Source organism: Camellia sinensis, chromosome 9, assembly GCF_055761805.1.
Source record: "Camellia sinensis isolate YWXY chromosome 9, ASM5576180v1, whole genome shotgun sequence".
Lineage (NCBI taxonomy): Eukaryota > Viridiplantae > Streptophyta > Magnoliopsida > Ericales > Theaceae > Camellia > Camellia sinensis.
Window position 1 is genome coordinate 46,573,031 of NC_138969.1, and position 72,089 is coordinate 46,645,119.

Below are 72,089 nucleotides of genomic sequence, written 5' to 3' on the forward strand. Positions count from 1 at the left end.
TTTCCTTCTACAACACTGAAGATGGACCAAAAATATGAACATTTACAGTATATGGCAGCCTCAAAATCAGTATACAAATATGCTAAAAATGGGATGCAAAACAAGGTCCAAAAGGTGCTATAACATGAAGTATATAAAATAATCACCAAACAGGAAAAAAGTGTGAATGAAACATGAAGTATAGGCCAAAACAAGGCCACTTTCAGTTCGGACCAAGGTCCAAAAACAGAAGCCAAGGGGGCTATCAACTTATGCAAAAATGGGGCCAAATAAGGGATTGAACTACAAGTGATACATGGAGACACCAAACAATGTTGAGCCCTTCTCCAATGTTGAAGAGGGGCTCAAAATAAGCCCTATATCAGTTTACAACATGCTCGAAAATGAATTGCTCATGGGTCAAAAATAGCATGCAAATCTATGACATACAAGATGGTCAATGAAGCAAGTGTATTATGGAGGGCTCAAACAGGGTTGAGCCCTTAATGAGAAGTGAATATGAGCTCAAAATATGGCCCTTTTCAGTTAGGGCCAGAGCTTGAAACAAAAAGCAAGAGGGGCTTAGAAATGGAACAAGATAAAGGGTCAAAAGGGTAAAAGTGTAACTTACCCTTGAAGATTCGAGATTTTGTTGCTTCTTGGGTTGATTTGCAGCTTCTTTAGCCTTCAAGAATCCTCCCTTGCTTCTGGAAATGAGATGGTGGTGGTAGAGCTTGGTGGTGTAGAAGGAATGAAGGTTAAGAAGTTAGGGTTTTTTGGAGAATTGAGAAGGATGACAATGGAGTTTAGGGTTTGTGCTTGGAGAGGAATTTTTCTAACCCTCAAGAAGAAGACCCTCAGCTGGCTATAAGGTCAAGAAAGGGGTGTAAAAGGGGGGTGAATTGGAGAGCATAACTCTCTCCCAAAATATCCCCCGGATACAGAAAATATCTGGGGAATATTGCCCCACAGCTGGAAAGGGTACAGTGAGAAGAACACGGCCGGCCTCTCACTTTGGCTGGAGGTGGCCGGCCGGCCACACCCCCTAGCCGGCCGGCTAGGGGTCAAAAGGGTCAACAAGCTTTTCTGGCCGGCCAGATATTGGGGAGGTAGCCCTATGTGTGTACAACACAACCATGTAATTGAAATTCCAAGAAAGTGGGCCCAAGGGGTTCAACAATGGCTCGGAAAGAGGGGGTCAAAAGGGTCAAGTTGACTTACTGGCCGGCCATGAACTTTTAGGGGCCTCTCAGGTGTGTACATCACAGATATGTGGTTCAAAGTTCAAGAAAAAAGGTCCAAGGGGTTCAACATTAGCCCGGAAGAAAGGGGTCAAAAGGGTCAGGTGACCTTAATGGCCGGCCACCAACTTTTAGTGGCCTCCCAGATGTGTAGATCACAGATATGTGGTTGAAAGTTGGCAACACTACCCCTAAGGTATTCAACATTAGCCCGGAAGTTGCAAAAACGGGCGCCTGGAGGCCCCGGAGGAGAGATAATTGGTTGCTGCAACAATTGCTGGCCTCCCACCCTTCAGTAACCTTCCTTGTGATAAAACAGAGGTACCTGCCAAAAATGAACGAAAACCGTTGCAAAACGAATGTTCCGGGGCCAAAACACGCAGTTCGGGGTCCCGAAAATGGGCTGTTAAGCGCCGAAAATGGTATTCGACCTCGAAGTGGGTTTCTCAGCCCCCAGTGTCCCTCAAAAGGGAGAAAATAAGATGTATGCCAAAAATCAGAGCAATAGGAGATGGTTAAGCGGTCCCGAACCGAGGCACACGGCCTGACGGCTCCGAAAACCAGGAACCGGACTCCGAAATGGGCAAAATGGCCTACGGCCACCAAATGTAGCCTACGGACATTGAGAAATGGTCTACGAGACCTCTCCCTCCCTTCAGGAAAAGAAACAGAGAAAATCGAGTCTGGTTCGCAAACCGAGACAAGGCACAGAAAAGGGTTCGGAAGTCCGGAGGTAGGGCTTACGGCCGCGACTCTGAAACTTCTGAACGAGCACATTATGCAACATCACCAAGCGCTCAATTGGTGACGTCTGAGTCTTAAGGTCGGTCAAAAATGGGGTGTCTACAGTTGCCCCTCTTTGACAGAACTCGGAAGTCACAAGTGACGGGAGTGAATGTCAAAGCCCCGAGACGACCTATTTTTGACAAGGCCGAAGACTCAGACAAACATACAAGATAGACAGAGATGTGCCCGCAGGCATGCCCGCAGGCAGGGGGCAAAATGCAAATGATATGCAAGAAGCCGAAGGTAACCCAATGATTATGCAAATGCAGCAAGCTGTAATGAAGCAAGTATTCGCAAATAGATGCAACAGTTTTAAGCAAGAATGCAAAGCAACAACTACATTTCATGCAGTTAAGAATGCGGAGGATTATTCAATCTCCGCCATGTCTCACACGGAGAAGATACGATACCTGCGCGATTCGTCTGGTCGCGCCAGCCTCAATTGAACCGTACATACAATATCGTGCCTGCAAAAGAGAGAAATTGCAACAAGTACAATATGCTAACAACAAATATTTAACGCGATTCCGAAAGTTTCGACACACGCGGCGTCGGTGAGTGTATGCATCGCAATGCAAGAGTGGAACATGCGCGACAATGCATGCTCAAACACAGAGGTATACAAATAACAAGAAATGTACATGACAATGTGAGTATGCCCATGAGAATGCAAGATATGTGCATGAAAGTACAAAACGAGTATGAATCAGGGTGTTCATTCGTCGTGAAACAACGAGTACGGAAACGCGTGTTTCGGCGAAGGTAACTCGATCACGGCCTCCGATTTGCTTCTTTGAAAGGTTACAACTCATTCAAAAAGGATACACTTTGATTTTGATGAATGATGATGAGACACATGTCAGAACTTGAAACCGAAGTCCCGACGGAGCAATTTTGCGACCGGAAGTGTACTTTTCTTGAACTTTTTCAGGTCCCGGGAACTCCGATCTTCCTCAAAATTTGCAGAGAGCTAGGTGAGCATGTGGGGAGCATGGCCGGCCACTTATCTTCCCAAGGGGGGGGTGTCCAACCGGTTTCCACAAAAGCTAATGGCTGGCCGGCCATTTCTGCAAAAAGCAGATGGCTGGCCAGCTAGAAATAGGGGCCGGCCGGCCATGCCCTTTTCCCGGGGGCATTTTGGTCTTTTTGCCTCCTTTTTGATGCTCTTTCAAACCAAGGCTTGAGGCCTATAAATGGCAGCCGAACCTCACTTCATTTCTTGCCTCTTTCAACACTTTTCTCTCCAGTTTTGAGTTTTACGCGCGTTTTCCAACGCCTCGCGCAAATTGTTTTCGTAATAACACTTAGTTTTAAACACTTTGGAGCGATTAAATTCCGGCTTCGGAGCTTCTCTTTGCATTTTCACCACTTGAGGTAAGTTCATCTTAATATTTAGAATATTTTCTCGGGAGTTGACTTTTGTTGACTTTTTTATTTCCCGAGAGTTGACTTTTGTTGACTTTTTCCAATTTTGCTCATTTTGCTCATTTTTGCTCCCCTTTTGCAGATTCCTGAAAATGGCGGGTACTTCTTCTCATGGTGGAGGTTTTTCAGGTGCCGGTGATGACTTCGATCCCATGACCTTACCCCCGAGGACTCGCCCTTTCATTCCCGGGAGGTACCGTCCGGCAGCGCACGTCCTCCCTCGTGCCGTTTTCCGTCATTTTACCAGTTTTGACGAGAGAGCACCCACGGATCTGCTTCTCAGAGAGCCGGAGCAGCATCTCTCTCACGAGGCCCGAGAGGTATTTACCTCATCTTCTGTATTTTACATTTCGCACCCTCGCCATGCTTAAACATTTAGCTTGTGACATAGTACTTTGCTTACGTCTTGAACATGTAGTTCCCACACTTGAATTTCTGAACACTCGGCTCATTGATTAATTGCGAACACACAGCCCACATTAGCACACATAGCTCAAACACTGATTTGTTGAACACATAGCCCGAATTCGAAAGTGAACACACAGCCCACACTTTAAATTTTCTGAACACGCAGCCCAGATAGATAGTGAACACGCAGCCCACAATAGTTGAAATTTGAACACGCAGCCTAAATTTTAAATTCTCTGAACACGCAGCCCAGGTAGATACTGAACACGCAGCCCACAATTATACTGAAAATTGAACACGCAGCCCAAAATTCAAATTCTCTGAACACGCAGCCCAGGTAGATAGTGAATACGCAGCCCACAATTATACTGAAAGTTGAACACGCAGCCCAAAATTCAAATTCTCTGAACACGCAGCCCAGATAGATAGTGAACACGCAGCCCACAATTAAACTGAAAGTTGAACACGCAGCCCAAAATTCAAATTCTCTGAACACGCAGCCCAGATAGATAGTGAACACGCAGCCCAAAATTCAAATTCTCTGAACACGCAGCCCAGATAGATAGTGAACACGCAGCCCACAATTAAACTGAAAGTTGAACACGCAGCCCAAAATTCAAATTTTCTGAACACGCAGCCCAGATAGATAGTGAACACGCAGCCCACAATTATACTGAAAGTTGAACACGCAGCCCAAAATTCAAATTTTCTGAACACGCAGCCCAGATAGATAGTGAACACGCAGCCCACAATTATACTGAAAGTTGAACACGCAGCCCAAAATTCAAATTTTCTGAACACGCAGCCCAGATAGATAGTGAACACGCAGCCCACAATTATACTGAAAGTTGAACACGCAGCCCAAAATTCAAATTCTCTGAACACGCAGCCCAGATAGATAGTGAACACGCAGCCCACAATTAAACTGAAAGTTGAACACGCAGCCCAAAATTCAAATTTTCTGAACACGCAGCCCAGATAGATAGTGAACACGCAGCCCACAATTATACTGAAAGTTGAACACGCAGCCCAAAATTCAAATTCTCTAAACACGCAGCCCAGATAGATAGTGAACACGCAGCCCACAATTATACTGAAAGTTGAACACGCAGCCCAAAATTCAAATTCTCTGAACACGCAGCCCAGATAGATAGTGAACACGCAGCCCACAATTAAACTGAAAGTTGAACACGCAGCCCAAAATTCAAATTCTCTGAACACGCAGCCCAGATAGATTTCGCATGTAGCTTATTTCACTTGATCGGCACACAGCCCATTTCATTTCATTGGCACACAGCCCATTCATTTCATTGGCACACAGCCCATTCATTTCATTGGCACATAGCCCATTCATTTCATTGGCACACAGCCCATTCATTTCATTGGCACACAGCCCATTCATTCCATTGGCACACAGCCCATTCATTTCATTGGCACACAGCCCATTCATTTCATTGGCACACAGCCCATTCATTTCATTGGCACACAGCCCATTCATTTCATTGGCACACAGCCCATTCATTCCATTGGCACACAGCCCATTCATTTCATTGGCACACAGCCCATTTCATCTCATTATTGACACATGTATTCATTCTGAATGCAGGGTGGTTCCCGCAGTGTGCGAGGGTATGGCTCCACCATGGCACGGGATTGGTATGCTGAGCTGCCGGAGGGCGTCCGGGATTTGATAGATGCGGCAGGGTTCGGGCCCTTTTGCGTCGGGTTGTCACGCTGTCCTGCCAGGAGGACATTGATGGCAGCTTTGGTAGAGAGATGGTGGGACACCACCAATTCCTTTCATTTCTCTACTACCGGGGACATGACCATGACCCCTTTTGACTTTGCTATATTGACCGGCCTTGATGTCGGAGGTTGGCCCATCCCCTATGATGAGGATATGGGCGAGTGGGAGGCTGCCTGGATGTATCTACTGGGGGCTCGCCCACCTGTTGACAGGGTCTCTGGGAGAGTCCGATATACTTGGTTCTCCTCCCATTTCCGGCGGGCTGAGATGGTGCCCGAGACTCCCGATGAGACGGAGCAGTACGCCCGTGGTTTCCTTATGTTCCTCTTCGGGACTACCCTGTTCGCCGACAGAGGGAACACCATTGGGCTATACCTGCTGAGCGCTCTAGTCGACCTATCACAGGTCCAGAGATATGATTGGGGTGGCGCTGGCCTGGCTACCCTTTATTTTTATATGAGCGCGACCTCCCGCGGGCGGGGCGACTTACTTGGAGGCTATTGGAGAGCCTGGGAGGTACTTTCTGTCCCCTTTGATTTACATTTCTGCTCTTCAATACTTGTACATTGCACACACAGCGCACTTTTACATTCTGCATTTTGCTCTCAGCATTTCGTACTTACATTCTGCACTGCTTTTATCAGCTATGGGCTTATGTATACTTCCCATCGTTAGCCCCAGAGCTGGAGGTGGTGGGGATTCCCGTGACCCCATATTCATTGATATTTGAGGGCCCGCACCGGGCGAGGCCTCGAGAGACCCTGGTTCGCCTGCGGCAGTACTTCGACACCGTGCGACATTCAGAGGTACTTCAGAACTTTCAGTTCTTTTCATTTTCATCTTTGACTTGCTCTGTACATTCTCGTTTTCTGATTGGTTTATACATTTATCATCCGCAGATTACTTGGCAGCCTTGGGCACCTCTGGGTGATGATCTCCTACTTCAGTATACCGGAGCGTCAGGCATCTCCCGGTATAGGGTCCTGCTCGAAGGGCCAGTTGGCAGAGTCTGGTTCCTGGGGGAGTATGTTCCCGCGGTACCTCCAGCTAGTATGCGGACTACCGACAGGCTCTCTTTCTCAGAGGTAGTCGGCGCCATGCTGGGCAGCGATGCTTTGCTATATGTTGCGGAGGGGGACTACGCCACCTATCGTCACATATATTTGATGCCTCCTTTGACAGAAGCTCGTATCCCGATGATGAGACCTGCCGGTATGTCATCCTCGGACCAGGCTCAGGCTCGAGCTACAGACATCCCTTCTTCTAGCAGGGCTGGCACATCTAGAGGTGGGAGTAGACCGTTTCCTCCGACTCCGTCGATTCATCCTCATCTCGGATGGCCAGATATGCCTACTGAGTTGATGGCGTGGCAGTATGGAACTAGCTCTCCGATTCCGATTCCACTAGAGCCTCCGATGCCCAGTGATCGATACGCCATTGATCCGGACTCACCGCCGGTATGCTCCACTTTTGTCATTCATCATTCAGATGTTTAGACACTCTTCTATTTACTGATGATTATGAGCTCATTTTTGCAGCCATCGCGAGGGTACATAGAGGAGGTGGTTGGGCTGGTGGCCACACTCGAGGGCATGGTCCTGCGCAGGGAGGCACAGTTGTCCGTCGCAGGCATTCAGGTACCCTTCAGTTTTCTGGTATTTAACATACTTCTGATGACATGCTGATTTCCACTGCATCGATTGACTATTTGTGTAGAGCACATCTGACACACACCCCACTTATACACTGTACTTACATGCACTCACTTCATGTAGCCTCTGCTTGTATCTGCATCTGATGTATATATTTGAACTGATGCATTTGAATTGAACTTTTTGTTTTCAGATGCCTTCATGGTCCTGCCAGCCGCAGACTAGGCCATCCGGGCCTCATTGGGGAGCTGGGCCATCTCGGCCTTCCAGAGGATCTGGGCCATCTAGGCCTTTCCGAGGAGCTCGAGGAGGGCCTGCCCGCAGACGCAGGGCTCATGTTGTGGAGGTGGAGTCTGATGAGGAGGAGGAGGAGGCTACCGACCGTCAGTTCGAGACATCTGTTGAGGAGGGAGGCTCCGGTTTTGGCTCGGGGAACAGAGGCGAGGCTGAGGAGGACCCTGAGGATGACGGCTCCGACTCAGATGATGGTGTGGAGGTCGTCCCGCAAAAGAGGACGAGGCGTGCTTCTTGTTCCCGCTCCCGAGGACTTTGATGTTGTTATTTCCTGCTTTATTTTTCTTTTTGCTAGTAGTTTGTAACACTTTGCACAATGTTAGGCAGTTTTATTTTTTGTAAAACTTGTACCTTTGTTTGTTGTAAAGCATGATGAAATGAAATAGCTTTTGAAAATATGTTTGTATTTTTAGCATCGTATCGCATCAATTTATTTTGCACAAAAATAAAATGGAATGGAAATGCGCATTGTGTAAGCACCAAGTCAGGTAGTGAACCGACGCTACAAACTAAACAACTCAACTTACTAAGATATAACAGGACCTTAGAAAGTTTACAACTCGATAAGCAAAATGCAACAACACCAATAAACCAGACTTAAACAAAGATTGCTTAAACAGAGCGCAATGACTCAAAAACAAGAAACACGTCCGCTCGACAAACAACTCGATAAGCAAAAACAACAACTCGAAAATCAAAACACCTTAACAAAAACAAAGTGTACTTTTGACGATCGGAACGCATCCGAAACGGAGGGAGATGAAGGCCTTTGAGTCTCCCGTTGCCCGGAAATGCTTGGAATTCTCCCTCGAAGGATAAAACAGGGTCAAGGAGATACACTGCAGCATTGCCAGCCATCCCTGGGAGCCGGCCGGCCATTTTTGGAAAAGAGAGATAGCTGGCCGGCCATTTCTGAAAAAGTAAATGGCTGGCCAGCCAGAAAAAGTGGCTGGCCGGCCATTCAGTCCTGCAGCCACCAGATTTTTGACACGTGTCCCCGTGAATAGTGTTTTTCCTTCTATAAAAGCCTCAACTTCGGGAACATTCATTTCAGCTTAGTTTTAGACAAAGATAGAGGCGTTTCTTGCAGAAAATGTCACATCTTGGATTTCTTCTTTAGATGGCTCGGAAAAGCTAAATTTCCGGGGTTTCGGCTTGAATGCACTATTCACGTTGAGCCGTACTCCGCTACAACTTCCTTTTCTCCGTGCCGCGGCAAGGTTCTTGAATCCAGTGACGCATGTTTTTAGCTTTGGCGGCCAAGAAATGTGTCCCACTTTCGAAGATTTTCAGGTTTTGATGGAGTCTGAGTGCTCTGAAGTGATCTTGCCCCAGCTCCGTTTTGGTCACGCCCAGGCCTTAGGGCGGATGTGTGGGCTCACAGCGCGCGACGCTCGATCTCTGATTTGCAGTGGGGAACTGGACATCCTCGGCTTGATCCACTGTTTTTCCGACACTGGTGACCGTAGCAACCATTATTGGCAGGGTTTCCGGCAACACGCCCTCTGCTTATGCCTGTTGTCTCACTTTCTGCTTTCCTCGGGCTCCGGCGGGGCTAGCATTCGCCTGATTGAAGTCGCTCAAGGTTTGAGAGAAGGAAAGAGCTGTATTGCTATGACCTTGGCCGAGACGTTGATGGGCTTAGATGCTTTCCATCGCCGGGAAACAACCAGATTTGCTGGGAGTCCACTACTGTTGCAGGTAATGTTTCCCACCCGACCTCACATATATATTTGCTCACATCACTCGGCCCTCAGGCTCGGTTTTTCTCACAAAACCCTTGTCTCACTTTTCTCTCATCGTACATCTCTCTATTCTTTAATCTCTTATTTTTTTCATCCCTCCCCTAGGTATGGTTAATGGATAAGTTGCAGGTTGTGGACTCTTGCCCGGCTTATTCAGCTCGAGGCTACTTCTTTCGGCAGAGCCTTGTCAATGCTCTTGACGAAAGGTGGTGGTTCGATTGGATGTGCAATTTGTCTGCAGACGGCATTGCTTGGCGTTGTCCTTGGCTCAACCTCCCGGCAATGAGCTATAGTATGTCTCGACAGATTGGGATCCAACTGATTGGTCTAACCCACTGCGTATTCTATTTTCCGTTCCGGTTCCTGCGTCAGTTTGGCCATGATCAGACCTGTCCACCAGAGGGGATTGAGTACCCAGCTGCTTTCCCGGTCCGGGGTGCACAGCTTGCCCGATATGCCACGGCATGGAGGACTAGAGAGCTTCTGGCCCCTGCTTCCACTTTCAGTTGCACCTTGTCCGATGAGTGCGTGGATTGGCTCAATGAGGAGGCACAGGTTGGGCCCAGCTTGGCATCAGATGCTCCGTCCAGCTCTGGGAGGGGACACAGAGATACTTGACTCAACTATGCCCCGAATTTATTGCTTATTTAGCATTTTCAAGTTTTCTTTATAAATGTACTAAAATAAGCAACCTCGATTGTAATGCAAGAGCAGGAGAACTCTATTTTGAAATCAATGAAATTGAAAGTTATGGTACTGAAAATTTTCCGCTTTTGGTCCAAAGATGGTCTAAGTCGTAAAAAGATTGATTTGAACAAAGTCAACTTTTATTAAAACTTTTCAAAACTATTTTCAATGTGGATCAGAATTGGACACGCCGAAAATCTGTCACTGAGATGCACAACCCCAGATCCCCGCAACTGGAAAGTTGCCCCTAGTCTGAAGAACAATGCGGCACTTCATAGCAACGGAAAGTTGCCCCTAGTCTGAGTAACTTTGCATCGTCGCGGCAACGGAAAGTTGCCCCTAGTCTGAACAGCACTGTACCGGAGATCACGATAAATGCTGATGGATAGAGATGACTGAGATGATCAAAATGGACAGAGTTGATCGGGGAAAAATTTATGGCTGAACTTCAAGATGAAGCTGCCTACGTATCCCAAGGATGGGAATCAAGCCTTACGTAGTTCGGGCTTGGGTTCACTCGAGTATTTTCACTCTCCTTTTGCGCTCTAACTTTTGCCAAGGCCGCCCTTTGCGGGTTTTCGACCTTGCGAGCTCAGTTTTTTATATTTTCTACTTTTTTTTGTGCTCTGAATTTTGCCTAGGTCGCCCTTTCGGGTTTTCGGCCTAGCGAGCCCCTCAAGGATAGTATTTCTTCAACTTGTCCATATTGATCGGTTGTGAGAACTCCAAGCCATCTAGATCCATCAGAACCACAGCTCCACCTGACCAGATAGCTTTGATGATGTAAGGACCAGTCCAATTAGGTTTGAACTTGCCCCTTGGGTCATGGATGGGAGCTCGGTTGTCTTTGAGCACCAAATCTCCTTCTTTCAGATTCCTAGACTTAACCTTCTTGTTGAAAGCCCGGGCAATTCTGCGTTGATAGCCTTGGATGTGGTACAGTGCTTTCAGTCTTCTTTCATCAAAGAGCATGAGTTCTTCGAATCTGCTTTGCTGCCAATCTGCCTCGGCTATTTGGCATTCAGCCAATACTCGTAACGACGGAACCTCAATCTCAATGGGTAGAACAGCCTCCATTCCATAGACTAATGAATATGGAGTTGCTCCAGTAGAAGTTCTGATTGAAGTCCTATAGCCCCACAGAGCAAACGGCAGCTTGTCTGACCAATCTCGATAGGTTTCCACCATCTTCTGCAGTATATGCTTGATATTCTTGTTGGCGGCCTCAACCGCTCCGTTAGTCTGTGGCCTGTATGTAGATGACTTATGAAAAGCCACATTGTATTTCTCCAACAAGTCTATCACTTCTTTCTTGAAGTGGGAACCATTATCTGAAATTATTTCGTTTGGCACCCCGTAGCGACAGATGATGTTGTTCCTGATGAACTTTGCGACATGCGACGCCTTCAACACTGCGTATGATTGGGCCTCGACCCACTTTGTAAAATAATCTATCGCTACTAGGATAAACTCATGCCCGTTTGACCCCTTCGGGGTAACAGCTCCGATCACATCAATTCCCCAGACTGAAAAAGGCCATGGCGAAGTCATGTTGTACAGCTTTGACGGCGGGATGTTCATGCGATTTGCATGGATTTGGCATTTGTGGCATCGCCGAACAAAACCAATGCAATCCTCCTCCATGGTTGACCAGTAGTAGCCCTGTCTGAGGATCTTTCTGGCCAGCATTACTCCATTCACGTGTGCACCGCACTCCCCCCCATGGATGGCTTCCATCAGGCGTTTTGACTCTTCAGCTTCTACACAGAGCTTATGCATTCCCAGATGACCCCTTTTGTACAAATTTCCCCCGCAGATAACGAATTGAGCAGCCATTCTTCTGACAGCCCTCTTATCCTTGGCATTTGCCCCTAGTGGATATGTCTCCTTTTCCAAGAAGTTCCAGATGTCGTAGTACCAGGGGTTGCCGTCTTGAACCTCATCTATGGCGGAAATCGACTCGTATGCTGGCGCAAACTTCTGATCAATAATGACTGGACGCATCCGGACTCCGGACGGGATGTCTATCATAGAAGATAGAGTTGCTAATGAATCTGCAAACCTGTTGTTCTCTCTTACGAGGTGGGTGAAATTTAGCTTCTCAAACCGAGGAATTAACAGATCCAAGGTTTGGTGGTAGGTTATCATCCTTTCCTCCTTGACCTTCCAATCTCCTTTTGCTTGAGACACAACAAGGTTTGAGTCCCCAATGACGTCCACTCGTCTTGCCCCTAGTTCCAGGGCTGCTTCCAGGCCAGCAATACATGCCTCATACTCTGCTTCATTGTTGGAAACTTTGAACCGGAGCTTGAATGCTAAAGGGATACGGGAATCATCAGGCGCTATCAGCAACACCCCTATCCCATACCCATACTGGTTTGACGCTCCGTCAAAGTACATTGTCCAAGTTTCATCTTCGACGTGCAGAATGGCTTCATCTGGGAATAGATACTCAAACGCTTCATCCCCCTCAACCGGGTGGTCGGCAAGGAACTCCGCTACCGCTCTGCCTTTTACTGACTTGCGCGTTACATACTTCAAATCAAATTCGGAGAGCAACAGCAGCCAGCGAGCCAGCCTACCCGTAAGTGCTGGTTTCTCGAAGAGATATTTGATGGGATCCAAACGCGAAACCAACATTACAGAGTGGGCTAACAGGTAGTGCCGCAGCTTCCTGGTTGCCCATACCAAGGCCAAACAAGCCTTCTCCAGCGGTGTATAGCGGGTCTCGTAATCTAGCATCTTTTTGCTCAGATAGTAGATGGCTCTTTCCACTTTGTCTTCCAACTCCTGCGCGAGCATGCAACCCATGGTAGTCTCAGTTACCGAAAGGTACAGTATCAACGGTCTCCCTGGTTCTGGCGGTGACAACACAGGTGGGTTCTGTAGATATTCTTTGATCTGCTCAAAAGCTGCTTGACATCGGCCATCCCATTGGAATTTCTTTCCTTTCTTTAGGAGACCAAAAAGTGGTTCACAAGTCAAGGTTAATTTAGAGATAAACCGTCTTATGAATTGCACTTTACCTAGAAAGCCTCGCACCTCCTTTTCAGTCCTTGGTGGTGGCATTTCTAAGATGGCCTTGATTTTGGAAGGGTCGACCTCGATGCCCCTTTGTGTGATCAGAAACCCTAACATCTTCCCTGCTGTAACACCAAACGTGCATTTCTGGGGATTCAGTCGCAGCCGAAACTCTTTGATCCTTTGAAAGAATTTTTGTAAGGCGGTGTAGTGGCCCTCTCTATCTTTGGACTTGACAATCATGTCGTCCACGTACACCTCGACCTCCTTATGGATCATATCATGTAATATTGTAGTTGCTGCCCGTTGATACGTAGCTCCAGCATTCTTCAACCCGAATGGCATCACTCTATAGCAATATGTCCCCCACGGGGTAGTGAACGCAGTCTTCTCCCGGTCTTCGGGTGCCATCACTATCTGATTATAGCCTGAGAAACCATCCATAAACGAAAGCAAGGCGTGTCCTGCCGTGAAATCCACCAATTCGTCGATGTGCGGCAAGGGGAAGTCGTCCTTCGGACTGGCCCTGTTCAAATCTCTGAAGTCTACACAGACCCGAATTCTGCCATCCTTCTTTGGCACCGGAACTATGTTGGCCAACCAAGTTGGATATTCAGATACTAGTAGGAACCCTGCGTCAATTTGTTTGGTGACCTCTTCCTTAATCTTGAGGGCCCAGTCTGGGTGAATCCTTCTGAGTTTCTGTTTGACAGGGCGGGCCTCTGGATCAAGAGGGATCCGGTGCTGTACAATCTCAGGATCGATCCCAGGCATGTCTTCATAGGACCACGCGAAAACATCTTTGAAATCTTTTAATAAAGCGACTAAGCGCTCGCGCTCCTCCGAAGACAACGTGGACCCGATCTGGACCAGCCGCGGGTCCTTCTCAGTACCAACATTCACAGTAGTGATTTCATCCATTAAAGGTTTAACAAATCTTTCCTGCTCTTGATTGATTAATCGTTGCAAAACTGGAGGAATTTCTTCCTCGCTGTTTTCATCAAAATTTTGAAAATCCTGATTTAAGCAATAAATCAAAGGCACAGAAAAATACTCGGAAACCACATCCACATCATTCTCATTAAATACTTCCAAGCCGTCAGATTCCTCTGTTACAACAGACTCAAAAGAAAATGAAAAAGACGACCTAGACAGGACTGTGGTATCCGGGTTATCACTCCCAGGAATACCGGACTCAGACTCAGTCGAGCTGGAATCTGATTCCGACGCAGAAGATTCGGTAGAATCAGATTCCGGCTCACTACCTGACCCGGTGCTGCTAGATAAAAAGCCTTCTTCATATTGCCAGATGAGAGAAGGTGCGATAGATGCATCCAAGATCGGCGCTGGAAAGCCCGCAGCTATTTCATCTCCAATCACAGAAACCGAAGAGTTATCCCCCAAGCACTCTTGGCCGATCGGAGGATCTGATAGTAGACTCGCCAGTGCTACCCCCATTTCCAGCTCTGTACTTTCAGGATCCACTGCTTCACATTGCTCAATCTCAGTTGGTGGGTCTGTCTGCGCTTCGGCAACGTCATCCCCAGATAATTGTATGTCGAAGAAGATTTCAAAACCAGGTACGCACTTCCCCTCCGCGTTTTGCCATGGCTCCGGGAAGCCGCAGAATGGAAAATCTTCCCCCTCCCGGACGAAACGTCCGTTTAGGGTACCCCAGATGGGCCTGCGTATTAAGTCAAATGGCTTCCCAGCCCTCTTTGCCTTGGCTCTTCCGGCCATTTCTTTCCCTTTCCTCAACCAGTCCTCTTTGGTGGGCAGATAACCCAGTCCAAAGGTGTGAGGGTTGTGTGGCACTTCGGCCAACACTGAGATGCCTTTCCGGCCACTTCTCCCTAATCCCATTCCAGGGGTATGTTTTAGCTTGTTCATGAGGTAGATAGATTGTGCACTGACATACATGCCCTCATTTGCAGCCATGACATTCTGCACCACTTGAGCCTCGGCCAAAGTGAACCCCGACAAAAATACATCCTCCGTGCCGTGCTCGATCTCTAAGACAGGTGTAGACACTTCCGGCGGCGGATGGATTGATGAATTCCCAAAAACGATCGCTACCCCTTTCCCGTGAGGGTATTTCAGCATTTGATGTAGGGTGGAAGAGACTGCTTTGACCTGGTGCAACCACGGTCGCCCCAATAGTAAGTTAAAGGTTGCGGGAACGTCCAGGATATGAAATTCGATGCTGTGTTGTCCTGGACCAACCTTAGTTTGAATTTTAACAGTCCCCATCACTTCTCTGCTGGTATTGTCATATGCCCTGATCACTTGGGTGGTTGGGATGAAGTCCGCGGGTTTTAACCCGATTGCATATGCCGTTCTGGTTGGGCAGACATTAATCGCAGACCCGGTATCAACAAGTACCACCGGTATCCACTTATCTCTACATTCCACAGAGATGTAGAGAGGCTTGTTATGATTTGTGCCTTCAGGTGGTAGCTCCTTGTCCGAAAAAGTTAATGCCGGGGAACCTCCTCCCGGAAAAACTAGCCCAACCAACTGTTCAGGCGTGGTGTCTATGGAAAGTTTCGACTTGTCCATGGCAGATAGGACAGCTTCTCTGTGCACTCGTGATGCCATTAGCAGTCCCCAGATGGAGATGTCTGCTTGTATTTTCTTTAACTGTTTCAGCACAGCTTCATCCTCAATCTGCTTCTCCTTCTGTCTCTCCGCTTCTCTGTCTTTCCCGGATGCTTCGGGTTGGTCTAGGTGTGGGGGCTTGAAGTACCGCCCACTTCTTGTCATGTGGTCCACTTCATCAAGATACCAAGTATCATCTGGCTGGCCATTTCCCCAGTCTTCATCGGTGTGGGCAAGACACAAATCGTCATCTTCCCACCACATTCCGCTGGCAGCCAACAGACATCTGTCCGGCTCCAGTCTACTCGCACTCTCAGTGCTCTCTGTCCAAATGCTCGCAGCATTGTCTGTCTTTGTGCACACAGCACTTTCGGTCCCCTCAGGGCCCTTCGCCTTTCTGGCTCTCTCAGCTTCCTCAAACTTTCCTTGTTCCAACTGCGTCAGTACAGTTGTTTGTTCAACAGTTCCCACATCCGTAATGCCCATGTCCTGAGCGGAATTCTTAGCACCGGCGCTCTCCGGCGATACAACTTGATTTTCGGCCGTTCCGGCCACAACTGATGTTTCTGCCCCTGCCGGGCTCTGTTCTGATTGGGCTTCCCGCACTGCATCCGGTTGATCTTCGAGCCATCCCGTGGCCTCCTCTGATCCCTCATAATCATTCCAGTTGATGGATGCATCTTCCAGCTCCTGATCATCGAGAAATTGCAAGTTAGCAAAGTCCTCCTCTACGGTTGTCGGCTCACCTGCCCATAGCCCAGATCCATCCCCTCGGATCATGCATAGTTCTCCTGTCTCGGGAAATTCTACACTTAGCCCATTTCGGCTCGTTGATAGGATGTACCTGCTCGGATCATAAGCTCCCTCAGCAAAATTCTGCCCAGTCCCAGATTCAACAGATTCATTCTCCCCCAAAATCTGCCCTGCCTTGTCTTCGACGGTCACCACCATCGGTTCCGGTTGGGTTTTGGAGATGTCCACCATGCACAAAAGGTCAGTGCAATCGGGGAGGAGCACCTCCGGCTTGGGTAGGTGGGTGGGCGTAATATAGATGCTAGGATCGTAAGACACGACCCCAGTCTGGATGAAGTTAATTATGTTAGGAGGGGGAGGTTGGTTATGTGGTGGGAGAGGGTTGGTTGTGACATTAGGTTTATCAGGAGGCGCGATCACCTGTTTGTCAATAAGATCTTGGACCTCATGACGTAATCTGTAACAACGGTCGGTATCATGACCGTGTTGTTGGTGGTATGCGCAGTACTTTGACGGGTCATAAGAGGGGGGGAGTGGATTTGGTAATGGCTTTGGTTCCAGGGGTTTCAAATGATTTTTCCTGATCAATATTCCCAGAACCTTGGACAGGGGCATGTATAGTTGGGTGAAGGTTCTTTGGCCCCGAGGTTGGAATTGGTTGTTTTGTGAGTTGCTTCCGGACGCGCCGGAGAATGGTGTGGCAGTCATGGGCCTTGGAGGGGGAGGGGGAGTGGTAGTGACCATGCCAACTTCCGAGGCTCTTGTATTAGCAGCGCCGCTCGGGCCTGCATTGTTGTTACGGTTAAAGGTCCTCCTCGGTTGTTCTCTGTCCTGGTCAAACAGGCCTTGCCTCATAGCATCTTCTATTTGCACCCCCATATCATGTAAATCTGCGAAAGTAGGGAAGGGGACCACAATCATTCTTTGCATTAACTTGGGGTGGAGATTGCGCACAATCATCCGGATTTGATCTCTGTCAGTGGGCCTTAAAGTCATCGTCGACGCCTTTGCCCTCCATCGGATCACAAAGTCCGAGAAAGATTCCTTAGGCTCTTGCCTTGTTGTTTCAAGATCACGGGTTGTGATCTCGATCTGAGTGTTATACGAATATTGTGTGACAAAGGCCTCAGCCATCTCGTCCCAATTCTTCTTCACCTCATCCGATAATCTTGCGTACCAATGGGAGGCCACACCCGACAGGGTTCGGCCGAATAGTGAGAGCTTCTGTTGTCGTGTTAGGCCCATTGGCCGCAAGACATCCGCAAACAATCGGATATGGACCATGGGGTCACCAGTCCCGTCAAAACGGTCTATTTGTGGCATTTTGAATCTATCGGGGAGTGTCACGGCCTCCTCGGTATATCCATCTCCGATATCCGGCATAGCCTTGGCCCCTTGGGATTTCTTGAAGAGCTTCTCCAGTTTGCTCAATTTTAGAGCTGTTTGATCAACCTCAATCTCGGATGGAGAGTCCGGGTGATTGGGTGTATGGACTTTGGACAGTTGTGGTGGAATCGGGGGCGGAGCTGGCCCCGTTGGAAGACTTGTGTCCTCTTGCAGATTTTGGATAGTCGGTACAGTATTCTGGGTGTTTGGAGGAACGTCCTGAATAGCAGGAGCCTTCTCAGGTAATGGGGCTCCGGCCGGGGGAGGAATTGGGTGTGAAGCAGATGCCGTACTCTGTTGTTGCAGTCGGGTGATAAGCTCAGCTTGTTGGGTCATAATCTCGGCTTGTTGCTTAGCAAGCTCATCCCGGCGGACAGCATCTTGCTGCATGGCCCGCATAGTTTCCTGCATTTGGCGCATCATTTCCTCAACTCCTGTCGGTGTTGTCATACTACTTCGATTTGTCTGAACTACTGGCAGATTTGTCTCAATGGGGATCTCAGTCCAACTGTCCACTGGTGGGGGATACCACTGTTCGGGTGCTCTCAATTCAGATGTACTGCGCTTCCTTTGCTTCCTTCTTGTAACAGGGGGTAGAGAATGGAACACTGGCTGTCCGTCGATTAGATCCTCAGATCGATGGAGTCGACGACCTCGTGTCCAAGGTGCTTGGGGAATGCCTGTTGGGTTGGAAGCAATCGTGCTAAAATTGACCTAGCAAAAGATAAATAAAGCGAAAAGGAAATAAATAAACAGATAAACGGACAGCATAACAGCTTAAAATAAAATGCAAGACACACAGTCGGGCACAGTCAAAAAGCTGAATAACATGCTGTCCTCAAACACTGGTTATTATCCCTGTATCACTGTCCCCTAACACAGAATCTGATATCCACAGATAACTAATCCTCAAATACTGGCTGATGCCCGCAGGCCTAATACCGTCAACATTGAACTGATGCCCGCAGGCTTGATACTCAAACTTGTATACTGATACACGCCCGCAGGCCTGATGCTGGCAACTCTGAATTGATGCCCGCAGGCTTGATACTCAAACTTGTATACTGATCTGATGCCCGCAGGCCTGATACTGTCAATACTGAACTGATGCCCGCAGGCTTGATACTCAAACTCATATGCTGATACATGCATTCCTGTAGAGACGCACTCTAAAGCACATAACAGATAAGTGAGAGCCAAAAACACCCCTATGTTGGGGTAGGGTTTCCCTGTCCTATTTTGTCAGGAGCTAGGGTTTCACTATGCACACAGCGGTTTCAAACAACCTATAAACGGGTAAGCAACCTGTCCTAATTTAGAATGGTCACTATGGATCCGAATATGCACTAGGTCGAATGGTCAAAAAGGGTGCCCCGGTAAAATCGGGGTTTGTGTTCCCATACTGGCAGAGCCCACAACCGGTCAGCCTTATGGTCATGCCTTGACAAGACAAGCCTCCGGCAAACCATTCAGGAATAGCAGATGGCAAACACGGTGTCCTAGGCGCACCAATGCAAATGCAATGCAAAGAAACACACAAGTGTAGTCAAAAATAGATATCATGAGTTCGAGTCAAGTTCTCTAAATCCCCAGCAGAGTCGCCAGAAACTGTAACAAGCCCGCGGGGGACCTCGCTACAGCTCGGACTCGACTTTCGCAGTCATGGTTCTAAATCTGAACCAAAGAGTCCAAATCCGGCAAATCGTTTTAAGAAAACAGATTTTTGAAAGAAGTGCCAAACATGGACTGCTTTGCCAGATACAGAGTCGCCACCTAAATATTTTATTTTGGGAAATTTAGGAAACCCTGACTCGGTGCCAAAAGGCCACGTGTCCGTCATCACCAAAGTTGCCTCGGCTCGGGAACTTGGGTACGATTGGGGAAGGTCACTTCGTGAGCACCCCCGCTCGTCCGGTCATAGACCGGCCTCTACTAACCATGATATCAATTTTTGAAAACATTGTATGTTCTTATTCCGGTTATTAGCCTAGGTTACTATGTGATGCTCGCAGCATATAAATATAGACTGGGTCGTTCGAATTGGAACAAAACATTTCATGCTTGTTTATTTGAAAATGGTTTGATGGTGCTACCCGTAGGTAGGCTAAGACACGGATTTGCCACCCTCAGGTGGGCTTTTGGAAAAGATGGTTTTGCCACTATCTAGTGGGCTTAAAACAAACATTTGATGAATTGTCCCAATTCAAGTAACCCAACCTTCACCCACAGGCATTCAGGCAGTTATATCATATAAGCACATAGCCTCATGGTAAGCATGCTATCATGGCATTCACTCACATGCATGCAAGGATGCTAAAGCATAAAACTCACCGAGTACTCCAAGCCAAAATAGAAACTATATTAGAAATCATGCATGATCCTAAGTGTACAAAAATGCCTAATGCAACACATGCAAAATGCAACTATAGCAGGCTCGGTTATTCTAAGATGGCATATGGAATGCTATAACTACCATGTATTCAATTTGGAATTGAAAGTACAATGCAGTTAGTATGATGCGCCGAGCCCGATGCATGCAATACAGATGAATGATGCAAACATGCTGTCATACTGTATGCTAATTTAAATATGCCCTAATCTAACCATCATAAGCGGATAAATAAAAGGGAGAAAGACGTGGGGTTGGAAGACATACATCACACTCACGCACACTTATTACAGTTGTGGCCCTCGCGCAGAGGGTCCGAATAAATAATACAGTCCAAATATTACAGTCCCGAATAAAAGAATATTACAGATTTCTAATTAATTAATGAATTGATTAAGAAAGCAAATAAAACTGGCGTGCAAGCCAGGGACTGTCTTGCTTCTGATGGATGATGCATGTCCGGATCGTCTTGCGCGGAAATCCACCGGAATGCCCCAATTAGCCTCTGTTTAGCAGTTATCCTCGAAATACGTGCCGAATCCTGAAAAATTGCTGATTCCTGATTTTGCTGCAACAGAGAGCAGGAAAGGGGCACAGCAATGTATTTGCACAGATATATGCATGTCTCGATCCTCGTGCCACCAATCACGCATACTGAGGCATGATGGCCGAAGAGTCGAAATGCACTGCTCAATATAGGATGAATGCACATGAAACTACAGCTAAAACCTAACTCCATCATGGATAATCCGGAGTGTCGGTGACTGGGGAATTGAGACACATTCCGTCACTCGGAGTACGAAATGTACCTCGTTTCCCGTGCCCGGGTTAACTCCTATTCCGGACATGATGCAATATGCATGATATGCATGAAATGCAACTAATATACAATCCTAACATACATAATGCTATGGAATGATAGGCCTCGAAATACGTGCACTCGGGTACGTAAACCGAGAAAATGACGGAATGCAATGAAAATGAGATGCCTCGAAGTACGTGCACACGGGCACGCAAACCGAGGCGATGACAGATACAATGAAAATGACATGCCTCGAAGTACGTGCACACGGGCACGCAAACCGAGGCAATGACAGATACAATGAAAATGAGATGCCTCGAAGTACGTGCACACGGGCACGCAAACCGAGGCGATGACAGATACAATGAAAATGACATGCCTCGAAGTACGTGCACACGGGCACGCAAACCGAGGCGATGACAGAATGACATGGAAATGACAAATGGGCTTATACCAACATGAGTGAGCCTCAGCCACACTCACATCGGATGCCGTCGGATAAAAAATAGAGTGCCTCGAAATGCGTGCACACGGGCACGCAAACCGAGGCGATGCTAAAATGACATGGAAATGACAAATGGGATTATACCAACATGAGTGAGCCTCAGCCACACTCACATCGGATGCCGTCGGATAAAAAATGGAGTGCCTCGAAATGCGTGCACATGGGCACGCAAACCGAGGCGATGCTAAAATGACATGGAAATGACAAATGGGCTTATACCAACATGAGTGAGCCTCAGCCACACTCACATCGGATGCCGTCGGATAAAAAATGGAGTGCCTCGAAATGCGTGCACACGGGCACGCAAACCGAGGTGATGATGGAATGCGATGAAACATGGCAGAAATGATATGCAAGCATGCTAATGGAAATTCAGCAACAAAATATGGGGAAAACAGTCCCGAAATGAAGCGAAATGATATGAAATGCAAGGAAATGTCCCGAAATGCAACATTAGGCACCCGAAATGGCCTATAGCCATGCTAAATATGCACAACATGGACATGCAATGCAAACACAGAAGCTAGACAGCCCCAAGATAAGCACTTTTCCAGTTATAAACATAGCCAAACAGCAAATATAGGTATGGCAAAAATAGCATACAAGAATAGGGGCCAAGATAGGGGTAATGAAGCAAGTGGTATAAGCTAAACCCAAACTGAAAATTTTCCTTCTACAACACTGAATATGGACCAAAAATATGAACATTTACAGTATATGGCAGCCTCAAAATCAGTATACAAATATGCTAAAAATGGGATGCAAAACAAGGCCCAAAAGGTGCTATAACATGAAGTATATAAAATAATCACCAAACAGGAAAAAAGTGTGAATGAAACATGAAGTATAGGCCAAAACAAGGCCACTTTCAGTTCGGACCAAGGTCCAAAAACAGAAGCCAAGGGGGCTATCAACTTATGCAAAAATGGGGCCAAATAAGGGATTGAACTACAAGTGATACATGGAGACACCAAACAATGTTGAGCCCTTCTCCAATGTTGAAGAGGGGCTCAAAATAAGCCCTATATCAGTTTACAACATGCTCGAAAATGAATTGCTCATGGGTCAAAAATAGCATGCAAATCTATGACATACAAGATGGTCAATGAAGCAAGTGTATTATGGAGGGCTCAAACAGGGTTGAGCCCTTAATGAGAAGTGAAGATGAGCTCAAAATATGGCCCTTTTCAGTTAGGGCCAGAGCTTGAAACAAAAAGCAAGAGGGGCTTAGAAATGGAACAAGATAAAGGGTCAAAAGGGTAAAAGTGTAACTTACCCTTGAAGATTCGAGATTTTGTTGCTTCTTGGGTTGATTTGCAGCTTCTTTAGCCTTCAAGAATCCTCCCTTGCTGCTGGAAATGAGATGGTGGTGGTAGAGCTTGGTGGTGTAGAAGGAATGAAGGTTAAGAAGTTAGGGTTTTTTGGAGAATTGAGAAGGATGACAATGGAGTTTAGGGTTTGTGCTTGGAGAGGAATTTTTCTATCCCTCAAGAAGAAGACCCTCAGCTGGCTATAAGGTCAAGAAAGGGGTGTAAAAGGGGGGTGAATTGGAGAGCATAACTCTCTCCCAAAATATCCCCCGGATATAGAAAATATCTGGGGGATATTGCCCCACAGCTGGAAAGGGTACAGTGAGAAGAACACGGCCGGCCTCTCACTTTGGCTGGAGGTGGCCGGCCGGCCACACCCCCTAACCGGCCGGCTAGGGGTCAAAAGGGTCAACAAGCTTTTCTGGCCGGCCAGATATTGGGGAGGTAGCCCTATGTGTGTACAACACAACCATGTAATTGAAATTCCAAGAAAGTGGGCCCAAGGGGTTCAACAATGGCTCGGAAAGAGGGGGTCAAAAGGGTCAAGTTGACTTACTGGCCGGCCATGAACTTTTTGGGGCCTCTCAGGTGTGTACATCACAGATATGTGGTTCAAAGTTCAAGAAAAAAGGTCCAAGGGGTTCAACATTAGCCCGGAAGAAAGGGGTCAAAAGGGTCAGGTGACCTTAATGGCCGGCCACCAACTTTTAGTGGCCTCCCAGATGTGTAGATCACAGATATGTGGTTGAAAGTTGGCAACACTACCCCTAAGGTATTCAACATTAGCCCGGAAGTTGCAAAAACGGGCGCCGGGAGGCCCCGGAGGAGAGATAATTGGTTGCTGCAACAATTGCTGGCCTCCCACCCTTCAGTAACCTTCCTTGTGATAAAACAGAGGTACCTGCCAAAAATGAACGAAAACCGTTGCAAAACGAATGTTTCGGGGCGAAAACACGCAGTTCGGGGTCCCGAAAATGGGCTGTTAAGCACCGAAAATGGTATTCGACCTCGAAGTGGGTTTCTCAGCCCCCAGTGTCCCTCAAAAGGGAGAAAATAAGATGTATGCCAAAAATCAGAGCAATAGGAGATGGTTAAGCGGTCCCGAACCGAGGCACACGGCCTGACGGCTCCGAAAACCGGGAACCGGACTCCGAAATGGGCAAAATGGCCTACGGCCACCAAATGTAGCCTACGGACATTGAGAAATGGTCTACGAGACCTCTCCCTCCCTTCAGGAAAAGAAACAGAGAAAACCGAGTCTGGTTCGCAAACCGAGACAAGGCACAGAAAAGGGTTCGGAAGTCCGGAGGTAGGGCTTACGGCCGCGACTCTGAAATTTCTGAACGAGCACATTATGCAACATCACCAAGCGCTCAATTGGTGACGTCTGAGTCTTAAGGTCGGTCAAAAATGGGGTGTCTACACCGGGAGATGAACAAGGCCACTATCAAGAATCGATACCCTCTACTACGAATCGATGACTTGTTCGATCAACTTCAAGGCACTCAGGTATTCTCTAAAATTGACTTGCATTCTAGCTATCATCAGCTAAAAGTCAAAACGAAAAGCATCGAAAAGACTGCCTTTAAAACCCATTACGGGCACTACGAGTTTCTCGTCATGCCATTTGGTGTCACAAATGCTCCAGCGGCCTTCATGGACCTCATGAACCGAGTGTTCAAACCCTATCTTGATGAGTTCGTCATCGTCTTTATTGACAACATTCTCATATAATCCAAGTCACCGGAAGACCATGAGTAGCACTTGCAAACGGTTCTACAAACACTACATGATCACAAACTTTATGCCAAGTTGAATAACTGCGAATTCTGGATCACTAGTGTACACTTCCTCGGTTGCATCATTAACAAAGATGGCTTCTCGGTTGACCCCCAAAAAGTTGTAGCAATCGTGGATTGGCCACGAATGTGTTAGAAATTCAAAGTTTCTTGGGTCTAGCTGGTTATTTTCGACGTTTCGTGCAACATTTCTTGAAGATAGCATCACCCTTGACCCAACTAACTCAGAAGAACACACCATTTGAATAGACGGACAAACATGAGTGTTGTTTCCAAGAGTTAAAAAGTAGACTGGTGTCAGCTCCTATACTAGCACTCCCTATAGGAGCAGATGGGTTTGTAATTTATAGTGATGCCTTCTACAATGGTTTGGGTTGCATTCTTATGCAAAACGGAAAAGTCATTGCTTATGCCTCGCGACAACTAATGACTCACAATAAGAACTACCCAACTAATGATTTGGAATTGGCTACGGTGATATTTACCCTCAAGATCTGGTGTCATTATCTCTACAGTGCAACCTGCGAAATTTACACTGATCACAAGAGTCTTAAATATATGTTCACATAAAAGGAACTAAATATGAGGCAACGATGGTGGCTAGAATTTATGAAGGACTATGATGTAGAGATCTATCATCATCTAGGCAAAGCTAATGTGGTGGCAGACGCACTGAGCCGAAAGACGACCAGAAGTTTGGCATGTACTTTCGTTTCCTGCAAGATCAATGGACTGCTCGCCAACATAACCATGGAACCTACATTGATTGAAGAAATTAAAGCGCGCCAATGTAAAGATAAACTTTTGAAAAAAAAGTACGAGGAGCAAATGAGTACGCCTGATCTTGATTATAAGCAATGAGATACTGAAATTTCAAAATCGAATTTGTGTACCCGACATTCCGAAACTCAAGAAGAAGATATTGGTGGAAGCTTATAGCTCGTGATTTGCAGTCCACCTTGGCAACACAAAGATGTACCAGGATCTAAAGGAACACTACTGGTGGACAGGAGTGAAAAGAGACATAACAAGTTATGTCTCAAAATGTCTGCATTGTCAGCATATTAAAGCAGAACATCAGAGACCTGCAGGAATGCTGTAACCACTTTCTATTCCTGAATGGAAATGGAAGCACATTACTATGGATTTTGTGGTCGGGCTACCACTGTCATTTTCGAAGAATGATGCAATATGGATTATAGTAGACCGATTGACGAAGTAGGCGCATTTTCTACCAATCAAAATCACGTACTCCCTTAATAAGTTTGCTATTTTATACATCAAGGAAATTATTCGTTTGCATGGCACCCCAGTTTCAATCGTATCTGACCAAGACCCCCACTTCGTGTCTCACTTCTGGAACAAATTATAGGAGGCTTTGGGGACTACTCTGAAGTTTAGCATTGCTTATCACCCGCAAACTGATGGGCAATCCGAAAGAACAATCTAGACGTTGGAAGACATGTTACGTGTATGCATGTTGGACCTCAAAGGTAACTGGGATGAGCACCTACCTTTAGTGGAATTCGCCTATAAGAACAGCTACCAAGCAAGCATTGAAATGGCACCATACGAAGCTCTGTATGAAAAGAGGTGTCGATCACCTTTGTGTTAGGTAGAAGTCAGAGACAAGAAACTGTTAGGCCCCGAGATTGTGCAAATAACAAGTGATAAAATTCAACTCATCCAGCAGGAATTTGCACTGCCTAGAGCCACCAGAAAAGTTATACAGATACACGGAGATGGGACTTGGAATTCCAAGTAGGGGATCATGTGTTCCTCAAGATCTCACTAACAAGAGGAGTTATCCGATTTGAAAAACGAGGAAAGTTCAACCCACGATACATCGGGCCATTCGAGATACTAGAAAAGATTAGTCATGTAGCATATCGCCTTGCATTATCACCTGAACTGTCCAATGTCCACAATGTGTTCCATGTTTTGATGCTCCGACGGTACCTCCGAGATCCAGAACATGTCTTCGACTATGAGAACTTGGAAGTTCAAGAGGACCTCTCTTATGAAGAACAACCAATGCAGATTCTCGATCGTCATGATCAAGTTCTCTGAAACAAAACCATACCGCTGGTAAAAGTTTTATGGAGAAATCATCGAGTCGAAGAAGTGACGTGAGAAATTGAAAGTCAAATGTGAGCCAAATATCCGCACCTCTTTGAAAATCAAGGTACGTGAAGTTTAAGGACAAACTTCTATTTAAGAGGGGAGAAATGTGACATCCTAAGTATTTAATTAATACCACAACCAATCGTGATAATATTAATACTAGTGGAAGTGATAGTAAAATAAAATAAAATAATTTAATTTATTATACAATTAACTAGGGTCAATGTAAGATGAAGGCAAAATAATAATAAGAGCAATAACAATGGAAATAATAAAATAACTAAGTTATACGTGCTATGTAAATTAATTTGCTATTGTGATTATCAAATATATGATGAAGAGAATTATTTGGGGGCTAAATTAATCGCTAATTAGTGTGAGAAGATTGGAATGTATAGATTTAGTTAAATTGATCAAGTAATAATTAATTATGAAGATTTGTTTTTAATTGAGAGGATTTGCAAATATTGCTAAGAAGATGAAAATGGAGCCATTTGTATGTCTAGGTCTAGAGGGGAGGTGAGTCATCATTTAGGGTCATTAGTAAAGGATGAGTCATCACCTAGCCATGTGTATATAAATAGGAAGGGGGGTTGTGAAGTTAGTGCCAGCGGAAAAACAAAGAAAAAAAAGAAGAAAAAAGGAAAGGGCATTAGCAAAAAAGAGAGCGAGAGAAGGGCTGAAAAAACAACGGACATAGAAAGGAAATAGTAAGACTCAATATTAAGGTGAGTTATATTATACCTTGAGTTACCATAATATATTTTACGTATGTTTTGAGTTAACACAATATATTTTACGCAACTCGTGTTTTATAACTTATTTTTGTATTTTAATTACGTTAATTATTTTCTGAACTCCATTTACATAAATTGAAACCCATGGCTATGTTTGTTTAAATTTTAAAAATTATTTGACAATGATTTTGTAAACAATTATGTTTTGTAAGTACCACAACATAAGTCCCATGCCTTGGGGAACTTAAATAACCATTGGTTTCTATTTGGCCACTTTGTGGTCCTCTGTTTGTCATGGATCCATTGACCTCTGTTCTGACTATCACTCCTGTGACCTTTATTCTGTTCTGTTATGTACCGTGGTTATGGTTATTTATTTACATAATTTCCGTATTTTAGTTTTTGCCATTTTGAATAATTTATTTATTCAAATTAAGTTATGTAAACGTTTTAGCTTAACTAACTTTCCATGGTTATTTTGTGTTCCCTATATTCATGGCATAATATTTCTCACTCTACTGTATAGCTGTTACCCTTTCAGGTGATGATATGTAAGGGAGACCCGTAACCTCGTGTAGTGGAACCCGCACAAGAATTTGATGCTGATCCGTTATTTTGTTCTTTTTTTTTCCTTTTGTTTTTTTTACTGAGGTCCAGTCATTGAATAATAAAATAATAAAAGCTTATAGATGTACTTTCTTTTATCAGCATAATAAATTTTCTATTTAATTATCTCTTACTTCCATTTTACCTCCACCTGCGCCATTTAACTTGTTACGATTACAATTATTTAGTAAGTTGTAATTCCAGCCCTAAGCCCTAGGGTTGGATCGTGACAGTTGTACATTGCAGGCCCACATATAGTCAGCGTCATATACATCCATATGTACGGTCAAAACGGAAATACCTACCATTCAAGGTACTAGTTAAAACCTCACTTAGTACATTTTGTTAGACGTGACGTATGAAAACTAATGATTACTTGTACCCATAGAAGTCACTTATTTTTTTGGGTTATGTACAGGATTGTATCGGAGCCATAGACAGAACACATGTTAATGCATGGGTTACGGGGCTAGATGCCGCAACATATTTCGGTAGGAAATACTGTCACATGCAAAATATCATGGCCGCGTGTGTTTCATCTTTGTTTCACTTGGATAGGAAGGAAGTATGCACGATAGTCGTATCTTCAATGAGATAGTAACAAATGGCAATGTCCCATTTCCACATCCTGAAGAAGGTAAAAACATAATTTGAAAATATTTGGGTACCTAATATATGAGAAAACTACGGTAATTTAAAATTAAACACAATTGTGTGGTTTGTTTGAAAATATGGTACTGTCTGCAGGAAAATATTATCTTGTCGATGCTGGCTATCCGAACTGGGTAAGTTACCTAGCACCTTTCAAAGGAAGCCGTTACCACCAACAACAATTCCACATTAGTCAAGAGAATAGGACAGCAAACAGCCCTAGGGAATTATTTAACAAAGTTCACTCGTCGTTACGCAGTGTGGTGGAACGGACTTTCGGCGCCTGGAAAAATCGATGGGGGTTTATTAGAGACATGCCTCGGTATGATTTTGCAAATGTGCAAGTTCAGTTAGTAAGTGCGTTAATGGCATTACATAATTATACATGTCGAAATACAGGCAATCCAACAACTGTTAATTCCCGTTTCAACGAAGAAAAGGCTTTGGCTTTTGTAAATGCCATACCAGAAGTTGAACATGACGAGGATGGTTTAATGGTTGGGGATGAGGACCCGCATATGGCATTGGTGCGACTTTGCATACAGGACAAGTTAGTGTACATGCATAATAACGACTTTTTAAGAAATATATAATAGTTCACCTAATATTCGTAGGCTTGTAACATTGGTAGGCCACGCGGAAGAGGTTGTACGTAAGTATATTATAATCTACAATATGTATCTCTGTACATGGTAAATAAAATCGAAATTAGCATTGTCCACATCATTTACAAAAAAGAACTGGAAAAAAGCCTTTTCGGAAGACAGGGGAAAAAATATAATAAAAAAAATCAAAATTATCATTATCCACGTCATTTGCGGAAAAAAAAAACACAAAAAGCCTTTTTGAACAAAAAAAAAATAAATAAAAACAACAAAAAAAAAGACATTAATGAAACCGAAATTAGCATTTTTGTGCGTAAAAAAAATTAAAACATATTAATAAAATAAATAAAAAAGATTGAAAAAAATTAATTGTAACAACCCTAACTTGTGATTAGCTGACTAACCATGATTAATTATGTCTAATAAGTAATTAAGGTGAAATTCTAAGAAAATTGCATGTGTGTTGCTGTGGACACGCCCGAACGTCCCGGGAGAATCCCGTTTCGTTCATTTGGGCTTACCACAGTTCGAACTCAAATTTCACGATTCTGAATCTAATCTCACAATGTGCGATGTGAGACCGATAAATCACCAAAGAGTCCAAATCCGGCAAATCGTTTTGGAAAATTGATTTTTTATAAAGAAGTGCCAAACATGGACTGCTTTGCCAGATACAGAGTCGCCACCTAAATATTTTGTTTTGGGGGAATTTAGGAAACCCTGACTCATGCCTAAGGCCGCGTGTTCGTCATCACCAAAGTTGCCTCGGTTCGGGAACTTGGGTACGATTGGGGAAGGTCATTTAATGAGCACCCCCGTTCGCCCGATCAAAGATCGCTCTGTACTAAGCATGATATCTTGTTTTTGAAAACACATGTGCTCTTATTCCGATTAATTAGCTAGTCTTACTATGTGATGCGCACAGCAAACAAGTATAGACTAGATCGCCTAATTTGGAACAAAGTATCGCATATCCGTTTGTTTGGAAAATGGTTTGAAGTTTGCTACTCTCAAGTAGGCTAAAATGCGGATTTCAATGAATTGTTCCAATTCAAGTAATCCAACCTTCACCCACAGACATTCAGGCAGTTATATCAAATAAGCAATTAGCCTCATGACAAGCATGCTATCATGGCAACATTAACACACATGCAGTATGCTAAAGCGTAAACACTCACAGTGTACTCCGAGCCAAAACAAAGAACTAGTTAGAAATCATGCATGATCTTAGTTCATGTTAAGATGGCTAATGCAACACATGCGAGAATGCAATTAAGATAGGCTCGGCTATCCTAAGAGTGTCATGTAAGATGCAACTTGATATATGTATTCAAATTGGAATTGAAATACAATGCAATTAGTATGATGCGCCGAGCCCGGTGCATGCAATACAGATGAATGGATGCAAACATGCGAGCATAAGGTATGCTAAATAAAATATGCCCTAAAACTAACCATCGTAAGCGGTTAAGTAAAAGGGAGAAAGAAATGGAGGTTGGAAGACATGCATCACACACACGCACGCTTATTATAACAATGTGCCCTCTCGAGGGAGGGACCGAATAAGAAGCTAACTAGCTAATCTAAGCTAATTAAACTAATTATTACAACACAATTAATTAACTAATCCTAGTTAACTAATTATTACAAAATGAATTGAATAGCTAACGCATTAACTATTAAAGTACAAACTAAAGCGTAAACTAGCTATCTAAGCATGGCAGCTAAGAAAAGCAGTAAAACAGGAGGTTCTCGGAGGGAGAAGACTGGATGCATGCTCGGTCGCCTCGTTCGGAAATCCAATACGATGCCTCGATTTGCCTCTGTTTTCATTTGTTCTCAGAAACTTGCACCAAGCTCCAGAAAGCTGAAACTTCACCTTGGGAGTCTTGTGGGAGGGTGGCTAACCACTTTTGGTCTCTCTAAACACCTGCCGACCACTTTTGGTTGTTGAAAAACTAGAAAAGTGGTCGGTCAGCTAGTTTTTCTGGCTAGCCAGCCAGTTGTTGCTGCTGAACTGCAATTTGCTGCAATAGAGAGCAAGAAAGGGCATGGCAATGTATTTGCAAGATATGTGTGCACAACCATCCTCCCTATCATGTCATGAACTCAAGGGAGTGTAGGTTCTCGATCCTCGGGCCACCAATCGCGCATTTCAATGCATGATGGCCGAGAGGCAAAGTTGCACAATTTAATATGAAATGAATGCACAAGTAAACACCTAAAGCCTAAAACTCTATAATGTATGATCAAGAGCGTCGGCGATTGGGAATTAAGGCACGATTCATCACTTTAAGTATGAAACGTCCCTCGTTTCCCGTGTTTGGACTAACACCTATTCCGAACACAATGCAAGTAGGAAACAAGGCATGCATAATACTATGTAATGGAACCTTAGCATGCGAACATGCAACTACATGGCATACTCAATGCAACTAGCAACCTAGCATACATAATGCAAGGCATAACATGGCATACACAATGCTAAATGCTAAGAACTAGATGGCATACTCAATGCAAGGCAATCATGAGGGTTCTTACCACAATGTAATGCATGCATGCACAATGCAATGCAACAAGGAAAACAATGTGTGATGCACCAAACATACTACAACATGCAAACCATATACTCAATGGACTTAAACTGAAATGGACAGACCTCAATCATGCCAAAACAGTGGCCATAATGCTAAAATGAAGGCACTGAAGACATATACAAACATTTATGCCAATTGGCTCACCAACTAAGGCACTAAGGTGCAACTCTCAAGAACACTTAAAGAGTGAAAAGCATGGAAGTGTAGCAACACTAAGTGTACTGAAATTAGACAAGAAATGATGCCAAATCACTTAATCAACACAAGCATGGCATGCGATGGTCCTTAAAGCTTAAGACAAGCAAAGAAGACTACACATGAGGCATGCAATACATGGCATATATGCATGAACTATGCATGGACAAAGGTCCAATAGGTCTAAACAAGGACCTAAACATGCTGAGATGAGGGCTCAAATACCTAGGTATGCAAGCACACAAGCTAAGGCATAAGCTATGCAACAATGCATAACACTCAAAGGCACTTAAAGCATGATTGAGGTAGGAACATGGCAATGCTAAATGCTCTGAAATGTCATGTTAAGTGATGCCAAATCATGTTCAAAGCTTGAGGCAAACAAGGGCATTTGTACTACAAGTATACAAAACATGAAGCATGTGACCAAGGCAACCCAAAACAGTCTTAGAACATGTTTAAATGAGTCTAAAACATGCATGGAAGGAAGCCAAAATGTGCTAGCATGAAGGGCATAAGACATGATGCATATAAAGCGGATTACACTACACCTATTAAGACCAAGCATGGGATGACTTAACCAATAAAAATCTAAGTTATATCATGGCATAATAACCCCCAAAACACACTGAAATGATGGCTCGCAAGCTATGACATGAAGGCATACGCAATGGTTCATGTTAAGGCATAAAACACAAACTATCCAAGGCATAAAACACAAACTATCCAAAGCATGGAATAGGTGATAAATGCAAGTGTATGACCATGAAACAAGGACTGAAATCACATAACAAGTGATTCCAAATCATTCAAATAATCCAAGTAATGCATGCTAGAGGACTCAACACACAAAGCTAACAAGCTAGGTTGAACCATAGCTATACAAAGCAAGTCATGCATGACCAAAACAACTAAAATCAGACCTTAAATATGCTAAAACATGAACAAAGTCTTCTCAAAGCTAAAATGACATGTTACAACATGATGCATGTTAGGCTATTTCATGGAACTACACTACAAGTGTATGGAGCATGCAAGGGCCAACCAAACCAAACCAAAACAGAGTCATGACATGGCAAAACATCACCAAAAACATACTGAAATGGAAAGAAAACAAGCTAGAATGGCATGCTATTTCATGAAGCACATAAAGCTAGTTTGTATGATTTACACTACAAGTGTATTGACCATGCATGGAATGACCAAAGAAACCAAAAACAGTGGTATGCCTCAGCAAAATAACCACAAATAAATGCTAAGAACAAGCTAACACAAGCTTAACAAAGGTGCTCAAACATGAGGCATATGAAGCTAGTATATACAATACAAGGAGAGGGGATGACCCTCTCCTATTTAGGACACCAAAACCACCTTTCCACCACTGGAAATCCTCTGAATTTCAGTGGTAGAAAGGTCATGCAAAGGCTTCACCAAGAGCCTAAAGGAATGGCTCAAAACAAGGCCTAACAAGGCTTAAGAGGGAGTAAATCATCTCAAACGAAAAAGTGACCTAAAACAACTATTTTAAGCACTTAAAAACAGAACTTTTTCTAGTTAAGAGTTAAGCTTAAAAATAGATGCAAGAAGGGCTAAAAGCTTAAGCAAGAATGGGGGATTTAAGGGCGAAAGACTCACCCTTGAAGACCTCCTTTATAACTGCAACTCTAGCAACCTCTTTAAACTTAAACCAGTCCAAGAACACCAAAAACAACCCCTTAGCACCTCAGCAACCAAAGGAAGGTGTTTGAGTGTTAAACTAAGACAAATCTACACTTTTGAAGCACAAAAATGAAGAACCAAGCAAGATAGATACAAAACTATATGTATCTCTCTAAGGGCAATTTTTTGAACCTGAAGGAGGGAGGAGGAGCTTCCCTCTTATAGAAGAGGAAAGGCAAAGCTTCTAGGAGAAGCTAAGCACCAAGGCAATCGCTTCATACACGTGTATGGAGGATGGCCCTAATGTCCTCCAGCTGGCACAGCTGGAGGAAAATATCTCCAAAAAGGTGTCAAAAAGTAGCCGACCACTTGAAGTGGTCGGCTTGCTACTTAAAGTGGTCGACCGACCACTTCAAGTGGTCTCTGAGAGCAAAAACTGGTCGGCCATGGTGGGAGAGAGTCCAGGGCATGAAAACAATGCAGTGGTGTGGTGGCCAACCAGAAAAGATGTCCCAAAGATCAAGAAAGCCAGTTGTCCGACTAGAAAACTGACTGGCAGAGAAAGAAGTGGTCGGCCAGGAGAAATACTGGTCTCCCACCATTGTACCACCTTCCAAACAAGGAAAATAAGGTTTGTTCCAAAAACAAACCAAAACGGATGCAAAACGAGAGATCGGGAGGCAAAGCACGCGGCCGAAATCCCCGAAAACTAGCTGACGAGCACCAAAAGTGGTATGCAATCACAAAAGTGATCTCCCGGACCACAGTGTTCCTCTAGGCAGAGGCAACAAGGTGTGGTTCAAAAACCACGCCAAACGGAGAATGTTAAGCGGTCCCGAGACAAGGCACGCGGCCGAAGGCTCCGAAAATCGAAAACTAGTCTCCAAACGGGAAAAGTGGTCTACGACCATGAAAAGTGGTCTACGACCACAAAGAGATGGTCTACAAGACCTCTCCCTACCTCAGGGAAGAGAAACAGTGCCTGGCCCGCAAACCGAGCCGAAACACAAAGAGTTAAGAGGCCCGGGGGCAAGGCACTCGACCAAAACTCCAGAGACTCGAAACGAGCACAACATGCACCATCACCAAGTGCTCAATCGATGACGTCTGAGTCTTAAGGTTGGTCAAAAATGGGATGTCTACAGTTGCATTATTTGTGCTCATATCTATCTAATATAGAAATATCTATTTGGATTTTTGTTTTGTTTTGTGAATTGAAGGCCTTATCGGCATCCGATCACGAAATTGACTTGGTTTATGTGTTATTTGGAATTTTTAGAACATTGTAGTAGGTTCAATTGAAAGTTGATTCAGAACGATTAAATTAGATTAATTAAGGCCACTATGATTAGTTTAAGTTAAATTAATTAAAGACCACTAAGCAAGCCTATATAAGGCCTATAGACCACTTAAGACGCATCTTATCTTCATCCTTATGAGCCCAAAAATGTGAGAAGAGAGGGAGAGGAAAACTTGAGAATTGAATTCAACAAACAAGGAAGGAAGAGAGGGATTGCTAAACATTTGAAGAGAATTTAGAGGATTTTAGCACTCTAGAGCATAATTGAATATCTAAGGTGAGAATTCAACCTTTAGGTTTGAGTTTAAGTCATTCCATACATGTATTCAAGAGAAGTGAGCTAACTTAAGCAAGAATTGAACTAGGAGGTAGAAACGAGGAGCATCCCATGCATGCATGTCCATTTGAACACGAATTGAATTTGATTTCAAAGAATTCTCTCATGCATGTGCCCATCTTACCTTTATTTTGAGAATTCATTTTGATTAATATCATTCATACAAATTGATCATGTTTTGGAAGTCTTGAAGTCAAGACAATACATGCATGTTATGTTTTTCAAAGAATTGAGCTTAGTTTTGAGCACTTGGCATGCTTTTGGGCCTTGATTTCATGAAATGATCTTGAATTTCAATGTTTTCCAAGTTTAAATGTGTTTTCTCATGTGTTTGGCCTAAAAAGATGAGTTTTGTAGCTTTGAAGTTGAGTTTGGAAGCTTGGAGGTGAATATGGAAATTCCAGAATTCGACCTCTTTGCTCGAGCGACAGATTCTGCGCTCGAGCGACCACCTTTGTTTTTGTATCTTCACTCGAGCAACCAGAAGTCTGCTTGAGCATGGAATCCAAGCTCCCGAAAGTTTTATGTTTTTGTAGACCGCTCGAGTGACAAGAGTTGCGCTCGAGCGAGGATTTGAGTCTCACGCTCGAGCGACTGTTAAGCGTGAAAATCACATAACCAGTACTTTTTTAAAGTTTGTAGACCGCTCGAGCGGCCCCTCACATGTTTGCATGTTCGCTCGAGCGAAGTAAGTTGGGCTCGAGCGGGACCCCTGTTTTTAGCAAGTTTGGTTTAGTGTTTCCAGATGCATTTTGGCATCCTCATTGCATCCTAGGCATTCTTAAGCCAAGATTAAGGCACAATAATGAGAGTGAAGGCTAGAAACACACTACGAACAAAATGAAATGAGTTGTGTACAATCCAAGCATGTGTTTCAGTATATGTATTTGTTATGATTGGTGTAGGTCACACGCCGTGAGCGGTTGATCTATTGGTTTGCTGCCAAGCTATCTGTGAGTAATAACTTAGTAAAGTTATGTTCGATATGAAATACTTTCTGAACATTATGATATGATATGAATTGTTTTTGAATGATACAAAAGGCTATTATGTGATTACATGAATAATGATCCACTTCTTTGAAATGTTTATGCGGTATCCTTAGCAGAGGCCCTCGCCTAGGGGACATAATACTTTGGCTTACTGTCATGAGGCCCTCGCCCGGGGAAGACAATACCGTGGCCCAAGCCCTCTCCCGGGGGAAATAATACTGTGGCACAGGCCCTTATTTGGGGGAAACAATACCGTGGTTCATGTATGAAATATGTTACCCGATACTGGAGGTTCCAATGTGGAATTTAATAAGCTTAACCAAAGAGATATGTTTAATGCTAACGGATACACCACTCATGATATGAATATGTTTATGATTTTGCTTCTGATACAAATATGGTCACGCTTTTGTTCAATAAGAGATTTGAAGTTATATTTGTGATGAACATCATTCATTTAAACCCTTTACTCTGTTATTATTCGCTGGGCTTCCGCTCACTATTTGTATTATGTATGTAGGTGACTAGGCGCGTAACCAGACTCAGAATTGAGGACCTAGCGTATTAGTTTTGTCAGCCCGTCATTGTGTCTCTGAGGAGGTTCCCTTTTGCGAGCAAGTCAAGTTTAAATGGCTTGTGTTTAAGACCTTGTCTTCCTTTGGGTATAAAACAAGTTTTCTGTTATCTGTATGTTGGGCTAAGTCCCTTTTGGATATATCTGTAATGAATGTGACGAAGACTATTGCATTATGACGGCATGTATATGTGTATAAAGTTTAAAAAAATTGGACTATGTATGTTTCTATAATTGCTTCCGCAGCCCTTAACTATAAGTTATTCTGTTCAGAGGCCTTTGGTAATCTGATGATTACTAGCCGGTTACGACGCTAAACCCATAGGGGCGGGTTTGGGTTGTGACAGAGTGGTATCAGAGCACATGATTATACCGTACACATGAGTCTATATGAGCTATAGGGTGTCCTAGTAAGCATAGGGGCATCTCATCTGCATGTGTGAGTGTGTATACTAATGTCTGTTACTGTAGAAACTGAATCTGACCATGAATACATGAAATAAAAATGAATGGCCGTGATTGAATGATCTAAACATAGTGAAAAGAATTATTGGCTTATGTTTATTATTGCTTTGTTTACCTATAGCAACATGGAGAATGCAAGGGGAAATGATACAAGTGAGTCTTCTAAGGCCTGAATGAATAGAATGGAATAGATGCTTAATGCCCTGACCGAGGTAATAACGCAACAACAGAGGCAGCAACCTTTGCCTCCTCCGCCTCCGCCGGTACAAGTTGAACCGGATAACAATAACATTATCAACTTGACCCAGAAGTTCACGGGTATAAATAATCAAAAACTAATTTTTAAAATTAATATAGAATCAATTAAATTTTATTCATTTTTATCACAGTTACACGTAAGAGAATTTTTTTTATTCTTATGCCTTTAATTGTGTGCTCTAAGTTCTTAATAACAAATACATGTCATAATTTTAACGAGTAAAAATTAAAAAATAAATCACAAAAATTATATTTATGATAAAATATAAATACATTTTGTCTTATGAGTTTCATAAATTTAATTTATCAAAGGATAGTGGTAAATTACATTTGTCAATATATTAATTTTTTCATGTTTTGTAAAGTCTAAAAATTTGTCTAGCATCAAAATTGTAATATATCTTATGTTATAAGATTTACGTAAAAATATATTAGAATTCACTTGTGATATTAAATTTAGGTTTAACATTAGATTTACGCCAACTTGTCTTTCACCTAATCATTAAAAATTATATTTGTCTATTCCCAACTTATATGAATTATTTGCCGTATCTATTTTTTAAATTAGTAAATAGATATTTGTAAGTATTTTTTATAATAATTAAAAAATTTCAACTTAGTTTAAAAAAACTATATATTTATGTTTGAAATAATTAAATGAATAGTTATATATATATATATATATTTATGGATGAAAATATTATCTAAGATAGAGTCACCCTAAATTGTAACTCGATCTTCCAGCAAATATGTTGACCAAGACACTCACCATTGACAAACTGAAGTTGTGTGCAACTTCAGTTGGCCTTCAAGATTGATGAAGGAAGATCGAGTTGTTGTGGCGTTCCTCTATGTAATGATGATGATGGAGAGCTTGTTTTATCAGGTTCCAAGTGGGAGATTGTTGGGTCAGTGGACCCTGATAAGTACTATTCACTCAACCCTACTGTTCATTCAAATACTTGGTCCAATGGGGGGTTTGGGGGGGCCTCCCCCAAGGGTATAACCCTAATTGTATACTTATAAATAGATGAAGGGCTCCTCTTTTAGGTTAAGAGATAATTGTATTTTTTGATTATAGTGAAAACCGCAGCAGCCGTGGACGTAATCCTATTCTAGGGTGAACTACATAAATCCTTGTGTTCTTGTGTGTGTGATTTGTTTGATTCGTTAATTTCTTTCTTGTTTGTTATTTCTTATCTCACCGATCTTGGTTAGGAAGGGTCAATTCCTAACAATATTCTAGTCCTAATAAATTTAAATTTTATCATAGCTTATCAATTCGTGACTGATATGAGCAAATTTGGGGAGTTTTAATATTGGATTAAACACTAAAAAGTAGTTAAGAAAATTTAGTTTAAGTCAATTTTTTGGCCTATAATTCTTGATTTAAGCTTAGCCCTTGGAGAATTGTTTAGTTCATATCCAATCCATGAGTTAGTAGACCCACCTATTTATTTAATTTTTAATTAGTAAATATATTTTAAAAAAAAATTATAACAAAAATAGGAATTATGTACATATTTGTTTGGTATATTTATTAACAATTTTAAAATTAATTAAAAAATTATGTAGTTATTCTTAAAAGAATAAATTACATTGGTAGCCTTTATATTTTAACTCTTGTGTTATTTTTCTCCTTGCAATTTTAATTTACTCGATTTTGATCATTAATTTATAATTTTGTCTCAATTTGGTCCAATTGTTATAATTGCTAGTGTTTTTTTTTTTATTGAAAATAGGCACATGAGTAGCATCTGTTATAATTTTATAAATAAAATTATAAATTTGTTCAACTCAGTAAGTTAATGTTAACCTGCTCAATAACTATTTTATTTTAAAAACTTTAATTGACATTATCAATTGGATCAAATTGATACAAAATCTAAAATTAATAGTTAAAATCAAGCTAATTAAAATTACAGAGATCAAATTGACACAAGAGATAAAATGCGGGGACTATCGATATAATTTACCCTTCTTAAAAGATATATTTATATCTGAAAAACTATTTAAAACCAGATCAGGCTACAACTTGAATAAAAAATTAATGGCTTATTAAAAATATTTAATAATTATAAATTTAAATTTGATCAATTTTTCATTTAATGTTTTTTTGTAATAGAATTAGGTTGTTCGATAATTATGATTTATAGTTTCAATTTGTCTTTGTATTTTTTTAAAATATTTTAAAATTATACATAATTATAATTTCTTTTAAAACTTTTATTTTCAATCTCAAATTAGTCATAACTTGAATTATATATAATTTATTTTTAACTTCTCATCTACAAAAACTAACAATGAACATAAATTTTTTTTTGAATAATGTAAAAAATAAATAAAGAAATATATTATCAATAATAATAATAACAAAACATATTTTTATTTATCATATGACATCTCACCACTACATTGATAATAGACAATAATAATAAAACTCATTACAGTAATACAGTAATAATATATCAGATGATAAATAACATGTGATCGCAATAATTTTTTATAGTTATACAAAAGTACCCAAAATGATATATAAAAAAACAATATATGCCATATTTAATTTTTATATAGTAAAATTTACACTTAATCTCAACCACACATTAGTTTTCTTGTAACAATCCGAAAATTAAATTATCCTTTAACTTTCATATTAGTATTATCTAATTATAAATGAGAAGAATGTAATTCTATATACTTTGAATTGGGATCAAGGTGCGATTTGTATGTAATTTTATAATTAAGAAAATTTAGGACCATAGTATAAATATTATATGTTGAGGTCATTATTTAAGTTAATAGTGTAATTAATTTAATTTATGGACCAAAATGTAATAAGATATTTAATTTACTTGCGGGTTACTCAAGTCTAGAAGTAAGATATATATATTGAGTTGCTACGTGGCAAAAGACTAAAGGTGTGAGCTATGCTCACCATTTCAATAAATAGATAGAAGATTGGTGAGAATGAATAAACACAAGCCAACAATAACAAACAACAAAAGTGAGAAAGAGAGATAGCATGAAGGAAGGCCTCAGAATGGCAGAAAAAGAAGAAGAAGTGATATTAAGATGAGTTATATTATATTTTGAGTTACCATAAAATGTTTTGTGTAAATTATGCTTATAAATTATATTAGCATTTTTTATTATGTTATTTATTTTATGAACCTTATTTTGTATAATAAGGAAACCCATGGATGTAATTGTTTATTAAATATGGTTTTGGCAAACGATTTGGTAAATGATCATCCTAACAAATATTTTTGTAAATACTACCATGGGGTCCTATGCCTTGGGAGATTTAAATAACCACTGGCCTTTAATTGATCACTTCAGTGGCCTTTTGTTGTTATGGATCTATTGACCTTTGTTTTGCACGGAGCAAAGTGTTGTGCGAAGCTATGTGCTACACTATTGTGGGAGGCACTTCTAGAATCCATACGAGTCACCTCTTAAGTCCATACCTTTATATTGTTATGAATTTATTGACCTCTGTTTTGTTCTGCACCGTGGTTATGGTTGTATATTTTCGTATAATATCATATGATTTCTGAAAACGGATTTATGTTATAATATGAGCAACTTATTTACTCTAATAGAAAAGTATTAATTCTATTTTATCTATTTTAAGCCTAAAGCTTATTCATGGTAATTTTCTGACCCTTATACTCTCAGTATAATATTTCTCACTCTGCCATATGCTTATAGTTGTTTACTAATTTTCAGGAAACAATGCAATTTAGAAATAGGTTTTGGAGAGTCTTAGAAGCAGGGCTGTAGAGTAGACACGCAGCGGGGCTGTAGAGTAGACACACATAGCACTTTTATAGTTTTTATAATTTTATTCTTCATATGTAAATATCGGCCTTTATGGTCAATGAATTTTTGTTATTAAAGTAGAAACTCCGATGATTATTTTGATACCCTAACTTAAATATTATTTCCGCTCACGTTTATTAATTTGTTCAAAAATTGACCGTAGGTAACTTCAGTTACTGGCCATCACGATGCTTAACCCTTGGGTATGAGGAGCGGGTTGTGACATTTCTAAATCAATTCATCATGCAAACTATCTACCATTTTTTTAAGTAATATTCACCTCTTCAAAACTCACCTAAATAATACTCTGACCGAGCTCATCATCATCTTTATTGTTGTCATGCTCACCATCTCCACTAACCACTATGAAACTTCGGTATAGTTTTTTTATCTTTGTAAATTTAAAAAAACAATGTTGGGGAAATAAAAAGGTACTGTTAGAGCTTTAAAGAGTTAAAAAAAAAATAAAAATAAAAATGTGTGGTTTTAGTTTTTCTTGTTTCATATATGGGTGATAATTTTTTTTTAAATCCATAAATTATGGAACAGTGTTCATTATTTAAAATTTTATTGATTGATGGGCAAATCAATTAAATGCTTTTAATTTTTTACAAATAAAAAATTTGAAAAAAATGTTTAGGAAATTAAAAAAATGGCTAAATCATAAAGAACAATATAAAACGTCATATTCTATTAAAAAACTCAGAAACAAAAATAGAAATTTACAATATATAATTATAATTATAATAATAATAATAATAATAATAATAATAATAATAATAATAATAATAATAATACAAACAAACAAACTTGAAATAAGTTTGGACTATTGACAATGAGAGAAACTAATATTTGCATCATTACATTTGGAGAGGAGTTGGCCGAGCTAAAAAATAATCAAATATTGATTATTATAAAGAGAATTATATTGAATTTTTAATTTGATTGGTTTTTAAAATTTTAGGATTTATATTATTTTCGGAAAGGATGAGAGTGACTTACCATATTATTTTGAACTTTGAAATTTAAAATCATAGATAATTAGTGCCTTTTATTGTTTCTTTATTTGAATTGTTTTGATCAATATTATTTTTGAAAATAGTGAGGATGACTTATCATATTGTTTTGAATTTTAAAATTCAAAATCATAGATAATTATATATTTTTTTGTTTTTGTTTTTTTTACTTAAGGAACTAACCAATAGAGTTTTTTTTTTTTTTATTTCTTTAAAAATTAACAAAATTAGTCCGGGAGTTTGGAGCCCCCACAATCAATATTCTTAAAAAGTCCATTTTCCTTGTATATATAGATTTCACTTTTTTTCTCACAAGAGTCAAAAAAAAAAAAAATCAAAAAACTTAACTCAAACGATACTACTTAGCTTAAAGATAAAATAGCCAAATAGCCAACCCACTTCCTAAACGAAGCCATAGTCGCCACTTTATTTTCCTTCTTCGCCATATTCAGTTTGACAGTTAAATCGAGCACAAAAATAACACAATATAGCGATTCCGATTTTCCCTTCCTTTGTTTATTGTATTCTGGACTTGGTTCCGTGATTATGTTGTTGTCTTATTCTCATTTTCATCCTTTACTCTTTGTATTTGAGTCTTGGGTTGTGTTGGGCAGGTTTGGAACATGTTGGTTGTGTTTAGAAATCAAAAGTTGATGCCTAGATTTTGGCCTTCACGCTCGAGCGGGGCTTTTGACGCTCGAGCAGGTGTTTTGACGCTCGAGCGTGAATATTCATCTCCCAGTATTTTCTCTGCAGGTCGTCGTACGCTCGAGCAGGAGTTTTGACGCTCGAGGGGGCCCTTTCGATTTTGTTCCTCCGCTCGAGCGGGAAGTATGACGCTCGAGCGGGGACCATGGTCTGCAAAACTTTTGGAAGTGTGCATCCGGTGCTCGAGCGGCGCTTTTGACACTCGAGCGTAAGTCTGTGTCTTATGCTCGAGAGGGGAGCTCCACGCTCGAGCGGGGCGACTTTTATATCCTTTCGAAAAGTGACATTTTGGATCACTTTTTGACTTTCTTTCTCTCTCCTACTTTTTCAAAACCTCCATTGGAGAGCACCTCACTCTAAAACTCCAACTTCTCTCAAGGGTTTGATCTAGTAGGAGTGATCTTTTATCCTTGGGCCTTTGTAAAAAGTGTGGAGTTTGTTGAGGGCTACATTTTGATCCGAAAATATTGAGATTTGGAGCACTTTCAAATTTCTTCATCTTCTCCTTGGGTTCTCCATTTGAGGTAGGGATTCTCCCTGTTCTCTTTCAATACTCCGTCTGTAGATAGACATATGGTAGTTTTGTATTGCATGAAAATCATATCATGTCGAATTTATTTGAAAACCATGTGAGGGAACCTAGGGTTGGTTGTTTGAGAATGATTATTTTATCATTTATAGTTCTTTGGGCTAATTGGAGTGTAAATTAGCATGTTATTGTGGAAAGAAGTAAAAGTTCTAAATTATGTTTTGATTTGGTAAATTAAAATGGAGGGTAGTTGATCAATGTTTGTAAGTCTCTATTGTTAATATGAGTTGGGTGAAGGTGTTATTGCCTAAGGGATTAACTATGGCTTTGGGGTTGTTTTGAAATGAATGTATTGAATCGAGTCAGGTTATGGCTTTATAATGAATGAAATTGGTTTTGTGAAATGAAAAAGGAGTTTTGGAATTGGAAAATCCTGGAAGTTGATCTTGGAAATGGGAAATAAAATGTTAACTCTATGTGAGTTTCAGAAAATAAATATGAGAATTGAATTATTGTATCATGAGTATTGAATACACACATTTGGGGGTTTTACCCTTACCTATCGTACTAGTGTCGTTGTTGGGTTTAAGATCTCATGAGAGTTGAGTCTTTATAATGGGTGTATTAAAATCATGCATCTAGAGGTTTTGTCCTTGGTCATCGGTGGAGGATGACATGGTTGTGTTGAATTGTCGTGTATGCATTACGCCTGTGTTGATTGAACATTGTATGTAATGAAGTGTTATGATACATTATATATGTATAATTGTTAGGGAGAAGATAGGTGATGTACTCCAGTGTGTGGGAGGAGATAGGGGATGTACTCCGCACACCTATGTGTTCATATACTTTAACACATTGCTTATGTATCTTGAGTAGTTTATGTGTATATATTACACTTGTTGGTTATGTTCTGTTGTATTGTGATTATTGGTGTTGTACACCGCGCTTATAATCAGAGGTATCGTTACCTTCCAGTTAGCGCCTGAAGAACTGACAGCGCTGAGAATCTAAGGTACCACACCCTTCCAGCTAGCGCCTGGTAAAATGGCATACCGTTGTGAGAGTTGTATCCTTGGCTTACTGTGCATATAGCCGGTAGAGCAGAGTTTTATTGTTTTTGTCTCAGTGTATCTGAGTATGTCATGGATTGCGATGGTTACAGCTTTGGAGGGCCGAGTTGCCTCATTTGTTGATTATATATATGTTGATGATTTGTTATCTCCTTTTTATTAAAGGCGTGCATGCATAGATATAAATGTATTGGGAACAAACCAAAATGCCATTGTGAGATTTTGGAAAAGTGTGAACGAAATTTGGATATTTGAAAGTATGTTTTGAAAAAGGGAAAATCTGTTATAAGTATGGAAAATGGGAGAAAGGTAGTGGGCTTAGTGAAATTGTTTTCTAAGATGTTGTTATTGTTATAAAAGTTTGGGAACCAGGGATAATGAAAAGAAAAGAAAGATGAATCGCTTATAGCGTTGAATGAAATGGCTGTTTTTAAGAAAAGTTCATACTTATGTATATTTTTGTATAAACTGCCACATTAGTATTCTAGTATGAGATTGAGTATTCATGATCATAACTATCTGTAAGTTGTTGTTGTTGAGGATCATGTTGAGATCCCTACTGGACTATATGTTCATCCCTTGTTGTTGAATCTTTTTCAGGTGTTAAGCAGGATGTGCTACAAGATTTGGATCTTCTTATTTGTTAGCCATGGGGTCTCTTTTGTGTTGGCGAAATACCATATATGAAAAAGGGTTACACCCTTCTTCTTGATTCCTTAATGATGTAAGCCCTCGGGCAGTTTATTTAGAAAGCTTGTATTGTATTTTAATTTGCATTCGAATGAGAGAATTGTTATTTATTTCTACTAGTCGAACATTTGAGTTTATTTCCGCATGTTATCTCTTAAATTGAATTAGGTTCATGAATTTGGTAATACTTTCGAGTAATAAAAAAAGTGGGGCGTGACACACAAAAACACTAGAACTACACCTACGCCTTGTTTGGTTTGTCTCTTGAAAAATAATTTCAAAATTTTGTTTGGTTGAAAATTTGTGAAAAAAATTCCAAAATCACTTCTCTCTCTCTCTCTCTCTCACACTCATATCCTACACATCAATCAATCATATTTTCTCTCACAGTCATCGATTTAAAAAATAATAATTAAATCATCTCAAATTTGAAAATTATTTTCAAAACATACAATCAAACAAAATTTCAAATTTTGTACACTCTTTCCAAAAAATTATTTTTCAAAATTACTTCACAAATACAAGCCAAACATGACTCTAAAATTTTGAAGTTGAAAAAGTCAGGGACCTTAACTATAAAGTAAATTGTTGGTGTCCTTGAATTTTTATTCAAACTTGTAGAAGAATTTCTTCTTAATTTTCTCTATATTATCTTGTTACAATGAATTTTTTTTTATTAGAATTCTATTAATAATTCAATAATTTTAATGTATAGTATATATATATATATATATATTATTTTACAATGAATCTATATTTATATATTAAATAAAGAAAAAGGAGTTTCTAACCCACAAGTCTGTGGGAGCTCCATTTTCAACTTCTCCCATGCACTGTGGTTAGTAATGGGATTGCTAAATTATTTTTATAAAAAATTTGAAAAAAAATAATTTGTATATTAAAAATATATATATAATAATATAAATTTTTATTAAAAAATAACAGGTTGCAATTGCGAAAAAAAAGAGAAAAAAATTACACTGTAAAAAAATAATTTGTATATTAAAAAAATATCTAAAATAAATATAAATTTTTATTTAAAAATAACAAGTTGCAATTGCGGAAAAAAGGAGAAAAAAAATTACACTGTGCATTTTATTAAAATAAAAAAAAATAATTTCTATATTAAAAAAATATCTTAAACAAATACAAATTCTTATTAAAAAATAACAGGTTGTAATTGCGGAAAAAAAAAGAAAAAAAATTACACTGTGCATTTTATTAAAATAAAAAAAATAATTTCTATATTAAAAAAATATCTTAAACAAATACAAATTCTTATTAAAAAATAACAGGTTGTAATTGCGGAAAAAAAGAGAAAAAAATTTACATTGTAAAAAATAATTTGTATATTAAAAAAATATCTAATACAAATACAAATTCTTATTAAAAAATAACAGGTTGCAATTGAGAAAAAAAAAAGGAAAAAAAATTACACTGCAGATTTCATTAATAATGCCCAAAAAATGTGTCAAGTATTTGTGTAAAGGCTTGACACATGTCCACTCTCAAATTATCAAGTGAATATAGATGAAACCAAAGAATTCAGCTTTAATGGCTAACAAATATTAGAAACCCGAAACCTAATAACTATTAATTAATAAAATTCATCAATTGAAATGTCTCAAATCACATCTCTTTGTCTTCTCAAATATTCCCTTTTTTTTGTTCATATATTCATTCTAATATTGATAGAGAATTGGACGTGTAAAAGAGTAAGAAACATTAAAAATTATATATTGAGTTATGTAATTGTTGTGATGAAAAATAAAGATTGTCTTCCTCTTCTATGGCGATTTATCTGATTATACCTCTATTTAAAATGCCAGATGTGCTTCTACATCATCATTGAACGTTGCTTTCATTTTTTTAGATACTTTATCTCACAATTGTTTGTGTTTTGTGTTGTGAAATTTATTACGTATTTGTTTGCTAAAACTATTAGATGGATCTAATGCAAAAAATGCAAATTATTTTAATGTCATTCTTAGGATTAAAAGGCAAAAAAACATACACAAAAAATATATGAATAAACAAGATTTTACAAAGTTTATTTGTGAGTCTCACTTCTTAAAAATCTTATAATTCATTTATTTTTTGTATTATATTTTATGTTTAGTTTCTGTACCTTTTTATTTATTATTTTTTTATATATGTAGTTTTCTTTATTTTCTTTAAACATTAATTAATAAATAAATAAATTATTGAGAAATTTATCTGAAAGTTCTATATTGGAAACAGTTGATCTAGTTGGTCCCATATTGTTTTTGTTACACTGTTAAGTCCTGTGTGTGGCGTCAATCATGCGATGAAATCCCTTTTATGAATTTTTCAGCGATGTGTGGACATTTATGCCCTTTTCACACTTACAGTGGGGGTCAATAAGGGAAGTCGCATATGTTTGAGGATATGTGTTCACTGTGTTTGGTAGGTCGTATCCCATCCTTTTAGGGGAAGGGACTGCGATGCTTATGTGTGTGTGGTTCTCACATGGCTATGTGGATGGAAGGCTAGGTTTCGATTTTCATAGGAGAAGGAGGATTAGGTTTTCAATTTCACAGTCGTGAAGTGGTTACATTGTTCTCAACGCCGTCGCCAGATGTCAGGTACGCTGGATGATTGCTATCACCTTGCATTATTTACGATGTGTAATAACCTGTTGACTTTATGTATTCGAATTCACATTTCCCTGCGATGTGTACATTTGTTTTGTGTGAATAGCTGGCACTAGTGTCCATCCATTTTTTTGGTGTTGTCCATCCGTTTTTTCATTTTGCGATTGTATGTTCATCCGTAATTGTTCTATGCATTTTCGTTTGTTATGTGCGTACATGATATGTTTATTTTCCGGCATTGTTTGATGTGCATCTGTTTCATTTTTTTTTTTTTTTTGTAGATATGAAAGGCAATGTGATGTTGTTGTGTTGTTACTTGAGTACAAACGTCGCGTACAACTTGGAATCTCCATTCGTATTCGCCAACCTGGTAGACTTTTTGTGCTTAAAATTCAGTGCGTTGACACCCAACAAAATGTCATTGTTTTACCAAATTCCTAGTTTCAAAAATTTTATGTTACTGAATGACGTGGACATGCAGAACATGGTATGTCTCGCCTAGTCATTCAAGTTGCAGCATATTGGTGTGATTGTTGAACAACGTGGCGCACCCGCTGTGGCGTCACAAACTGATGCCCACGTACCGACACCAAATGCAGTCAAACGTGGCAAGGGCACAATACGGAAAATGGAAGTGAATGACTGTGCCATGGGCTACCGCCATCACTCATGTTGGATAGTGTTTCGAGGGCGTCGCACAAGAATTTTGAATAGTACTTTCTAAATACGCGGTGGAGTGCGGGTTCTAATACAAATACATGAAGAATGATTCTGTTCGGATCACAGTTGTGTGCGCTACGAAGGAATCAAAGGGTTGCACGTGCTCTAGCCATGCTCGTGTGTTACGTGCGAACAGTTTTTTCTATCTCCGTAGATGGAACTTTGACCACAATTTGCTGCGTTTCCGTTTGTACATCATAGCAACCAAGGGTGGAGTCTGAGTTGGTTTCTGATATTGTATCATCACGCGTTCGTCACAGACCACTCACACGTCCAACTGATGTAATTTTGCATTTGAAAGATGATTATGGGTAGAGGTGTAAAAATAGCCCGAGGCCCGTGGGCGGCCCAAAGCCCGCGGTGGGCCCGACTCGTTTCGGCTCGAGCTCGAGCCCAACCCAGTATATTGGGCCTGGGCCATCCACTTTGGGGCCCGGCCCATTGGCCCAGACCGCGGCCCAAAAAAAATTCGGGCCGGCCCACCCATCCGGCCCTCTTTATATCAATATTCAATGATCAAATTTTAAAAAATAAAAAATAACTTGTAATGGTTAAATAATTAAAAAATAAATAAATAAAATAAATAAAAAGATTGATCGTATAAAAAAATAGTAATCTTGTAAAAATAAAAAATTTATATAATTAAATAAATAACATTAATAATTTAAAAATAAAAACAAAAAATAGTAATAATTTATTAAAATAAAATCAAAACTAAACTGCGTTAGGTTATGATTTTTAAAACACAGATTTTAAAAAAAATTGTATACTTGTTTAGTTAATATGGAGTGATATATATATATATATATATATATACACATGCTCAATCAAATCCGCAGACTGCATTGCAGTAGTGATGATGGACCATGTGCATGGTACAAATAATCCGGTGGATGTGTATGATATTTAGGGCAATGTTGTTGGGTCTGTGGGGCCCCATCACGGATCGTTCTAATAATTCAAACCGTTCAATGTGTAGAACTCGTCGAATATTATATGACTGCAAAAAATCACGTTGAATGGATATCGATAACTATATGATCATATTAGTTTTGTATCAAAAAAATGGACAGTGAACAAATTAATAGTTGACAAAAAACTAATCCGATCAGATAGCCATCGATATTCGATCAATGGGATTTTTTGTAGACATATAATACTAGATGAATTCTACACATTCAATGGTTTCGATTATCAAAACGGGACCCATAATAGGCCCCCACAGGCCCAACAATATCTGTGAAGCCTCATCCTATATTCATATGATATATGTTAAGTTATCAACTTACACCATTTTGATAGGAATCCGTAGAAGAAGTAAATAGTCTCAAAGAGATAAAAAGAAAGAAATGCACTAATGGGACATTGTGTCACTGACACACAACGGGTAAGTGGCTGGTACTAGCCTAGCTTTTACCTAGCCTAGCCTAGCCTCATCAATTACTCAATTCAATTTTGAAACGGTAATATACAAACGATCATAATTAAAATTACTATAAATATCTTTCATTTTTAAAAATAAATCTCACAACAAATAATTCTCTCTCTCTCTCTCTCTCTCTCTCTCTCTCTTAATCTCTCTCAACTCTCAATTATCAGAAGAAGCAAATTTCTGAATCGCATTCACCAGTCGATAACATTAATTAGTTTAATTAAATTTATTAGCTACTCATTTTTTTCATTAATTATTTGTGCACATATATTAATTATTATTTTTTGCCAATTGTATTTACACATTATTTAAATTAATTGTTAATTTTTATATATTGTTTTACTTGCATTACTATGGATCCTAATATGCCTAATGTTTATGTTGATGTTGACACATATACTACACCACATGAATCTGTTGATTCTCCTTCTAATATCCTTCTTCCAACAGTTGGATCATCATTTAGGAGCAGAAGTAGTAGTGTTTGGGAACATTTTGAAAAAATATCTATAAACAATCCTAATGGCATAATTACATGTAAAGCAAAATGTAAATATTGTGCACGTTTACTTAGTGCTGCATCTGCAGGGGAAACTAGTCATTTAAAAAGGCATTCTGACAAACATTTACAAAGTGTGACAACCCTCACCTCTGATTAGTGCTAATCTACGATTAAGCATGATAAGTAACTGATTAGGATGAAATCCTAAATTGATTACATGAGTATATTGTTTGTAATTGCATTTCTATCTGTTTGACTATAGAATGATCTGTTCATGTTTTAATTTCAAATTTACGAATTGAAGGTCTTCTCGGCGACCGAACCAGAAATTGATTAGTATTATATGCTAGTTAGAATTTATGTGATTTTATGGTAGGTTTAATTAAAATTTGATTTGGAACGATTAAATTAGATTAAATAAAGTTAAATTACATTAGTTGCAATATTTACACAATTGCTACTTAGTGGCTTGATTCAAGACCATTCTTTTTCTACTTCACTCATGTTTGATATGCCATCCATTTCATCTTTGAGACCAAACGTGTGAGAGAGAGAGAATTGGAAGGAAATAATTGATTCAACAAAGTTTGGCTTGGAACTTAGGAGAAATTGAAGAGAGATTGTGTAATTGAAGCTTCAATACTTGGAATTCAAGACCTAAGGTAGAGAATTCATCCTTTGGTTTATGTAGTTAAATTGTTTCTTGCATGGTTCATGGTAAATTAGTGATCTAAGTCAAGAATTGGTTTAAATGTTGAATTGAGAGTTAATCCTTGCATGCATGTGCATATTCTTGAATTTTGGAGTTGTTTCATGAGAATTTCCACATACAAGTTCATATTTTTGTTATGGTCCATGAATTCATCTTGATTTTGAGCTCAGCATTGCCTTTGATCTTGTTTTGAAACACTAGAGTTCATGAGAACTCATGCATGTATGATCTTGCAATGGTCTTCGTGCTTACACCTAATTTTTGTGTTTAATTGGCTTACCTTTGGCCTTGATTTTACAAATGATCTTCAAAAACATGTTATACTATGAGTTTCCAAGAGTTTTCCAGAAAATTAGCCCAAGGGGATCGAATTTGAAGCTTTAAAAGTTGAATTTCATGCTTGAGGTTCAATCTGGAAATTCCAGATTTTGGACCCACACTCGAGCGTAGGACTTCACACTCGAGCGTACACTCTAAGTCATGCACCTCCGCTTGAGCGTGGAAAGTCACGCTTGAGCGTGAAATGCATATGCCCAGAAGTTCATGTGTTTTACAGTCCGCTCGAGCGAGAATGTTCACGCTCGAGCGGAGGTCGAGCGTCCGTCAAGCGTGAATTGCATGCATCCAGTACTTTCATGAAGTTTGCAGTCTGCTCGAGCGTAGGAAGTCACGCTTGAGCGGAGCTCCTTTGTCTGCATGTCCGCTCGAGCGTAGAAAGCCACGCTCGAGCTTGGACCCCTGTTTCAGCAAATTTTGAAAAGTGTTTTAAAGTGCATCCTTGCATCCTCTTTCCATCCTAGGCATTCCTAGGCCGTGTTTAAGGCATCTTAATGAGGCTATTGATGTAGAACCACACCGAGTCAAGATAGGGACTAAGTTGTTGATTCCCGAGTGTGTAACTCAGTGTGTGTTCGTTCTGTAACTGTGTAAGGTTGGCACCCGAGGACGTCCACTAGCTGCTTATAGTCCAGTGCTCTGTGAGTAACAATGTTGTAAACATATGTTCGATTATGATTATTTTCTGAATGATCAACTGTTCTGCTTACTGAAACGTTATTGTTTAATAAATGAATGTTTGTCCTATTTGTAAACTGTATCCGTGGCATCCATAGCAATTCACTGTTACTATACTGTTACTGCTATTGTCACAGGGATCTCTGTCGGTTCCCATGTTTAGAACTACTACTATTTACTGTTATGATGGCCATCAACTGACTGTTCGGTTTGTTAAGACCTACTGTATTGTTTTGCTATGGGATGTACCACATATGACTGCTATGGTTTCTAAGTGACTGATATGAGTGTTTAATTACTAAAAAGAGTATTCATTCTTAACCCCTTTACGTAACTGTTATTCACTAGGCTTTAGCTCACTGTTTATATATATGTATATGTAGGTGTCCAGGCACCAGGCCGGAGTTAGGAGCGTTGGGTTAGCTCTTGTTTTGTCAAGCCAACCTTTGTGCCTCGCCTCGAGGTTCCAAGTCCGTTCAAGCTACGGTTGTTTTGGGGTGTTCGGATTCACCCTTTTGTTTCTGTTTTGGAATAGATGTTATAGACTCCTACTGTACAGTTATGGCATAGGGATTGAATCCCTAACTTGTATGTATGTATATCTGGTATGTAAATGTGTTTTGGTTACGAATATGACTTGTTCATAAAAGTCTTTTTGCATTCAGACTGCCACAGCTCATTGGACATCTTTTATTTACTGTTTTGGCTTTCACCAGCCCCTTTACTCTGTGTTACTGGCATTACTGTTAAGCAGGCCTTCGGTAATCACGGATTACTGACCGGTTACGGTGCTAAACCCATAGGTGCGAGTTTAGGTCGTGACACAAAATAAACAACCTGATATTCGAAGTCTGTAATAACCCCGATCCACAATTAGCCACTAACCGGTAATTAAGGATGTTAATTAAGCGAACAAAATAAATTATGAGTTTATTATGTGATTTGCATGATATTTGGCTTTCTATCTGTTACTTATTGAAATATCTGTTTGGAATTCCACTATAATATGTAAATTGAAAGCCTTATCAGCATCCGAAACCGAAATTGGCTACACCGATATGTTATTTGGAATTTTTAGAACCATATGGCAAATTTTATTAAAAATTGATTCAGTCTGATTCGTTAAGTCGCGTTTGGCAAGCATTATGTTCTAATTAGTGTATTTTAGCATCATAGCTTTATATGACCCTTAAGCTCATTTTTGAGCTCAATTCTTTTGCCCCTTAGTGCTAAAATCTGGTGAAACATTTTAGAGAGAGAGGGAGCACAATTCTAGTGAGAGAAAGGAGGAAATTAAAGAGAAATTGAAGGCCATAGCTTGAATTGATCAAAGATTGTGCTAGAACAAGAGTAATTCAAGACTCTAGGTAAGATTACAACCTCTAGATTGTGTAACTAAGTCATTTAGCATGAAATTTCTTCAAGATTATGAGTTTGATGTGTATACTGAGCTTAGAATAAAGATTTGAGTTACAATTCACGCATGCACGTACGTTTTCTCACAAATTGAGCATGAACTCCAAGAATTTTCTCTTGCATGTTTGAAATTCATCTTCAGTTGGGGAAATCATCAAGTTTCAAGTTGTTTTGTAGTGTTTGATCATGTTTTGAGAAGTTTGATACAGGAAAAATTCATGCATGTTGTGTTCATGAACATTCATCATGTTTTAAGTTGAAATTGTGAGTTTTTAACAAACCCTTGGGCCATGATTTTATGAAATGATCCTAAATTCTTCATGTTTTACAAGTTTACTATGTTATCTCAAGTTTTGGGGCCCAAGAGATCTGTTTTGAAGGTTGGAATTTGAGTTTTGAGCTTGAAGGTGCAATCTGAAAATTCCAAAATTTGCATCTACGCTCGAGCTTGGGAGTTCACGCTCGAGCGACCAGTCTGAGTGCATGCACTCCGCTCGAGCGACCAAAAGTCCGCTTGAGCGTGAGTTGCAAGCTCCCAGAAGTTTCATGTCTTTTACAGATCGCTCGAGCGAAGGAATGTGCGCTCGAGCGACCATTCACATTTTGCATGTCCGCTCGAGCAGGGAAAGCTACGCTCGAGCGTGGACCTTATTTTCAAAAATTTTGACTAAGTGTTCCAAGGCATGTTTTGGCATCCTCATTGCATCTTAGGCATTCCGAAGCCTTAATTAAGCCATAGTAATGAGGTTATGGATTAGAAACACACTAAGAAAAGAATGTACTAAGTTATGAGATTCAAGAGTGTGTTTTGAGCAATGTGTTAAGGAAGAACAAGAATCAATATAATGTAAGCTAAACCGTGTTAGCTGTGTACATGTGTAATGATAAGATATGCTTGTGTTATGTATTTTGTGATTGTAGGTCAAGACTCGAGGATTGATTGACCACATACTGGAACCACTGTGAGTAACATTATCATAAAGATACTTTTATATGAATTATGTTCCAAATGAAATGTGATAAGCTATGTTTTCTGAAATGATATTTGTTTTTTGTGAACGAATATTCCGTATTTGAAATCTATTATGGCATCCATAGATAGTCCCAAGTCATGGGGGACGGCGTGAAAATGCGGGTCCATGACATTCATGTGTTTACGAGATCTCGTTATCCACTTCATTGTGGTGATATGTGTTTAATCGGTATCCGGAACTGATTACTCTAGTCAGAAGACGTTCTGTGATGTGTTCTATGGGATGTACCATTATTATGTTCTGATATGAGAATGATTATGCTCTGGTTTGTTTTATGCTTATGATATATTCGGATTTCGTTCACTAACCCTTTTACCTTAATGTTATTCATTGGGCTTTAGCTCATTGTGTGTATATATATGTATAGGTGAGCATTCTGGAGCTCGAGCCTGAAGGCTTTTGTCTGGATTTGTATTCTGTTGTCAGCCAACCATCGTGCCTCATGTGGAGGTTCCCGAAGTGACCTGTGTTCAAGTTTTGTTGGTTTTATGTATATGTATGACTTGTTTTAATTCTGTTGGCTGGACTTAAGATACTGTAATGTGTGTGGATATAATGTATGGTTGATTACCGGTTATGTATATAAAGTTTTAAATATTCTGTTTCATGTAAGTCAGCACAGCTCATTGGACAACTATATTTATGTATTTGCTTCCGCTAACCCCTTAATTTTGTCAATCTGTTCAGAGGCCTTCGGTAATCCAAGGATTATTGGCCAGTTACGATGCTAAACCTATAGGGGCAGGTTTGGGTCGTGACAAAGTCAAATGCAATTAGGGGCTTCATCAACTGGTAATTTGCAAACATTTTCATATGATCCTATACGTACACAAAATTCTATAGTTAATTATATTATTAAAAAAGAACTACCTTTTAGTACTAGTGAATGTCCTGATTTTATCGAAATGATTTACGAAAGTTTTGCACCGCAATATCAAAGTTTTTCAATAAATACTATTAGAAATAGGATTTTAAAGAAATTTGAGGATATTAAAAGTGAATTATTTGATATCTTTAAAATTTTGAATGGAAGAGTTTGTTTAACATCTGATCTGTGGTCAAATAATGGTTTTGAATATCAATGTATCACTGCACATTTTATTGATAATTATTGGAAATTAAATAAAAGAATTATTTCATTTAAATTAATTGAACTTCCATACACTGGTCAATCGCTTAGTGGACAAATAAGAAATGTATTATATGAGTAGGCTTTAGAAAATAAAATATTTACGATTAGTTTAGATAATGCATCATATTATAATCAAACTATAGCCCATTTAAAACCAACTTTACAATTACTTGTTGATGGTGATTTATTTCATGTTCGTTGTTGTGCCCATATTTTAAATTTGATTGTTAAAGAAGATATGCATGTATACGAAACTTCTGTACTTGTAATAAAAAAATGCAGTTGTTACTATTATGTCTTCTGGTAATCGAATTTCAGAATATAGAAAAATTTGTCAACGAGTGTAACGCCCTCAAAATAACAACATTAAACCCATCAGATAAGACATGCATTTACATATAAACTAACCACATTCCTTTATTCATTAGAGTTCCATTACATAAGTATTACATGTTAACATCATAACAAAATGCCCTACGGGCTTACAGCTTTCCAAGTTAACACTTGGTTACAACAAAAGAGTACTAACTCGTTTACACATTAAGCCCTTGGCTTGAAGTTACATGTAATACATCAAAAGTTAAGCAACAAAAGTATGCCTGCCTCTAGCCTCCCAGCTATGTCCTTGGAGGTGGCATGCTACCTGCACCTGAAAATGATATTCCCATATAGGGTGAGCCACAGCCCAGTAGAAATACACTAAACCAACCATGAACAATGCCTAAAATATTAGCAATTGATAGATGGCCAACACTGATACAATCACATAAATCATATATTTATGTCAAACGACTTACAAGTCCCAATTACTTTTCATTTCCCCTTTTTCAACAGATAGGCATATAAGCACTACCCACATGCTCAACAGATATGTATAACAACAATATCCACATTCTCAGATAAGCAAATAAGCTATGTCCACATTCTATAACAGATATGTATAACAACAATATCCACAGATAAGCATAAAGGCTATATCCACACATCACAAAGATAAGCATATAAGCTCTATCTTCACTTCTTTAGACAAGCATATGAGCTGTATCTACGGAGTTCATCCCCTATCTTCTCCCATCACTATCCGGTTTAGAGGTACATCCCCTATCTTCCCCTAAACCGCAGAGTACATCCCCTATCTCCTCCTCTACACATAACGTGTATAAACACATTGGTTCTATATACAATCACCCAATACATACAGTTAATGTATTCTATCAACCGTCAAGTTCCATGACACATTTCGTTGATTAGTTTCAGTTTGCCTAATCATCATGCATTGTCTACAACAATCACGACTATCCTCCACCGATAGCCCAAAGCAGTTATTTCTAAACAGAAAATAAATGCACAATGGATATTCAATCAACATTTCATTTCTTCATTCTTCTCAATTAATTATCCCAATTAATTAAACAATGTAATTAGGTCAATTCCCATAATTAACATTTCAACCCTTAGGTCCCATTTTCATCAATGATTCAACAATCATTCCATTTTTTCTATGCCAAACATGCATCTAGGTTTATTATGAATAAAACCCCAACTTTTGTAAAATTACACAAAAGCCCCAAACTTTCACAAAATTACCAAACCAAGCCCAACATCTCAAAATACCAAAATTTAAAGACAAAACCCATAGAGAGGAGTAGGATATCCCTACCTTGAAGTTTTAGCCAAAAAGGAGATGAAGACTCGAAGATCAACTTGCTCCAAATCCAAACTTTTTCAGATTAAATCGAAGCTCTCAACGCCCTCAATCTTTTTAACAAAGGCCCTAGGCTAGATTCACACCCTAGGGAGATCAAACCTTAGAGAGAGTGCAAGTTTAGGGAGAGAGAGTGTCGGATTAAGGGTTTTGGATCAAAAAGAAAGTGAAAAAGTGATGTTTCAGACGCTGCTGTCCGCTGATATAAAACACTCTCGCTCGAGCGAAGACTTGGTCGCTCGAGCAACCAGACACAAAAAAACTCTCGCTCGAGCCAAGAAGTTCTCGATCGAGCGAAGAAAAATCCAGACCGCTCGAGCGAAGGAAGCTCGCTCGAGCCAAGAAAGACAGCTCTCAGGTCCAGAACCAGGTGCAACCGCTCGCTCGAGCAAGCCACTCTGGCTCGACCCACCAAACACGAACCCCACTCTCGCTCGAGCGACCAACTCCTCGCTCGAGCGAAGGTCCAAAATTCTGGGCAGCAACACTAGGCTCCCGAACACAACCAACCTGTAACAAACCTGCCCAACACATCCTATAACTCAAATATAAAGAAAAAAGAATGTAAACACGATAATAATCAACTACCAACATCCACGGATACATGTCCGGATCACTGTACAACAAGGGTAAACCCGGGATCGCTATAATGAGAAAATATGTCATTTAAAAAATTAATTTTAGATGTAGATAGTAGGTGGAATTCAACATATAATATGTTAAAAATAGCTTGTAAACAAAGAAGAGCAATAAATTTATTTTTTGCAACAACATCAATAGGAGGAGTACTGACACCCACTAAACTTAATTGGTGCCAAGTAGCCTTGTATAAAGATTTTTTAAAAGTTTTCGATACTTCAATAAAATTATTTTCTTATATATATATTCTTACTTCACCATTTGTTTTATATATGCTAGCAGAAATAATTAAAGTTTTCATAAAATATATGGGTAATGTACTTCATGTAACCATTATTACTTCAATGAAAGAAAAATTTGATAAATATTTTTATCATTTGCCTCATCTATTAGGTTTAGCTATAATAATTGGTCTTAGGTGTAATGAAGTTGGTTTACAAAAATTTTTAGAGCGTATTTTCGCTGATCAAATACAGTTTGCCCCTATTATGCAAACATGCAACAAATTATTTGAAGAATACAGGGCAGTTGCAGCTGCATCTGCATCTGTAAATATACCTACACACACTACACTAGCAGTCCAATCTCGAGGCGAGAGATTAAGTATTTTCACAGCAATAAAAAGTAGAAGAATATCTCAACATACAAGTGTAAGTAGTTCTGAACTACAACGTTATTTGGAAAGCCCGTCAGTGGATGATTCCAATAATTTTGATATTTTGGAATGGTGGAAACAAAATGAATCTATGTGGCCTGTGCTTTCACAGATAGCCCGTGATATACTAACCGTTCCTATTTCTACAGTTGCTTCGGAAACAGCTTTTAGTGAAGGTGGATAGGTGCTGAGTGACTACAGGAGCAAGCTTTCACCCGAAATGGTTGAGGCACTGATGATATCCAGAGATCATATGCACGCGCTTACAAGAAGACAAAATTTTAGTGAAAATGAGCGAATTCAATATGATTTGGATGACATATCATCGGGCAACGCAACTGAAATGTCTGTCTCCTCCAATGATTAATCAATAATTTATTTTTTATTATTGCATTTCATTTCGTTTTTTCTTGGTTTTTGTTTTTGGTTTTTGTATTAGATTATTGAGATGTAGTATAATGCAAATGATTGGTAGGCTAGTAGGTGCCAACCTAGTTGGGATGTACTTGACCTATAGTGATGCAATTGCTATACAATCATCAGTAATCTACACCTAATTTATTTAATAATATCAATTTTTGTAATATTTTATTTCATTTTGAAATAAAAATTATTCATACAATAAATGTTATATAAATAATTTAATATTGTAATATTGAAAGTTTCAATTTCATATATATATAATTATTTATTTCGAAAGAAAAAAAATTACATAATTGCATACTTGTTTAGTTATAAGTTCACAATTAAAAAAACATAAGTCATATATAATTAAATTTAAATATCACCATAAAACATTACATAACCAAACAAAATATCTCATTAATCATAATTAAAATACTCTAGTGTAATTTTTTTTTTATATTTCTAATATTAAAAAAAAAGCCCGACTAGGCCCGGCCCGCGGGCCAAGGCCCGACCCTATTATGAGTGGGCTAGGGCTTGGGCCTGGCCCCCACTTTTTGGCCCATGGGCTGTCCCGGACAGATCCACTAAAAAAACGCGAGCCCACAAAGCCCGAATGGGCCGAGCCGGGCCGGGCCATTATTACACCCTTAATTATGGGCTCAATGTTACATATCGTGTTGCATGGTTAGGCGTTGAGAAAGTGAGAAGTGAATTGTTCGGCGCCCATTATCTTTTGTTCGATCAGTTGCGTTGGTATAACAACGCTGTAACGGAGTACAATTTCAGGAGCTACACGAACCTTGACTATGATCAACACACACATCGCTTCACCCGATACTTCATATCATTCAAAGCGTGTATTGATAGGTTTACTCATTGTCGCCCACTACTTTTCTTGGATGCCGCTTTCTTAAAAAATAGGTTCAAAAGGGTTGTACTTGCGGCCACTTCAAAGGATGGTAGCATAGGTAAATTCCAACAATTTTCCTGTCTAACAATGTGCATTCTTTTGCTATCATATTACACGAAAAGTACATCACATAATATGTTACTAAATTTTGACATTTACTACAACACTTTAAACAATTATCATAACACAACTGACCAGTTTGACATCGTAAAAACAGGGTTGTTTCCATTGGCTTTTGTGATTGTTGACTCGGAGAATACCACAAATTGGACATGGTTTTTGCAGAATTTAGTTAACGTAGTGGATGGTGACAGGCCACTCACCTTTGTTTCGGATCGCAACATGGGTTTGCTTGAAGCAATGCCAACAGTTTTCCATACTCACATCATACATTCTACCTCCAACACTTGCAATGTAATCTTAAAGACAAAATGCAGTACGTGAACAGCATGCACCGTGTAGAGCTGCTAAGTAAATTTCGCGCATGCATGTACACACCAACCATCACCACCTTCAACCAGAAAGTTGAAAATTCAAAAAAAGTGGACGTGTTGTCTCAACAAAATTCGTTGAGGACGCACACCCTCAACACTGGGCAAATGCATTCTTCAGGTACGCATGTTCATTACAATGCGGATTACCGTTCACTACCAACCTACCCATATATCTCCCACGTGTTGAAACTGTTTTCCACATGCGCATTTTGTAGGGGTAGACGTTACGGCGAGAAAAGTTCTAACGCTACTGAGTCTTTCAATTTATGGATACGTGATGCACGTAATCTCCCAATCACAAAGATAGTGGACAACATCAGAATTCAGTTAATGCGTCAAATGGCAAAACGTCGAGCTACGTTGCAAATGTGGACATGAGCAATTTGTCCCAAGATAGAATCCCGTTTGGAGAAGGTGTTCAACAAAGGCCGATCATGGAAGCTTAGTCAGTCCAACAATGAGGTTTACAAGGTTCAGTCATACCCTTCTGTGTTGGTAGATATCGGCAGGTGAACGTGCTCATGTTTCCAATAACAACTTAACGGGTTCCCATGTGCCCATGTCGTTGTCACTATTTGAAATAGTGGCAAAGATTTGAACGAATTTGTTGAACCATTTTTCCATGTGTCAGAGTATCGGTTGACGTATGCCCCAATCATATACCCAGTATCCACAATCGAATAACCATCATTTGACCCGGCATACTATATCATATAGCCACCAGTAGTGAAAAGACCGCCGGGACGCCCCAAGAAAAAAAGAATATTATCAAGGGGCGAGCAAGTCTAGCAGATTCGTTATGGCAGATGTGGTCGCATGGGCAATCACAACAGAAAGACATGCAAGGAACCACTGCCGTGACTTACCCGTCAAAGCTGTCTACATTCCACACAATTTTCACGTTTTGTTAGCATAATTATATGGTTATCATTACAAAATTGTTATCAACACACCCATTATAACAGTTTGGCCGTTCAAACAATGGACTACCACAACCATCAGTGGTATTAATTTACTAAATAAAGTGTTGGAATGCTTGTTACGTTTTCCCATTTTTTACATGCAACATGTTTTGCCACATTAATTACCTATATTAGTGCACCAGAGGAACATGATCACGCTGTCATTGAAGACACTGTACACGTCAACATATCAACCAACTCATATATTCACATTGAATAGACAACAAAATAACTAAGCACTACGCATGAATATTGCTAGTTTACCATATGCACAACGCACTTATTACGGTGACGCACACCTGACCTTGTCGTTTATTTTCCCAAATAGTAATTCATAATTCATGCCAGTGAAAAGTACAATACGGTCAGATCATAGCACATGCAGGCATACACGTCTGCACTTACACGCATCACTAAATTTCATATTCAGGCTTCTTCGGAATCTATGTTGACAACATGCTGCGTACATGTAAGGCATGTGCATACCGTACTTGCATAACCATTATGTCCCAGTTACCATTGCATTGTCCTGACATGCCATCCAAACAACATTGCAGTGTAACTAAACCAACTACCGATTTTGTATGTCAACACGTGTAACAACGAAACGTACGCACCACAGCAAACCGGTCGTACCATATCATTACGTACAACACAAGCACTAACAATCATTTCAATACTTAATTCAAAACAACACATATAAAATGATGTAACTTATCGAAATTAAAACTTTTTTAACTAAATGTGTGTGCATCAAAACTTAAAAAAATGTTCACACATAATAGACAACTTTTTCATTCACTGATAACCGTTGCAAAAAACTACTAACCAAATGTTCTGTACATTATTAACACATAAAACTCATGTGCTTAATGCTTCAGGAGAAAAGGTGGACCCTAAATAACTGTCATCTAGCTGTGCAATTGTGTCAACCGTAAGGTTGGAATATATTCGCAATAAATCCTCGAACTGGGTCATTCACAACTCCTTTCACCATGATTACGCGTAGGACGCTGCAGTTTTCCCCGTGTAATGATCTGCCACATCGATGTGATAAACATATAGTCGCATAATTGTGCAGACAATGATCGCACAGTCCAATCTACGTAAATACCAAACGATTAAACTACATGCAACGAACAAGAAAATTTGCAAGAAATAAAATTGTTAAACAGCGACAACACTAGGAACTTACGCTTCAGGACACTACTGAGGACAATTTCTGACCGACTCCAGTGGGTCTGTGCAACTTGTGTCTGAACCAGGTCTCCTAAATCGCGTGAACTCAGTGAACGTTTGACAAATAACGTTTTTCTACAAGAACGCGCACACAAAAAATCACAGACAAACATCATTATATATCTCCACAATCAAAACATATACGACCACAGAAAAGCAAAAAAACCCACACATAGACAATCTTACCAAAAAAGTCCTTTTTGTGTAGTGCATGTCCACAATGCCGACCCTCTCCCTCATCAAATTGAAATGTTTCCAACTACCGTCATCTGTGTCATACACCACAAACGTCCAGTGATAGTCATGGCATATCGAGAAGTGGATGTAGTGTGCATCACCCGCAGCACCCAGGTTGTCTAGTATGAACCTCTCCCTCGCATCCATGTTGTTGTTTTTAATCATATCCTGCGAGAACATAACATCAAATCATGGAAAAGAGAAAATTTTGAACCAGAATTTTTCAACAATAAAAAATGGACTCACCAAACATATGCTACTAACAAAATAAGATTTATCTAGGAATTCAGTATCGTCGTTTGTTTTCGCCTGCTCGGCCAGCAACAGTGTCGCATACACACCAATGATTAGAAGTGTAAAAATGGCCCGAGGCTTGTGGGCGTCCCAAAGCCCGCCCGAGGCCTGAGGTGAGTCCGGCCCGGCTAGGCCTGGGCCCAAGTCTAGCCCAGTACCTTGGGCTTGGGCCTTCTATTTGTGGCCCGGCCCAGCTCGGCCCACCTATTCTGCCCTCTCTCTATCAATGGTCAAATTTCGAAAAATAAAAATAAAAAGCAACTTGCAACGATTAAATAATTAAAAAAAATAATAAAATAAATAAAAAGATTGATCTTGTAAAAATAAAAACAAAAATAAAATAACATAATAGTTAATAATTAATAATTTATACAACTATTTGTAATTGAATTACAAGAACTGAAATAAAAAATTATATAATTAAATAAATAACATTAATAATTTAAAAATAATTTTTAAACACTAATAATATAACATTAATAATTACCCATCACCCCTACCTAGGCTAGCCTAGCCACAGGAAAGAGAGAGTGTTTATAATAGCATAATTGTGTAATAGTTTACCCACCACCCTAAGCTAGCCTAGCCACTGCCACTGCCACATGAGAGAGAGAGAGTGGGTTGCTAGTGGCAGTGTTGTGTGTGGCAGACGACAGTGCTATAGCACTGCTATAGTAGCATTATAGTCGCCGAAAAGAGAGGAGAGGAGAGAGAAAAAGATAGAGAAATGGAGTCTAAAGAAACCAACGGTCATAATTCAAACCAACATATACAATTCAAATGGTAACATGTATATATTTTTTTGTAAATTTATTTTACTCTTTAAAATTACTATAAATATCCTTCATTTTTCAAAATAAATCTCACAACAAATAATTCTCTCTCTCTCTCTCAATCTCTCCATTAATTTTGAAGTGTCATCCCTAAGTAACAATTGCAATTGTGCAACAAGAAATTTTTATCAGAAGAAGCAAATTTCTGTATCATATTCACCAGTCAGTAACATTAATTATTTTAATTAAATTTGTTAGCTACTCATTTTTTTCATTAATTATTTGTGCACATATATTAATTATTATTTTTTACTAATTGTATTTACACATTATTTAAATTAATTGTTAATTCTTATATATTGTTTTACTTACATTACTATGAATTTTAATATGCCTAATATTTACGTCGATCTTAATACATATACTACACAATATGAATCTGTTGATTCTCCTTCTAATATCCCTCTTCCAACAGTTGGATCATCATTTAGGAGCAAAAATAGTAGTGTTTGGGAACATTTGGAAAAATATCTATAAATAATCCTGATGGTACAATTACATTTAAAGCAAAACATAAATATTGTGTACATTTACTTAATGCTGCATTTGCAGGGGGTACTAGTCATCTAAAAAGACATGCTTACAAACATTTGCAAAGTCAACAACCTTACATTCAAAGTTAAATGCAATTAGGGGCTTCATCAACTGGTAATTTGCAAACATTTTCATATGATCCTTTATATGCACAAAATTCTGTAATTAATTATATTATTAAAAAAAACAACCTTTTACTACTAGTGAATGTCCCGATTTTACCGAAATGATTCACGAAAGTTTTACACCGCAATATCAAAGTTTTTCAAGAAATACTACTAGAAACAGAATTTTAAAGAAATTTGAGGATGTTAAAAGTAAATTATTTGACATCTTTAAAAATTTGAATGAAAAGTTTGTTTAATTTCTGATCTGTGGTCAAATAATGATTTTGAATATTAATGTGTCACTGCACATTTTATTGATAATTATTGGAAATTAAATAAAAGAATTATTTCATTTAAATTAGTTGAACTTCCAAACACTGGTCATTCGCTTAGTGTACAAATAAGAAATGTATTATATGAATATGCTTTACAAAATAAAATATTTACGATTAGTTTAGATAATGCATCATATTATAATAAAACTGTAGCTCATTTAAAATCAACTTTACAATTACTTGTTGATGGTGATTTATTTCATGTTCGTTGTTATACCCATATTTTAAATTTGATTGTTAAAAAAGCTATACATGTATACGAAATTTCTGTACTTTTAATAAAAAAATGCAGTTGTTATTATTATGTTTTATGATAATTGAATTTCGGAATATAGAAAAATTTGTCAACGAGAAAGTATGCCATTTAAAAAATTAATTTTAGATGTAGATATTAGGTGAAATTCAACATACAATATGTTAAAAATAGCTTGTAAACAAAGAAGAGCAATAGATTTATTTTTTGCAACAACATCAATAGGAGGAGTACTAACTCCCACAAAACTTAATTGGCGTCAAGTAGCCTTGTATAAATTTTTTTTAAAAGTTTTTGATACTTCAACAAAATTATTTTCTTATATATGTATTCCTACTTCACCATTTGTTTTACATATGCTAGCAGAAATAATTAAAATTTTCGTAAAATATATGGATAATGAATATTATATAACCATTATTACTTCAATGAAAGAAAAATTTGATAAATATTTTGATCATTTACCTCATCCATTAGGTTTAGCCATAATAATTGATCCTAGGTATAAAGAAATTGGTTTACAAGAATTTTTAGAGCGTCTTTTTGCTGATCAAACACAGTTTGCTCATATTATGCAAACATGCTGTAGATTATTTGAAAAATACAGGGCAACTACATCTGTAAATACACATACACACACTACACTAGCAGTCTCATCTCGAGGAGGGAGATTAAGTGTTTTTTCAGCAATAAAAAGTAGAAGAGTATCTCAATATATAAGTGTAAGTAGTTCTGAACTACAACGTTATTTGGAAAGCCCGTCAGTGGATCATTCTGATGATTTTGACATTTTGGAATGGTGGAAACAAAATGAAACTATATGGCCCGTGGTTTCATAGATGGTCCGTGATATACTAACCGTTCATATTTCTATAGTTGTTTCGGAAACAGCTTTTAGTACAGGTGGACGGGTGTTGAGCGATTACCGGAGCAGGCTTTCACTCGAAATAGTTGAGGCACTGATGATATCCAGAGATCATATGAATGCGCTTACAAGAAGACAAAATTGTAGAGAAAATGAGTGGATTTAAAATGATTTGGATGATATATCCTCGAGCAACGCGACTGAAATGTCTGTCTTCTCCGATGATTGATCAACAATTTATTTTTTACTATTTCATTTCATTTTTTTTTGTATTAGATTATTAACGTGGAGTATAATGCAAATGATTGGTAGGCTAGTAGGTGCCAACCTAGTTGGGATGTACTTGACCTATAGTGATGCAATTGCTCTACCATCATCAGTAATTTACACTTAATTTATTTAATAATATCAATTTTTGTAATATTTTATTTCATTTTGAAATAAAAATTATTCATTCAATAAATGTTATATAAATAATTTAATATTGGGAACAGGTTTTTTTAGTAACTTTTGGGCTTTTGGGCTAAAATATGATGTAAAAAAAACTTGTATGTTTGAGAAGAACTTTTTAACTTTTTACGAAAAGATGTGAAAAAAATAATATAAATAATTAATTTTTGTACCCGTGACAATGACAATGATGGCATTGTACTCGTGCATTGTACCTTTGACAATGACAACAAACTTGCAAGCATCAGTCATGTTTAAATTATTAATTTTTTATTATTATTTTTTTAAAAAATAGACTTGAACTTGAAAACATTTATAGGTTTATAGGTTTGTAGGCTTGAAAACAATTATTAAAACATTTATAGGCACAGTGTATAGGTTTGTAGGATAAAAATTGTAGACTTTTTGATTTTTTTAGTGATTGTTTGGCATTTAGACTAAAATCACCACTTGCCAAAATATCACCATGAAACATTATATAACCAAACAAAATATCTCATTAATCTTAACTAAAACACTCTAGTATAATTTTTTTTTAATTTTTTATTCCCAATATAAAAAATAAAAAATAAAAAGCTCGACTAGGCCCGGCCCTATGCCCTATTATGAGTAGGCTTGGGCTTGGGTCTGGGCCCCACTTTTTTCCCCAAAGGTCGGCCTGGCCTCGCTAAAAAGGCGGGAGCCCGCTTGGGCCGGGCTGGGCCAGTATTACATCCCTATTAATAACCTAACACGAACCATAGGAATATATATTCAGTTTACATTATGCAAGTCATACAATGACTCATACTAACATGAACAACATAACACATCATGTGAAGTGCACAACTTTCGTTGCCACGTATACGGTCCTGTCGGACTAGGGTCAACATGTCAGTTGCGTATACGTTAACTCCATCACTGCAACTAGCCCACATAACAGCTCTACACACGAAACAGTTTACTCAAATGATGTGTGACATACCATACCTATTGCCAACACATTACGGACAACAAGTAAATACAATTACTTACCCGTCACCGTCTCGATTGTACGCATCAGTAATGCGCTTTTTCTTGTCATTCATTAACATTTTCCACACGGCCCGCCAGTTGTTCACAACAAGACTTGACCACTTTTTCCGAGCACCAATGACCTCGTCCACGTCAATAACCTCCTTGCCCACAACACTTACCCCCATACCATCTCCAATCGTTCCCGTGACACATCTGTTTGCCTTCTTGCCCCGACCACGCATTGTGGAGTAACCAAACTCTGGGAGTTTCAGCTTCTTCTTAACCTTAGACTTGACATTTCGCACAAACGAATTAGGCTCGCCATTCGCCCTGCCACCTTCCGCCATGATTGGGCTGACGATAACCATGTCAGAAGCATGCTGTTCGCCGTCCCCAACGTTAGATTGGTTGACTACTTTGAGGCCCTCAAACCCCCCGTTGTCCTCAACCACCTTGTTTTCAACCTCACTAACCAACCCACGCGAGGTGCAACCAACACCGCTAACAACGTTATGCACATCCCCACTAGCAGCAATAACTCATTCTGGACCTTCTGATGTGGCCTCCTGAAATGCTTGCGTCACATTGCGTACCTCTTGGTATGCCAATTGCTCTTCAAGGCTTGAAATGATCTCTTACAGTTTAGCATTCTCAACGACAAGTCTTTCCACCTCAGTATCCTTCATCTTGAAAACACTTTGAAACCGCCCATGATGTGAATCGTCTACATCTCATTTGACTTTGTTAGTTTCTCAACATTCAACTCTAACTTTCTTATTTCATTATCCTTTGTGAGTAGTTGTAGTTTTAGTTCCTCGATTGTTTACAATGCTTGGTCGATCTCGGTGGTATTGCATGCATCATTACCATCACCCTGTATTGTACCACGTCGTGCCCACATGTCACCACCCACATGTAACAACCCTCATACTGTTTACTGATTAGGGACTGATTGATTACCGATAATCACCGATTACTGTTAAACGAAACGGATAATAACTGATAACTGACTGATAATTGAACTGAGTAAAGTACTGAACTGACTGATTGAAATTGGAATCTGAATTAACTGAGTATATGTTAGTTAATTGCATTCTATCTGTTTGATTGTCTGATTATCTGTTCATGTTTATATGTTTAAACTGCTAATTGAAGGCCTTATCGGCGGCCGAATTAGAAACCGATTGATGTTCCGTGACCCTCATAATTAATGTGAATTTATGGTATATTTATCTGAAAACTGATTAGGTATGATTAAATTAGATTAAAATAAGCCAATTAAAGAGTTTGCCATATTTACCATTTTGCCACTATCTCATATACACACACTTGAGCCTTATACTTGAATCAAAACACATTTTGATCAGCCATTTTCCTTGCTTTAGCCGACCTTGAGAGGGAGAGAGTGAGTTTCATCTTGCATTGCTTGGAACTTGGTAGAATTGCTTGGTAATTGAAGTGTATTTGCATATTTGAGCTCCCTCACTCCTAATTCTACAAGACTAAGGTAGGACATCCATCTTCTTGTTGCTGTCCTTGAGTTCATTCTTGCATGATTCATGTTAATTTGTAGAGCTAAGTCATGATTTGGTTCATTAATGATGGATTGAAGATCATTTCTTGCATGCATGTTGGTATTGTTGCATTTTGAGGTTGATTACATGGACATTGGTACATGCATGCTCATATTGTTGTTATGGACCATGTTTTCATCTGGTTTTGGAAAGAAATGAGCTCATTTGAGCAAGCTTTGGAGCTTCAATGTGGGTTAAAACTCATTCATGCATGTTTGAATGTTGTTCTTGAAAATGGGTTTGAATATGGTTTTAATTGACTCACCTTTGGGGCTTGAATTCATAAATTGAGCTTTGAAACTTGTTATACATTGAATTTAGTTATGTTTTCCAGAATTTGGGCCCAAGAGGTCGAGTTTGGAGTGGTTGAATGCTTGGTTTGAGCTTGGGAGGCAAATCTGGAAATTCCAGATTTGGCTTCCTCGCTCGAGCGAAGGATTCCCCGCTCGAGCGAGCACCTTTGTCCAGGGCTCCGCTCGAGCGACCATCGAGCGACGATCGCGCGTAAAATTTCAGCATCCAGTACTTTTACTGTTTTGCAGACCGCTCGAGCGAAGGATTCCTCGCTCGAGCGAAGCCTTTGATTTTGGACCTACGCTCGAGCGGAGAAAGTCTCGCTCGAGCGAAGCCCCTATTTTCAGCAAAGTTTGCAAAATTGTTTTCTAAGTGTATTTTTGCATCCTCATTCCATCCTAGGCATTCTTAGGCCTAGTTTAAGGCATCTTGATGAGGATATCGTTGTAGAACACACCAAGGCAATTAGGGATTAAGTTATGAGATTTCCCAACTGTATAGCTTAGTGTGTTCAACCTGTGAACTGTGTAGGGTTGGCAACTGGGGAGACACGCTCTAGCATACTGTAGCCCAGAACTCTGTGAGTAACAATTGTGTAAAGATATGTTCAACTGATATCTTTTGAATACTGAACTGAACTGTTTACTGAACTGGTATTATTTACTGAATGAATGTATGTCCTTTATTTCTGAACTGTACTGTGGCATCCTTAGTACCTACGGTTTACTGTTACTGTTACTGTTACAGAGATCTCTGTCGGTTCCCTCGTGGAACCACTACTGTTTACTGACTGATGGCCATCATTACTGTTCGGTCTTTCAAGACCTACTGTTACTGTTATGCTAATGGATGTACCACATATGACTGTTTACTGTACTGAACGACTGAAATACTGATTGAATTGAACTGTTTTCATTACTGTAAGGACATTCATTCTAAACCCCTTTACGCTTTATGTTATTCACTGGGCTTTAGCTCACTGCTCATATATATATGTAGGTGTACAGGCACCAGACCGCAGCTAGAGGCGTCAGGGTTACTCCAGTTTTGTCAAGCCAGCCTTTGTGCCTCACTGCGAGGTTCCGAGTTGCCATGCTATGGCTTGGGGGTGTTTTGTTGGTTTTCCCCCGCCTGTCTTCTGTACTGTCTAACTGTTTTGTATAGCCTGACTGTTTACTGTACTGTTATACAGGGATTAGGTCCCTGTACTGTGTGACTGTAAATTTTGTTTAGACCGTACTGTTTTGTACAGACGGAATGTTTTCTGTACTGTTCTGTAGGGTTGAGTCCCTAGTTGGAATGGATGTAAATATTGTACTTACCGTTCTGTACCGTTTATGTATGAATGCATGAAAAGCCTTTTTGCATACAGACTGTCACAGCTCAATGGACACTATTTACTTACTGTACTGGCTTCCGCCAGGCCCTGTACTCTGTTTTACTGTATTACTGTTCTGCAGGCCTTCGGTAATCTCGGATTACTGGCCGGTTACGGTGCTAAACCCATGGGGCCGGGTTTGGGTCGTGACACCACATTTGCATCACCCGTATGGCCACTGTAATGTGTACCCTCACTATCCAACTCAGTTCGGTCTTCTGCACTTCCATTACCGCTGTCGGCGTTACGGCCTGTTCTGCTACCCCATCTGTAGACACCCCATTTTGACCACCCTTAAGACTTGGGCGCTACTGATGGTTTACTTGGTGGTAAAAGATCTGTAGAGAAAAAGTTCAATTTCTTCAGCGAGAGGAGAGTCAAATCCCAACCTCACACTCCATTTTGGACCAAAACTATTTTGAATGGTTTTTAGACCTTAAAACCCTCTCTTTCAAAATATTTTTGAAATAAAGTTTCTACGATGCTCTGAGGCTCGCATTTTGTTAAATGTTGTGCTTTTCGATAAACTAAGCGAGGACAAAGTGGAAATGAATGAAAGAGAGATGAAATCTTTGAAAAATATTTCAAAACACCTTGTTTAGGGGTTTGGAGTTGAAGAAAAGCGGAGAGGAGAGAAGAATCGCCGGAGGAGTCAAATTAGCCTCCCTTCTAAGTCCAGCTTTCTTAGGCAGCGCACTGCCATTTTGACAGATTTTAAAAGGTATTGACACAAGGTCTCATAAGCAACAATAAGGTTCATACATAGAATATAAATACATAACAATCACAAATATACTTAATTCAAAAGCTTGTTCCATTACATTACATCCAAAAGAAAGTTTAAATCTTCACGTGAGTCTTACAAAATATCAAAAAGAAATTTCT